The sequence below is a fragment of the Pinus tabuliformis genome, chromosome 4_1 (assembly GCF_031772625.1).
Source record: "Pinus tabuliformis cultivar Carrire ecotype Pingquan chromosome 4_1, CPIR1, whole genome shotgun sequence".
NCBI classification, from domain to species: Eukaryota; Viridiplantae; Streptophyta; class Pinopsida; order Pinales; family Pinaceae; genus Pinus; species Pinus tabuliformis.
This window is the reverse complement of record NC_142303.1, coordinates 148,024,401-148,096,489: the sequence shown is the minus strand read 5'-3', so window position 1 is coordinate 148,096,489 and position 72,089 is coordinate 148,024,401. Positions and strand designations below refer to the sequence as shown.

General features: G+C 40.0%; 1 protein-coding gene across 1 annotated transcript; it reads right to left on the bottom strand.

Moving 5' to 3' along the window:
- Positions 1 to 28,194: 28,194 nt before the first annotated feature.
- Positions 28,195 to 38,417, bottom strand: LOC149174630 (large ribosomal subunit protein uL4-like). Its single transcript, XM_089419364.1, has 2 exons — positions 37,147 to 38,417; positions 28,195 to 28,635 (listed from the first exon to the last, which is right to left on the bottom strand). The coding sequence occupies exons 1-2, from the start codon at positions 38,251 to 38,253 to the stop codon at positions 28,522 to 28,524; spliced, it is 1,221 nt and encodes a 406-aa protein (XP_089275490.1). The 5' UTR covers positions 38,254 to 38,417; the 3' UTR covers positions 28,195 to 28,521.
- Positions 38,418 to 72,089: the final 33,672 nt, after the last annotated feature.

The following is a 72,089-nucleotide window of genomic DNA, read 5'->3' as shown; positions in this document are numbered from 1 at the left end:
ATAACGGAAAAATTCCATCCGAGCATTTGTCACTTCGGGCTCGTTAAAACATCGAAGGAGACTAGAGTCATCTTTAGCTTTTTCTCGACTCTTTAAAATTGAAAAAGCAAGTTGTGTCTAAAGCGTCGTTAAAATTTATTTTAAACGGAACAATCACCCCTTCTTCCTGCGTTGATCTTTAGGTTGAGAAAATGGAGCACACCAACCAAGGAATTCCCCTTGGTGGAAATCCTAGTCCCTTCTCCTCTTGGGGAGATGTTGGTGCGCCCCATATGGCCACATTGTCGCTTCCAGGACTGACAATTGGCTTGCCGGTCTGGCTCTTCTCAACCAATGTCGTTCGGAACACCACTATTCCTGAACAGTCGAATCAACAGTTAGACCAGACCAGAGTTACCCACCAGCCTTCTACTTCATCTAATTCTTCCTCTCCTCCTTCCTCTTCGCTTGACGGAACTGGTAAAACAAAAAACCAAATTCCTAAGGAGAAGAAGGAAAAGAAGAAGAAAGAAAAGAAGAAGAAGGAGCCGAAAGCGATTGGGGGCAAACAAGTGGCGTCTGACAGAAATCCACACACAGCACTGACTAGGCCTAAATCGCCATGTGTCATATGCAAGGGAGACAACTTCCACAGAGATTGTCCCTGCATCCCTCGGATACTAAGGGACTGGTCTCCCCGTTTGCACAATTCGATGGCATCAACCTCTGATAGCCATGTTGACAGCACACCGTCAACTAGTGAAAGTGAAGCCACAGGATAGAGAGGGAAAGCTAGATTTCCCTGCAAATTGTGTGAAGGCGACCATGCCATCCACCGTTGTCCCTTCTTAGATGAGGCTAAAAGAGTTTTGGAAGATCGCCCGGTTTTACCAGTGCAACTTCCTCCTAGATATCAAAAACTCCTGCCAAGTCCTTCACCAGTTGAGAACCCGGCTGGCCCGCTCAGGTGGTCAGCCGAAGCACCTATCATTGAGGATGAACCATCTGAATCCATACCTGACGAAAGTCAAAAGGTTGAGACGGCAGTTGACCCGGTTTTGCCTTCAGAGGCTCTATCTTCGAATGATACCATCATAGAGAGGAATAAAGACGACACCGTCCAAATTCTCTTCATCAACACAGACTCCGACGAACAAGGGGGCAATTTGCCCATTCCTTTATCGCAGGAAGGAACTTCGTCAGAGTCATACCCGGCCGTCTATTCGGTCCCACCACCAAGCAACCTAGTTGTCTCGTTCGACTGGAACCAACTAGGCAGACCCCGGTTGCCAGCAAGCATACCATTCAGAATTATCGTTCAAATATACAGAATGGTAATGGCTGGCACCATCATTGATGAGGGGGCATCTGTGAGTATCCTTTCCTCTATTGCTTCAAAAGTGCTTGGTTCGCCAGCGCTTTTGCCTGAAATGAGAAATCTGACAGGCTTTGATAAAGGAACCAGTCGACCTTTAGGGATCCTCCCCAATGTGCCTATAACATTGAAAGGGAAGACCGTTCAAATGAACGTGATGGTCGTTCAAGGACCCTTGGATTATAACCTACTCCTTGGACGAGACTATATATATTGCATGGGTGCCATCGTCTCCTCACTCTTTAGAGTAATGTGTTTTCCGCATGAAGGAAGAGTGGTCAAGCTCGTGGACCAGCTTTCATTTCCCGGATCGCACATCGCAAATAGTCATATACCATCCCTAAATGGTCTCTTCACGCAAGAAATGTCTCAACCCACGGTCCGTCCTCCCGATGAGCGCGAGTAATCCGGAAGGATATGACTGGAACCCAGGGGGCATGCATCCTGGTCTGCTTTGGCAGGAAAACTTTGGGTATAAGGTAGGTTTCCGCGGGAGAATATGACTAGTCTGTACCCCGCCCATGCTGGAAAAGGGTTATTCTAGAATAAGATTCTTTTGTCAAAGTTATGTGAGTTGACAAACGGAGTCTCTCACCTTTGTCTATTTCGGTAGACGTTGCCGAAGAAGTGTTTTGTTTGAAATATTAATAGAACAATCTTTGGGTAACCTGAAAGAGGTAGGCCTTTCCTTTATTTTTTAAATTTTTAGGTCCTCCCTTTAAACCTGTAGGTCTAACCCTTTAAACTCATAGGATTAGTCGTTTCCGAACTTGCATAACGAAAGGATCCGGAGCAAAGCTTTGTAAGATCTAAGCTCCATAAAAAATAGCATCTTCAATGAGACATTCTTATCATATGACTGGGTTATCGAGCAGTTTTAGCACACAGTTCATGCTCGTTAAAAAATAAATAAACGCAAGATCCGAGCAGTTTTAGCACATAGTTCATGCTCGTTAAAAAATAAACATAAGATTGAGCAGTGTTTTTCCGCGTTTAAGCTCGTTAAAAAATGAACTATCTTCCGGTAAATAACCACCGTGAACGTAACATTATCAGCCATTAAAGCCTTGGTCGTGTTTGCACCGTCACCTCCACTTTTCCATTGGCCGATCGTTCACCTCCATATGATTGTTTACCCATTTTGAGGAACAGTTGCGAAGAGTGATTTCACTAGCCATCCTTGTGACACTGCCGTGATTGGAAAATTCCAACCCGTACCTGGAATCAGCTGCTAACCCGTTTTATCACTCGTTCCTCAAAAGACGAGTCTTCTTTAAGCTCTTTTCATCTGACTCGTAAAATGTGAAAAGATTGCCGAGTTTTGGCCTTCCAGCTCGATAAAGTGACCGGAAGAGCTATCCCTCCTCTAGATTTTAATCTTTTTGGACCTGAGGGATTATTGCACAAAAAGATCGAGCGCTTGTTTTGTTCGGCTCGTTAAAACTATCGAAAACTCATCCCTTCTGTATTGTTTTATACTTTTTCGGACTTAAGGGATTAGATGACGAAAAAGGACTTTCGGAGTTGACTTTACGTACCTTTTCAGACTCTCTAAAAATGAAAAGGACCGAGTTATCTTTGTCGTTAGACTCGTTAAAAGCATTAAATAGCGACAAACTTGTCTTTAGACGAGGACGAGTTTCACTATCGCTAGGCTCATTAAAACATAGCGATGGGCTTGCCCGAAGGGCAAGTTATAGAACAAGCATATGTTATCCTCCTCAAGCTTGACAAAAATAAAGAGGTACTGGTCAGCAATGACTGGGGAAAAATTGGGAGAAACTCAAGAAAACTTTGATTGTAGCAAGTCGCTCTTGAACATGACACTTTTCCTCCGTACCACAGTCGGGTTGGGTTGTTTCATTCACCGGTCACATCACCATGGTCTCACCATACCATCCATATTTGGGGTAATGCTACCGATCCATCGCATAAGTGTCGCCACATGTTCAAGAGAAGTCGTTCAGAGAAGTCAACCGTGTCCCATCCACTGCCATACATTATCCTTCATCCTTTCATGACCGCCACCCTGAATCATATGTCATCAGATCGTTTTCACCTCCATCAAAATCATTTGCTCCGTCCCGTGTCACTGATGTGGGATACATTAAGGCCCTCCTTTGATGGATCGCTTCTTGTTGACATCAGCTCATTATCCAAGAAGTTGATCTAGGAACAACCCCTTCAGTACTTTGAAGCTTGCATGCCTCAATGGCAAGTTTCTCACTTCCGGCGACAGGTATACATCAATGACCTTCGACCGAAAGATTTTGCGTGGTGTTCGACGCCAAGTCCTTTATTCACACCACGTGAATTGTACTGCAGTACCTTGAGGGTCATTATCATTATCGGTGATTCCTCTCGCGCTTGTTAACGGTTTACCTCATTGACCGGTAATCAAGCTATGTCTTTCCATGTTCGACTTCAGAACATTTCTCACATGGATCGACTTGTACTTAGAGTGAAGATCGAACAAGTTTGAAGACCCTGGATCTAGTTTCATCCATCCGGGCTGCGATATATATTCAGGAAAGATAAAGACATTGACGTGTACATCATTGCAGCAGATAATCATCCTACCCAAAGGATGATAATTTCATCAAAATTATCAGTCTACCATCAGACGATTGTCTGTTCTATGTACAGAAAAAATGAATTTATAAAGCTGAGCATGGGAATGCCCGCCTCAGCTAGATCATGAAAGTAGTATGAATAATAATGTATTGTATTGTATCTTATTACAGGTCTCCTCCCAGCATTGAATGAACTTCAGATCCTCCTAATAAAGCATTTCACCCGATAAACGGCCTCATACTTTAGGGGGCAACTGTTATAGACATTTTTGTGCCTTACAGCATTGAGCATGAAATGTCCATAATCCAAGGGATCCAAAGTCCCTAAACATGTTGTTCCTACCCCTAGAGGAACAAGGCTAACAAACCACAGCAATTCACAGAATTTCTCCACCAGAAACTGCTCAAAAACAAGTCAATTCAGGATCAATTCAGAGGCTCCACTAGTTGTCTGCACTGAAATGCAGAGATTGCACTGGCTAGGTGCACTGCAACGCAGGTAGAAGCACTACCAGGGTGTGCTGAGCGGGAAGTGACAAATGGCAAGTTCATTCAACGAGGTGGAAAGACCCTGGAAGCTTCCAGAATCTTCTCCAATGACACTTGCCTCAAGGAATTCGACTAGTGATGAGTAAGAGGCTCTTAGTCTCCAAGTGGAAGCAAGAACTGACAGAGGGAGAGGACACTAGTCAGATCTCAAGCTGACTCATCCTCTCTCCAAACATCTATATATGGATCTCTCCTCCATGAGATCTAGAGGCTGGAATTTTGTTATTGCAAAGAATTGCTGTTGGTTTGAGATTGGAATCATTGGGTGCTTAATGCTTTGAAGGAAGGTGAAGATATGAATTTCATTTGCTGGGAAGGAGATGCTGGATTGGAGCCTTCTGGGTTGTATCTCTTCCTGAACCTTGTTATTCATCAATAAAGCTATCTTGGTTTCTCCTACATACTGTTGTATCTTTGATGTATGATTGCATTAGTATGTTTAGTTTATTTCTAATCATGAACTAGTTATGAATATGAATCTATGTCTTTGTGTAGTGTTCTCTTCTTGTGATCTTGCAGGAACCTGTTGAAGCTGGGTGAGCAAGAAGGCAAGTAGCTGGGAACTCTCAAAGAGAAGAGAAACCGGATCGAGGGACAAACGGAAGACACCGGTTAGTCCATCTATCTCTCTTCATTCTTAATTCATAAAGGAAGAATACCAGAATAGCTGTTTCTGTTTGTTGCTAAGGCACTGTCACACCTTAGGTGGATAGGATCGTCCTGCATAGGCATTTTTCCCCACAACACAATGGCTAGCATTTCTTCATATGACCATGCAAAGACATCTCTGAATTCGCAAAAGAGAGCGCAATATATTTCCAGTTCTGAAGAAGAACAAGATTTGCCGACATGAATATTCTCTACAACATTAGGTTTGGTCGAGATATTTATGGCGATAGTTTCTTCAAAATTGGACAGATTTCGCTCAGAATCCATCGTATTTACGTTATTTGATTGAAAATAAAAAACTGAAGGATGATTAAGGTCGTTGGAATAATCTTCGTTGTAATCCAGAAGATGGGAATGATGGTGGTAATCTTCCCATGGTGCCTCTCCTATCATCATCGACTAAATAATTCCTTCGTCTGTAGAATGTACATGCGACCAAGGATCTGAAGAGGTGCCATATTCCTTTGACCTATCTATCCAAACACTCGATGAGCATTGATTTGGGTTTTCCGCCCAGGCCAAGAAAATTGATTGCTACGAAGTTTCTATTAGGCTTGGAGGCAACACCTGTTGATGATCCATGTTAACAAAATGTTCGGAAATCTTTTGAATCTGTGTAGATATGGAAGATATCATATTGCAGGTTTCCATTGTGGCCACTTCTGCTAGATTACTCGAAGACGGTAGGGAAAAAGTACCCATCAAGGCAGATTCTTTTAGGAGGCCGACTCCGACATCTTGAAGCGAATGAGAGCTTCCATGGATCATTGGAATGCTTCCTGTAACTTGTGAACTGTTGGGGAGAAAGGTTTGTTGATCAACGATCGTAATTCCTCCTTGAAAGGGAAATGCAATCTTTCTAAAGTAAGTTGACACAATAGCAGCCATAGCATGAATCCAGGGCCTTCCTAGTAGGATATTGTAATCGAGGTTTCCATCTATAACTTCGACGTCGATTTCTACTATCTTGCCCCCCAGTTCAACTTGCAAGTTACTTAAAATCTCGTATGGGGTGTCTGTTCGTCCATCGAATGCTTTTAATGTCGTTGATGATCTTGACAAGGGTGGTGAGCCTAAAGTTTTCCAGCAACTCATTGACATAATGTAGGTAGATGTCCCCTCATCAATAATTGTTCGATGAACAGTTTTGTTGAGGGCTTTCAGTTGTATGAGGAAAGCGAGTTGAGCTGGTAATTGAGGTTCATATCTTTTATGATTAAAGGCCACAAGATTGGAATCCGCTGGTTCAATCCCACCTATTGTTGATAATAGAGCCTGCTTTTGGGAGGGGCAATTTTGCAGTACTTCAAGTGTTGACATAGCGGATGGCGATTGGGCCAGATCCTCTACTATATTATAATTCTGTGCTGCTCGAGCACGAGGATTAAATGTCAATTTGTGTACTACTCCCTTTGGTGGCTTTATCGTTAGCTCAGGAATGATGGGTGGCACAACTTTGGTTGAAGTTGTTGTCGAACTACTAGGTTGATCTGCAGCCTTGTTGTTCGACAGCTATGGATTCCCGTAATCTTTATTCCTTGTCGATATCAAAGCATCATTTTTCTGCTTTGAAATGGACAACATAAGCACTTGGGATGGGGAAGCATTGTCGCTAGCAACTAGATTGGTTTCTGGGTTTGGAAACGGATCAATCAATACCGCTGAGGTTTTTGAACTCTTAAAAAACTTCTTAATCTCAGCTTTATACGGACAATCTCTCGTCCAATGGTCTTCATCACATATGTGACATGGCCGATTAGGTTTCTTTTTCCCAGAAGGGTTTTCAGAAGATTTTTCAGGAGACGAATCATCCTGTTTCTTCTTTTTGCTTTTCCCTTTCTTCTTGTCCCCTGGTTGCTTCGGTTCTTTGCCTTTGTCGGTCGACACAGCATTAACATCCGAAGCAGGAAGTTTATCATTTGCCGTTTTACTGGAAACTGCAAGGGTTTTACTAGATGAGGCCTTTGCAGTTTGCGTACTTGAGGTGCCAATCACGCCGTTGCCGGCATGAGAGTCATTTTTTGATTTAGGAGGAGGAATGGAAAACTCTGGTCTAGGAGCATCAGGAATTTTGTCATAGAGCATGCCAGACTAAGTATAGATCAAGTCTAGATATTGCGCACGAGCAATGACTTGCTCTTCAGTGACAACTCCCCCCTTAGCCACATCTTCTGTAATAGAAGGTAACAATGACTTAATAAACCATTCAGCTAGCAGCTGATCAGGAACATATGTTTTTACCATTCGACGACGACGTCACCACTCATGAATATGATCAGATATGTGAGTGGTTGTCGTCTGCTTAAAATTGGTAAGAAGCTCTGTTCTTGTTTCGTACCTTATTGGTAACTAAAAATGGGTTAAAAAGGTGGTGGCAAGGGCGCTGAAGTTATCAAATGAAGCTCTAGGCAATTCGATGTACCATTTCGCTGCTGGACCAGTTAGCGTTCGCTAAAAAAGGTGAAGCCTAATCAAATCATCATTGAGAGTGTTGGACGAACACCACAGATGAAAGGTCATCACTTGATTCGACGGATCTTCACCCGAATTTCCATTGAATTTAGGAATATCTGACGGAATTTTAGAAGGAATCGTCGGCCACCAAGGGGCGTAAGCAATTGGATCATTTGTTAGACGATTCAGATCTGGTAATTCTAAAGTTGCGACGAAAGGCAACTATTGATTCAAGTTTGGCGAAACATACCCAGGATAAGACGGGATCACCTAAGCAGTGGGTCTTTGCATACCAGCATAATGTATTTGATCCAGTGCCATACTCCTAGCATGAAAGCCCTCTTCACCTCAGAAAAATCAAGATCACCCAACAATACAATGTCTCAAAGAGAAACCAACAACACTTCCTTACAAATTACAAAATTCCAGCCTCTGGATCTCTAGGATGAGGGATCCATATATAGATGTTTGCAGGGGAGTGAGTCAGCTTCTGGGATTTTGATTAGTGTCATTTCACTGATATTTCTTGGTTCCACTTGGAGATTTCATGATCTCTTACTCATCCCTGGGCGAATTCAGAGAGGCAAGTGTCATATGAGCAGTTTCTAGAAGATTCTTTGAGTTTCCACCTAGCAAAATGCCTCTGCCATTTGTCTGCTCTAGCTCATCGCACCCTACAGAAGAGCTTTTCAGTATGCATCGCACCCTTTGTGTGTAGCAGGTGAGATGCATCGCACCCTCAGCATGGAGCAGTCTGTATGGTCCAATTTTGACCAGTTCTGAGCAGTTTTTCAGGGAGAACTTCTGGAAATGATGTAATCAGTTGACCTTGATCCTTTAGGGTATGAAACAACACTTTTAGGGGTTTGAGAGCCCTTGGTTTATTGACATATGTGATTGGGGTTGCAGTGCCCAAATATGTCTATAACAGAAGGGCCTCAGGGCCCCCTCCCAGGACCATGGCGATGAAGGGAGTACTCAGATTGCACCATGGGTTGTTGCGCGCGCGAAGCGGAGGTTTTCAAAACGGTCTGTGGATGATCCTTTTTATCAATATTAAAAAAACATATATTTTGTATTATTATTATTTTTATTGTTTTTATTTTTTTCCAATATCTGAATTTTTGTTTTCTTTTGTATTTTTCATTTTAATTTATTTATACATTTCTTTTTTTATTTTCATTTTTTTTTCTACAGGGTTTGTGTCGATGCTCGTCTAACAACCCAATCCCATTATGGGAAATTTGATAGTTGATTTTAAAATTTTTGTTATAATGAATCGAGTCTGCCCCCACAATGTATCAATTTCATGGTTGGTCTTTAAGTTTTCATTACAACGAGTTGATTTCACCTACACCGCGTGTCAATTTGATGGTTGATTTATAAAAAAAAAAAAAAAAAAAAATGCAATGTATCAAGTTGTCTTAGGCTAAGATTTTAAAATCGCTATATATTTTGCATTTAAAAAACAAATTACCGTTGAGTGTTCATTTTTAAGTTTTTTTTGTCATAAAAGAATTTCATAATGTCATGCTTGAAATATTTTGAAAACTTGAGATTTTTTTGTAGTCATAGTCTTTGGTTTTAATTGCATAGTTAAAAAATTGTCAAGATTTTAATGTTTTTCTAAGCCATGATATTTTATCTTTAATGCTATGGTCGAAAACAATTACAATTTCAAGGTTTTTTAGAATCAAGATATTTTATCTTTAACAACATGGATGGAAATAGTTGGAATTATCAGGATTTGAGACATGATATTTTATCTTTAACATCATGTCCGAGAATTGTTGGAATTTTACAGTTTTTCAAAGTCCCGATATTTTCTCTTTAACTCCATTGCTAAAAAAAGGTCAAAATTATAACCCCATTTTTTTTGTTATTCCAGAATAAACAAATTTTTTTAAGGGTGTTTTTTTCATCCATTTAAAAAAAATGGTTTTTACTTCCATTAAAAAAAAATGTTGAAAATTTACCCTAAAAAAACATCATTTTGGAATAAACAATTGTTTTAAGGGTGTTTGTTCATCCATTTCATTTTTGGGTTGTTTTTTCATGTTTTTTTAGGGTTTTTGGGCTCGATTACCCGTTTTGAGCTAATAGTTCTCGTTTCATCTGTAACTATGTTTTTCTCAAATATGGTAGAGAACATAGCAAATTGATGCACTTATCTTTGTTTGAAATTTTAATATCAGCAGATAAAAATTGGCTTACCACAGTATTAAAGGCGTTCAGATGCTTTGTCACCGAGTCTCCATCCTTCATCCTCAGGTTATACAACTTTTTTCGTAGGAACAGTTTGTTCACCAAAGACTTAGATTGGTACAAAGTCCCTAACTTGTCTCACAAAGCCTTTATTGTAGCTTCCCTTGATACATTCAACAATATTGAATCTGAGATACACAATCGTATTGTGCTCTTTTATTTCCGATCCAACTTCACCCAGTCTTCAGCTGATATTTCCGTTGGTTTAGTGCCTGGATCTACCGTGATCCACTGATATTTATCCACCATCACATCCTCCATCTTGAGTTTCCACAACTCAAAACTCTAACCATTAAATTTCTAGGTCTCTATCTTTCCACTGCTCGCCATCTTCTTTCATCGCAAGAATCGATCTCACAGATCTCCCACTAAATAGGGTTTACCATAGGACCGAGTAAAACCCCTCCGCAAAAAGCTAAAACAACTCTGATACCAAATGTAGGTCTTAACCCTATACAAAAATTACCTACAAACAAAATCTTAAAAACAGAAAATATACAATGGTAAGAAACACAAAACAAATACACAAAGATTTTCCCCTAGATCCCAAATCGAGACTATGATCCAAATTGGATCCATGAAGAATAATCAAAAGAACCATGGTTGTACTAGGTTGGGATAGACATCAAAGAATTCAAAACAGCGATCAAAACACCTCTAAACCAGTGGCAGTTGGCAGCCAGCATGGAACGACGAGGACCTCGGTTAAAGCGCGCTGACCGAGGCCCATGGAGACTGCGCAGGAGGTGAAATTAGCCCCTGGGAGGCCCGGATTGGGAAACAAAGGGAGTTTTTGATTCGCGCATCACTGGGCGAAAACCCTCAAAATGGAAAAGCCCCGAGCGCTTGGTCACGTGGAGCGCCGGAGAACCGAAGGAAAAAAGGCGAAAAAGGTTAAAGGACAAAGGCGGGACCCACTCCAAAACCAGCGGTATTGATCGGGGGCTCCTTAGACGGTAAGCAGTTTTGGTGAAATCGGAGCGATCCCACTCAGCGATTGACGCGTGGCAAGCGGAGGAGAGAGAAAACCGCCACTCATCGCGAGCTAACGGTCGAGCAAGTCAACTGCGCGAAATGAGCGGATGGCGTTGGATTTGGGGGATCCAGATCGGATGGTCGACATCACACTCGACGGCAAGACCAGATTTAACGAGGGAATAAGCCGCGATTTAGAAGAATTTGAGGTCTGCTTTGACCGCCAAGGTGGCAGAAGAATCATTCCACGACGTAACCGAAGAATTAAATCGATGAAGCAGGTTGGCGCCGTTTATAGGAGGACATGTGGCCACTCCTTGTGAGCCTGATGATGACGCCGAACAGGGAACTCTAAGCGCAGCTGCAGTAGGCAATCCGATGGGAAGTGGAAGAGGAATCGAAAAACCATGGGAACAAATGGCCTTAAAGCCATGCACAGGTAAAGCAAAAACAAAGAGGAATCGGAACACGAAGAGGAAGAACCGAAGATAGAAGACAGAGAAGCAAAGAAGACAATGAAGCAAAAAAAAGCAGAAAGAAGACAGAGGGCGCGCTGACCAAAGGCAGCGTCGAGCATTAGAGAGCTTGAGAGATTCAATCCATCCCCGAGAGGATCTGTCAAACCAGATAGGTCAAAGATCTGGTAGGAAAAATAGTCTGTGCACTCCAGTGGCTTGGGGAATCCAAGAACCACCCTTCCAAGCAAATCTGTTTCAGGAGACTCATATTTAGCTCCTGCATTGTAATTCTCTGCTTAAGACACAATAAAATAAGGCCACCACTGAGAGCTGGACTGAAGATGTAGCCCTAGAGGATAGGGTGAACTCCTTATTAATTTCTTGTGTTCTTGTATTTGCTTATTGTATTTCTCTGTTGTCTTTCCACTTCAAGCGTCTGTGTATTTGCAATCTGATCGATTCGTTGCCTAAATAACATAGACACACACCAGCACATGACTCTGTAATACCTTTATTCAATAAATCTTTAACTGAGGTCACTCATAGGGCGATTATCAGATCAAGTGGTATCAAAGCTCAGGCTGTAAGGTTAGACAAGCTTGTGTTGGTTTAGTTGTTGAACTCTCACTAGATCAAAGCTCAAATTAGGAGAAGGAGAGTTGGTCGAAACTAACCCTGAAATTGTGAGAGTCTATCCTCGGAAGACAATGTCAGAGGAAGGTTCTGTGGGGCCAGACCCTCAATTCATAGAAAGTTTCCTAGCTATAAAGTCTATGGTAGAAGAAATGTATAGGGACTTTAGAAAGCATAAGGTTGAAGATTCATCATGTTCTAAACAAGATAAAGAAGAAGATGAGTCTCACTTCCATGACCACTCCAAGGGAAAAGGGAAAGAGGAAAGCTTTCTCACACCTCCTAATATCCTTGTGCATAACAAGAAAGCATCTTTGATCAAGTTAGATGTTAAATTTGATTTGCCTATATATGATGGAGAGCTAAATGCTAAAAAGTTGGACAATTGGATTAGACAAAGTGATGTGTATTCCATAGTATAGAACATAGACTCAGATAAGAGCAAGATTCAATTGGCAAGCCTACGCCTAGGAGGCACTGCCTTGGTTTGGTGGGAATGAAGAACCCACGCTGATATGAAAAGACATGGTAAGACCATCTCTATCTGGAGTGAATTTGTTGCTGCAATCAAAAAGCAGTTCTATCCATTGGCCTACATGCAACAAGCCATGATGAGTTGGAAAACTCTTCAACAGTTGAAAGGGAAAAGTGTGCAAGAGTACACTCAAGAGTTTAGAAAGAGAGCATTGATTCTAGGGATCTCATTAGACTCACCAGATACTCTTTTGAAGTACATTGGTGGTCTACACAGCTACATGGGGCATACCATCCTCATGTTTAATCCCACTAGTATAGATGAGGTATCTGTACAAGCTACTCATCTAGAAGCCAGCGGAAAGAATGGAAATCCATAAGTTGGGGAACCATCCCAACACACTGCAAGCAAGAGCAAGGAGAAAAGAAAGCAGAAGTGGAAAGCAAGGAAGGCTAACACTACACAGAAAAGCAAAGCTTCATGCAATCACTATAAAAAGGATGGGCATGATGATGAGCATTGTTGGATTCTGCATCCAACGCTGAGACCTAATAAGTCCGAGGGCAAGAAGAAGAAGACTGTTGCAGCTATTTAGAAAGATTTGGGGTCAGACTCAGGAGATGAAACAACTATTGTAGCTACAGGTATAAAAGGTAAGAATTATGAAGCATCTACTAGTAATTCTGCTCAATCTGTTATTGATGAAGAAAATGAGAGAAAAAGACATGAGCTTTTCCATATTCGGGTTACTTTCAAATATCAAAAGATTGATACTTTGTTTCATAGTGGCTCACAAGTAAATTTGATTTTTGAAGCAATTGTAAAGAAATTGGGATTAGCAACCACACCTCATAAGAAACCATACCCGTTAGGATGGTTGAATGATAAAGCACAACTACAAGTGACTAGACAGTGCAAACTCAAGTTTTCTTTTGGGTCAACATTTGTAGATGAGGTGGAGTTAGACATAATTCCTTTGGATATATGTGGAATTGTTTTAGGAAGTCCTTACTTGTATGATAGAAAGGCTATTTTCTATAGAGCTGAGAACAAATATCTGCTTGTTAAAGATGGAATCGAATACTTTGTAAGAGCTCATAAGCTCAAGAATAATTATACTCTCATAAACTCAGGGCAGATGAAAAGAATGATAAATTCATGCAAACAATTCTTACTGATGGTTGTAAAGGAAAAGAAACCTGATAAAACCAATGTATTTGAGGGTTGTAGCGCTGAACAACACGCTGCTATAGAAAAGGTTGTTTCAGAGTATGATTTCTTATTTCAAGAACCTAAAGGTCTGCCATCCAAAAAGGGAATAGTACATGATATTATTTTACAGCAAGATGTTCCATTGCCTAAGATTGGAATGTATGGGTTGTCTGCTTTAGAGAATGCTAAAATCAAGAAGCAGGTGCAGGAGTTGCTCGAGAAGGGATTCATCAGGCCTAGCACATCACCATGTGGGTCACCAATCGTTTTGGTGAGAAAGAAAGATGGCTCGTGGAGAATGTGCATTGACTACCGAGCACTGAATAAGATAACAATCAAAAATCGTTATCCCCTTTCTCGCATAGATGATCTTTTAGATCAATTGAAGGAAGCTGTTTATTTCACCAAGCTAGACTTGCACAGTGGATACCATCAGGTCAGGGTTGCAGAACAAGATGCATGGAAGACTGCTTTCAAAATAAAGCAGGGATTGTATGAGTGGCTGGTTATGCCTTTTGGTTTAACTAATGCTCCTGCTACTTTCATGAGATTAATGAATGATGTACTCAAACCTTTTCTTGATGATTTTGTTATTGTGTACGTGGATGACATTTTGATTTTTAGTAAAATGTGGGAAGAACATTTAAAACACGTTAAGCAGACAATAGATGTTTTGAAAAGTGAAAAACTTTATGTTAAACTCTCAAAATGTGAATTTGGCAAGACATCTCTAAACCACTTGGGTCATATAGTAGGGAGTGGTGAATTGAAAATAGATCCCTCTAAAGTGGCAGTCATTGTAAACTGCCCTAAACCCAAGTCTTCTACGGAAGTGAGAAGCTTCTTAGGAGCAGCACAGTATTGGAGGAAGTTCATTTCTAACTTTTCCTCAATTGCAGCTCTCTTACATGCTTTAACATGATTGAACAAGGTGTTTCAGTGGGGAGGCAAACACCAGAAAGCCTTCGACACCTTGAAAGAAAATATTAGTACAACACCTGTACTAGCACTGCCAGATCTACAAATACCATTTGAGATCCAAACTGATGCCAGTGACTATGCCATGGGAGTAGTGTTGACACAACATGGTAAACCCATATGTTATCATTCTGAGGCTTTTAATGTTGCAGTAGTTAACTATCCTACATATGATAAAGAATTGTATGCATTAGTTCAGAGTGTGAAGAAGTGGAAACATTACTTAATGGGTAAAGAGACAGTAATACATACTGATCATCAACCACTTCAATATCTACACTCCCAAACTAAGTTGCAGCAATCAATACATTACAGATGGGTGGGTTTTCTACAACAGTTTCATTTAGTCATCAAATATAAAAAGGGCATACATAACAAAGTTGCAGACATGTTATCTAGACCTGTTATAAATGCATCTACCATACTTAAGCATAATTTTGTACTACATGAGAGCTACATTGAACAATATGCTCAGGATGTGGACTTTAAAGATGTATATGCAACTTTGAGTCAAGGCAAAAGAGTAGAAGAATTGGATTATCATGTGAAGGACCGACTCTTATATCATTGAGGGAAACTCTGCATTCCACAAACTGAGAGAATAAAGATAATTAGGGAAGCACACACTTCTCTGATATCAGGTCATGTTAGGATATTACGACACATAGGAAATAGTTAAGTATAACTTGGTCTAGTATAGAGTTAGGTAAAGTGTGTTTCTTTACTATGTACATTTTGTAGCTTACAATCTGACGGTCATGATATGTAGTGATCCAACGGTTCATTCTCTCCTCGGTATTATCGACACTTGATCCATGGCTTAACACCCGATTGGTCCATGATCTCTATTTAAAGAGCATGGAGGGTCATTTGTAGGTTAACCCTTCCACGAGAGAAGCTTATGTAAATTTTCATTCTTTTATTAATAAATTGCCTGAAGTGGCCGCGTTGGCTCAAGTCGTAGACTGTTTCCCTCTTTGAGGGTTTTAACCACGTCAAAAATACTGGTGTATTGATCTGTGATCTGTTTGTGAACGGTGCCCTGTGATGTTCTGTCTGAGGAACTTACCCTGTAAATGCCTACATGGTATCAAAGCCAAGTTGAGGGCCGCGTCCGTTAGTGATCCAAATCTGAAGCCGATAGAACTGCATCCGACCACCATTTCCTAGATCTATTATTTCTGACTGCTTTCGGGCTGAGAGGACTGCTCTGTTGTGTGGGGAGCATCTGTTTCAGTGAGGAACCCCTTTCATTTCACGCGAAAAGGTTTCTGGTAGCCCTAGCTGCGTCATTTTTAAGATCTGGAGGTATACAGTGTTTATTTGCAGTTTACAGTTATTTTCTCTCTGTTTATTTCGGTTTTGGTTTATTTAGCTTTTTTTATTACCGGATCTGAACCTTTCATTTCTGCGTATGCTCTTTGCCCCGCGACTCTGTGCGATCTGGGCAAATCAAAAACAGAAATGAAGGATTTTTCTCATGCGTATGCTCTTTTCCACTGCGCCTTAGTGTGATCTCGGAAAATCAGAAACATTGAGGAAAATATTTAGTTTCCGGCTAAAGCTAACTTCGAGCCGCAAGGTTTGTTTTTTTGTATATCCGTGTTGGGTTTTGTGTTTTTTGTTTTGTAGGGAAAAATAGCTTTCTCAAAGCAAGCACGCAACCCAAAGCTTCAACCCCCCCCCCCCCCCTCTCTCTCTCAAACTTTTTGTATAGCTCACTTAGTCCAAAGCTAATTTATGAGAGTAGAGGTCTTGAGTTCAATTCTTCTTTTTGTAGGGGCGGATTTTTCATTTCCGCACATTCTCGCACTTCGTCGGCATCTTCATCAAATTTTCTTCAAAAAGCCATAACTTCTTCATCCGGAAGCCGTTTTCAGAACCGTTTTTTTTTAAACAGCCTAATTTTTCAAGATCTTTCCATTGGAACACTTAGTTTCAGCATCTATAGCTTTAGTTTCTGTTAAAATGGAAAGTCCATGCCAAGTTATTCTTGACAGCACCAACTACTTCCAATGGTGATCCTACATTGTGGATTTACTTAGAAGTAAAGGTCTCTACAGAATAGCCTCAGGCCAAGAAACCAAATCGAAAGATGAAGATAAGGCAGCTAAATGGGAAAATAGGCAAGATCAAGCACGTGAGTTGATAGGAATGTCTATTTCTCCAGATCTTAGATTCCATATTGCAGAACTTGATACTCCTAATGAAGCATTGAAACAGATTACTAAAGTTTTTGGAATCAAAAATGAACTTAGAGCCCATCAACTTGAAAATGAGTTGTTTACATTGGACCCCAATAATTTTTCTTGCATTGAAGATTTTTTGTCCAAGTTCAAGACCCTTAGATTTCTCTTGAAAGGTGTTAAGGTTAAGAAAGAAGATAGTAACCTTATCTATTCCATTCTTACTAAGTTGAGACCAGCCTACTCTGTGTTTGTTTCCACTTTCCATTCTACAAGAGAAGCCTTCATTTCTCAAGGACAAGACTACAAGTCCCCTTCCTTGATTCTTTTTGTGATTCTTTAATAAGAGAACAAGAAAAACTCTTACACCTTGGTCTTCTTAATCTTGGAAACTCTTCTAAGAAAGCGTTAGCCGCCCAGCAGCAACCAAATCCAAAGAATCCTAAAAAGTTGTATCCTAAAAGGAATGGTCATAAACCAAACAAGGGTCCTAAGCAATTTCAGCCTCAAAATGAAAAATTATTTCAACAAAATGATAAGACAAATAAAAACAAAGGGAAGAAGACTGATAGACATTGCAACTTTTGTAATCGAGATGGCCACTTAGAATCCAAATGCTTTAAGAAGATGGAATCCTTGGAAGCAGCAATGAAGAAGCATAACATCCATTTGGAGCACTCTTCAACTTCAACTTCATCTTCAGGAATGGCACTTTCTGCATGTGGTTGCCAAGCATCTCGGTCTGGATATGCACTAAATGTATCTTCTTCTTCTCATTCTCATGAGTGGCTCATTGATTCTGGAGCTTCTTATCACATGGCCAAAAACAAATCCATGTTTTCTTCTTTAAATGATTGTAACACCAAAAATATATATGTTGGTAATGATAGATCTCTTAGTGTTGTAAGGATTGGAACTGTTCATATAGACAATGGTTAGTTTAATGATGCATTATGTGTTCCAACCTTATCCTGCAACCTTCTGTCTGTATATCAGATAGCCCATTCAGGTGAAGGTAAAATCGTTGAATTTTCACCTCATGATGTCGTAATTAAGGACCTAAGAGATCCTAGATAGATTTTAGCTACTGGCATTGCTGATGATTCTACAAGGCTGTATAAGTTTCACAACTTTGGGTCATCAAATCTTTCCTCAGTATTTGTTGCTCATAATGACGAAGTGAACAAACTTTGGCATGAGCGATTTGGTCACTTAAACTATCGCTATCTTCAGAATCTATGTAAAGAAAATATGGTGACAGGTCTTCCAATGGTATCTTGTAGAGATAGTGTTTGTTCCGGATGTGTACTTGGAAAACATCATCGGGATAGTTTTGAAAAATGTGCCTCTTGGCACGCCTCAGCCCCTTTACAGCTCGTGCATAGTGATTTATGTGGTCCACTTCCAGTTGTTTCATTCTCTGGCTACAAGTATTTCTTAACTTTCATTGATTATTTCTCCAGAGGCACTTGGGTATACTTCTTAAAACTCAAAAGTGAAGTATTTAACATGTTTTTGGCCTTTAAGGCCTTTGTTGAAAAACAATCTGGACATCAAATTCTTAAGCTAAGATCTGATAATGGCAGAGAATATGTTAACAACAAATTCATCAACTTTTGTACTGAGAATGGAATTCAAATGCAACATATTGTTCCATATACTCCACAACAAAATGGTGTAGCTGAAAGGAAGAATCGCACCTTAAAGGAAATGGCTAATTGTATGCTTCAATCTAAAGGACTTATTCTTAATTATTGGGCAGAAGAAATTAACTGTGCAAATTACATAATAAATCGCACTCCTACTAAGGTTTTAAAGAATATCACTCCAGAAGAAGCATGGAGCTCAATCAAACCAGATGTAAGTCACTTTCGTGTTTTTGGAAGTGAAGCATGGGCCCATATTCCAGATGAGAAACATAAAGCTTTAGAACCGAAGAGTGAAAAATGTATTTTTGTTGGATATTTTGAAGATGTCAAATGATATAGACTTATTCCACTTAAGTCCAAAAATTTTATCATTAGAAGAGATGTAAAGTTTGCTGAAAATATATCGGCCTACGAGCCTAGTTCGGCGGATGTGCCACCTCTCCCTATCTCTTCTACTTTTGAAAATATTTCTTCTTCAGATGATGAAAGCGAGGATGAAAATCCTCCCCCACCTTCTCAGGATCCTCCTTCAGCTCCTCAGCTTCCAAAATGGGTCCGTGCTACTCGGGATGCAGCAGGTGATCTTGCCGGTGATCCTACAGATCAGCGACGTACACGTTCTCAGTTTGATAGAGCCTCTTCTTTACTGGCTCAAGCTTCAGTGAATTATGATCCTGACACCTTTGCAGAAGCTTCAGGCCATCCAGATTGGGAAGCAGCTATGAATGAAGAATATCATTCATTATTGGCAAATGATACATGGGATCTTGTTCCTCTACCAAAGGGACGAAAACTTGTTAGATGCAAATGGGTTTACAGAACCAAGTATGGACCAGATGGGAAAGTTGATAAACATAAAGCTCGTCTTGTTGCTAAGGGTTTTTCACAAGTTGAAGGCATTGACTACACTGAAACCTTCTCCCCTGTTGCCAAAATGAACTCTATCCGCCTTGTTCTTTCCCTTGCTGCCTCTTTCAAATGGGAAGTCCATCAGATAGATGTTAAATCCGCCTTCTTGCATGGGGACTTGCATGAAGAAATCTATATGGAACAACCTATTGGCTTTATACAAACAGACTCCAGCCTTGTATGTCGGCTTAAGAAATCCCTTTATGGTCTCAAGCAAGCTCCTCGAGCTTGGTATGCCAAAATGGATAACTTTCTTTTAGAAAATGGCTTTTCTAGGTGTCATTCTGACAATACTGTCTACACCAAGAAAGTGGGCAAGTCTCTTATCATTCTTGTTCTTTATGTTGATGATCTTATCCTGACTGGTAGTGATCCCAACCTTATAAACCATGTGAAGACTAGCCTTAAAAGGAAGTTTGAAATGACAAACTTAGGACACTTACATTATTTTCTTGGTCTTCAAGTCTTGCAATCCAAGGAAGGTATTTCCCTTTCCCAGTCCAAGTATGCATGTGATATTCTATGTCATTTTCACATGGAAGACTGTAAGCCAGCGCCTTCTCCCTTTCAGTCTAGAGTCAAACTTTCAGTCACTTGTACTTCTCCTGAAGTTGATGCTACCTTATACCGTCAACTTGTAGGAAAACTTTTGTATCTAACCCATACTCGTCCTGACCTTTCCTTTGTTGTTGGCCTTGTTGCTCGGTTTATGCAAAACCCACGTGAAAGTCATTGGAAAGCAGCTAAAAGAATACGTCGTTATGTTCGAGGTACAGTTCAGTTTGGGATTCATTACAGTGCCGAAGCATCTCCTCTATTGGTTGGTTTCACTGATTCCGATTGGGCTGGTGACCCTGATGATCAGAAGTCTACTGCAGGTTATGTGTTCACTCTTGGTTCAGGACCTATTACATGGGCTTGCAAGAAATAAGGTGCCATTTCTCTTTCTTCAGCAGAAGCAGAGTATCGTGGTGCCGTAGAAGCTAGTAAGAAAGCCTTGTGGCTTCGTCAGATCCTGTCAGAGTTTGGCTTTCAGCAGCAGCATCCGACTACACTTTGGTGTGATAATCAAAGTGCCATTCAACTATGCAAAGATCCAGTCCAACGTCAGCGCAGCAAACACATTGAACTGCACATGCACTTCATCAGAAATCTCATCCACGACCATGTTCTTGAAGTGCAATATTGTTCAACAGATGATCAAGTTGCGGACATCTTTACAAAGGCTCTCACAGAGGCGAAGTTCACTAAACTTTGATTTTATGGTTGGAGTTCAGGAAGTTGTCACTAAGGGGGGATAGGCTCTAGTGCCTCCTTCCTTCTCCTATCGTGTCATATTTGTAAATCCTTCAATCCTATCCCAAGTTGTTCTTAAGGGGAGATGTTAGGATATTCCAACACATAGGAAGTAGTTAAGTATAACTTGGTCTAGTATAGAGTTAGGTAAAGTGTGTTTCTTTACTATGTACATTTTGTAATTTACAATCTGACGGTCACGATATGTAGTGATCCGACGGTTCATTCTCTCCTCGGTATTATCAACACTTGATCTGTGGCTTAACACCCGATTAGTCCATGATCTTTATTTAAAGAGCATGGAGGGTCATTTGTAGGTTAACCCATCCATGAGAGAATCTTATGTAAATTTTCATTCTTTTATTAATAAATTGCCTGAAGTGGCCGCGTTGGCTCAGGTCGTGGACTGTTTCCCTCTTTGAGGGTTTTAACCATGTCAAAATCACTGGTGTATTGATCTGTGATCTGTTTGTGAGCGGTGTCCTTTGGTGTTCTGTCTGAGGAACTTACCCTGTAAATTCCTACAGGTCACTTTGGGGTAAGTAAAACAGTTGCACAGCTGCAAAGGTTTTGTTATCGGCAGAAAATGAATGAGACAGTTTCTAGATATGTAAGAGGGTGTACTGTGTGTGCTAAAAGCAAGCCCAGTAGCAGAAAACTAGGCTTGTACACTCCATTGCCAGTTCTTTCTCACCCTTGGGAGAGTGTTTCCATGGATTTTGTTGGAGGACTACCTAAATCTAGGAAAGGTCATGATTATCTATATGTTGTTATGGACAAGTTTAGTGAAATGTGTATTTTGATGCCTTGTAATAAATAGATTACAACTGAAAATACTGAAAAATTGTTCTTTAAACATGTATGGGTTCATTTTGGATTACCCACTTCTATTATATTTGATCGAGACACCCGATTTGTGGGTAGGTTTTGGTCAAGTCTGTGGGAACTGATGGACACCAAACTGAAGAAAAGCACAGCTTTTCATCTACAAACTGATAGCCAGACATAAGTAGTTAACAGGACAATGATCCAGTTACTGAGAGGACATTGCAGCGAACATCCTAAGCTTTGGGATGAACATTTGTGTTATGTGCAGCATGCTTACAACAGAGCAAAACATTCTTCTACACAAAGATCTCCTTTTGAGACCTGTTTTGGTTTCACACCAAGGTCTCCTTTGGATTTTGTCTTTGGTAAAGATACCATGGTTGATGGACACAGTGATGTGGACAGGGCAACTAGGTTCATTGAACAGATCCAAGAGATCCACCAGGCAGTACAGGAACAACTGGAAAAGAGCCAAGCCAAGTACAAGGCTAGGCATGACAAGCATCGGATGGAGCATAGTTTTCAAGTTGGTGACTAGGTATCGATGTATATCAACAAGGACAGGATGCAAGGTGAAGGTAAGAAGCTAAAGTCTATCCGGTATGGACCCTTCAAGATACTTGAGAAGATTTGTGAAAATGTTTTTCACCTTGATCTACCAGCTTACATGCACATCTACTCAGTCGTAAATGCAGAATGCTTGAGATTTTTTGAGCCTTCAATGATTGAGGACCCTGAAAAGCAAAGTCAATTGCCTTCTATAGATGACCTGCTACCTGAATATCTTAATGAATTGCAGGAAGGCACAGTATTGGATAGGAAGGTGAAGACAACGCGCAGGGGAGATGTTGAGTACCTCAAAGTTGGGCTCAAAGGTTCAAAGTCAAGCAGTGCAAAGTGGATTGAGATTGGGCAAGTGAGAAAACAATACCCTCACTTAGTCGATGCTTAAAAACCAACTTTTGGTGGTCCAAAAGCTTTTCAGTGGGAAGGTCGTGATCCGAATTGGATCCATGAAGAATAATCAAAAGAACCATCGTTGTACCAGGTCGGGACAGACATCAAAGAATTCAGAACAGCGATCAAAACACCTCTAAACCAGTGGCAGTTGGCAGCGAGTGTGGAACGACGAGGACCTCGGTCAAAGCGCGCTGACCGGGGCCGATGGAAACTGCGCGGGAGGCGAAATTAGCCCCTGGGAGGCCCGAATCGGGAAACAGAGGGATTTTTTGATGCGCGATTAGCGCGCATCGCTGGGCGAAAACCCTCAAAATGGAGAAGCCCCGAGTGCTTGGTTGCGTGGAGAGCTGAAGAACCAAAGGACAAAAGGCGAAAAAGGTTAAAGGACAAAGGCGGGACCCGCTCCAAAACCGGCAGTATTGATCGGGGGATCCTTAGGCGGTAAGCATTTTTGGTGAAATCGGAGCGATCCCACTCAGTGATCGACGTGTGGCAAGCTGAGGAGAGAGAAAATTGTCGCTCATCGCGTGCTAACGATCGAGCAAGTCAACCGCGCGAAATGAGTATATGGCGTTGGATCTAGGGGTCCAGATTGGATGGTCGACATCACACCCGACCGCAAGACCGGATTTAACGAGGGAATAAGCCGCGATTTAAAAGAATTTGAGGTCCGCTTTGACCACCAAGGTGGCGGAAGACTCATTCTACGACGTAACCGAAGAATTGAACCGACGAAGCAGGCTGCCGCCGTTTGTAGGAGGACATGTGGCCATTCCCTGTGAGCCTGATGATGACGCTGAACAGGGAACTCCAAGCGCAGCTGTAGTAAGCGATCCGACGGGAAGTGGAAGAAGAATTGAACAGCCATGGGAACGAATGGCCTTAAACCCATGCACGGGTAAAGCAAAAACAGGGAGGAACCGGAACGCGGAGAGGAAGAACCGAAGACAGAGGACAGAGAAGCAAAGAAGACAGTGAAGCAAAGAAAAGTATAAATAAGACAGAGAGCCGAGCTGACCAAAGGCAACGTCGAGCACCAGAGAGCTTGAGAGATTCAAGCCATCCCCGAGAGGATCTGTCATACCAGAGAGATCAAAGAGCTGGTAGGCAAAAGGTTCTGTGCACTCCAGTGGCTTGGGGAATCCAAGAACCACCCTGCCAAGCAAATCTGTTTTAGAAGACTCATATTTAGCTCCTGCATTGTAATTCTCTACTTAAGACACAATAAAATAAGACCACCACTGAGAGCTGGACCGGAGATGTAGCCCTCGAGGATAGGGTGAACTCCTTATTAATTTCTTGTGTTCTTGTATTTGCTCACTGTATTTTCCTGTTGTCTTTCCACTTCAAGTGTCTGTGTATTTGCAATCTGATCGATCTGTTGCCTAAATAACATAGACACACACCAGCACATGAGTCTGTAATACCTTTATTCAATAAATCTTTAACTGAGGTCACTCATAGGGTGATTATCAAATCAGACTACCAGATTGATTTTTCATTATTTTCCTTTCAATGTTACAATACATATATATACATGTCGAAGCATTCATAAACCCCAATCCATTAACTCTGGATTAGAACATAACCGTATTTGCCTTGACCGAATCTACAAAATACCATGGGCAGAAAACCATCATGCCCAAAACCATGTGTGAAACCCATGCACAAAACCATAGGTAGGTCCGCCCACCTAATATAGGGTCTAAAAAAAATTCACGGGGTGCTACCCCGAACCCCATACAGGCGGGCTACTGCCCTCCTTAACCCCCCCCCTTCCCATGCGTGCGACTAGTCATGGAAAGAATATAACACGCACCCAACAAGCGCCACATCACTTGATGATGTCATTTGTTCACTGTGTGGGGATGAAAAATCACCTAACCATATGTTGTCATCTGTCATCTTGTCTACATCTTCATTTATGGCCAATAGCAAGTTGCCACATGTCCCTATGGGACATCTCAGCGACCCATGTGAAACATCGTGCAAGCTATGTCATCTACTACACAATTTCTCATTCAACTACTAGATTCATTTGATCAGTGAAAATGTCCTCAAAATTTTAACAATGTTAAAGTTCTTGCATGTTAGATTTCCCTCTATCGTAGATTTTGCCTGAAGGTGCCCACTATTTAACCAATTAATATTATGTGGTTTTACCCTATAGTTTTAGCCCCTCACTAATACTAATTTTCAAATTGCCATAACTTCTCATCTGGGAGGAGTTTCTCAGAGTAGGACATACCGTTGGAAAGGTCTCAATGAAGCCTATGCAACCATGTTGTGTATGGATTCATTAAGGCATCATAACCTTGTCAAAAACTCAATAAACTTCAAATTCTCTTTAACATCATCTAATGAGGGTATATAAGATATTCAGTTGTCATACTACTTCCTTTGCCTCATGAGTGATATTGTTATCATCTCAAACATTCCTTTTGACATCAATGACACTCGTCATCATCAGTGACAACACTATATGCTATAGAGGGTTGAGTCAAGGTCACCAAAGACACCAACAGTTTCAAGTTCAATATGACAACCTTTAGGTGAGGGGGAGGAAACATTATCCCCTTCCAGTGTTAAGAGACCTTTATGGTTCACATAGAGATTGAGGGATGCTCGAGAGCATCTTAGGGGCTCCTATGAGTACATTTAGGGAAAGTAGGGCTTACAAAAAATTCCTACTTACATGTCATTGATGAGTAGCATCATTGATTCCCATCTATCCAGTTTTCTGGAGGCAACAAACTAATAGGTATGACAAGATTCCATCGTGGAAGAGTACACCTCTATCATGAAGAACGATGTTTGGAATATAGTGCCAAGACCAGAGAGGAAATCAACTTTTAAGTGGCTCTACAAAATCAAGCATGTTGCAGATGACCACATCGAGAAGTTCAAAGCAAGGTATGTGGTGAGGCTTCTTCCAAAAAGAAGGGGCGGACAATGACAAGACATTTGCTCCAATTTCTAGGTACACTTCTATTAGAGCAATTATATATTTATCTCCATTCATGGGATGGAGGATAAATCAGATGAATATGAAAGAGTTTTTTTCTAGAGTTTACACTAACAATTCTAATAGTAAAGAGACATTTTTTTGTTTTATTCTAAATAAATTAATTCTATTTATTAGTGTTAATAAGATATTTAGTTTAATATGTAAATCGCACATATCATACCCATGACTATGTGAATGGTTGTTCTTATAGAGGAACTTAGAATCTCATCACTCATAAACCTCTCCTAAGATGGGTTGGTTTGTATCCGCAAACCATAGCAAAGCAATGATAGGGTCCATGATCTTAATAGTGAGATCTACCCACTTCCACCAAGCATCATCTAAAACTGTGTCATTGACTCTTTTTGAGGTTGTTTGATCTGTCTTCCTCCAAAAAGACCAAAACTCTGAAATAACCATGGCCCCAATAGCAATCACGACTTCCCTCAAACTCTTCAACATGATGAATGAAAAGGCAAATTGTGCATCTACAATATTCAGCAATGATAAATGGGTGTACTCTCGACAATGATAGATGTATGTACTCCAAGACACGTCGGACACGCTGGACACAAGAATCCTACTTTCCATGACACACTGGACACGAGAATCAAACACATGGCCTAGAAAATTGTCTAATTTGTGTGATTCATGGCACATGGGGGGAGGACAAACCCGATTTCACAAGTTTAAACAAGTTACTTCTAATTAATTTCGATGAATGGACAATTACATTGCATTTTCATTTTTTTTATTATAGTCAATATTTTTAAGAGAGGTGTCAACTCCTTGTTGAACATAGACAAAATTACACATCACCCTCATATTGGGTTGTTGAATTAGCCTCTCAACTCAATCAATTGTGTATATCAAATATACACATGCATCGTTGACCATATTGTAAAAAAACTTGTATGACTATATACTCAATATATGAAAGTTGTTTCCATGTCAAACTTGATTCACAGTCAATTTGTAAAAGAACTACAAGAACTTGTATCTTGTATGACTATATACTCAATATATGAAAGTTGTTTCCATGTCAAACTTGATTCACAGCCAATCCAGAGACAGAAGGCCATATTCGACCATATATTATGAAAAATACAATTAGGTGACCATGTTCAATTCCACATATTATCATATGGCATATATTTGTGCGAAGTTTAATTGTAAAGACGTTTTTTCCCTTTCTCGAGCACGTTTTCAATTTTGTCCAAAATCCGGATAGCATTTAGAATCTCAAGTTTCAAGTTTTAGCTATGCAATCTGCAGTATTCAAAGTGCTTCGAGGGCTTTTCAAGGTTTCAATAATTTGGAATCTCAAGTTTTAAGTTTCAGCTATTGAATCTCCAGCATTCAAAGTGATTCCAGGACTTTTCAAGGTTTCAGAACACTGAAGCCATTTATACATTCAAAAACACATTTTGAACAAAACAAAACAAAATATTGCCACATTCCAACCTAAAAGGCAAGAAACATCTAACAATTTCCTGCAGAATACTTTCTTGTATTTGCAACATGTATCATCCACACTTTTCTGCCCTACGCTCGTGTATATGCAAGATTTATGCTCCCGTAGTTGAGCCATATTTGGTTTTTTTCAAAGACATTCTTTTCACACCATACTCTCTCTATATAGAGACAGTACGTGTAAGACATGTATGGTTTCTACTTGTTAATACCAAACAGTGAATTTCATGGTCCTCTCGCGAAATAATACAGTGAATTTCAAGCCTCACATTTATCTAATTCCTGCAGTAATCACGATCTATAAATGTAAAGACACAAGCATATGGTAATGGCATGACCACAATTGTATAATGTTCATCATTTAAATAAACAATACACTAAAAATTCAAGAGACAGATTTACAAGAATGGACCATGAGCATGAACAAGTTACGATATGAGATTGCCCTTGACAATAATTACAGATTCAAAAGATAGATTTTCAAGAATGCACACTAAGCGTGAACAAGTTACGATTTTGAGAATGCCCTTGACAATTATGAATTTACAATTTGTTCTTCCAAAAGACACAAGATAAGACATACAAAGTATTTACTCCAAAATAAATATACATTTTGAAAATGATCAAATTTATCATTTGTACTTCCAAAAGGCACAAGAAAAACAAAGTATTAACTCCAAAACAAATAACTAAAAAGAACAAAGTGATTGCAATTGAACAGACTGAATTTTTATCATAAATAGTGATAAATGGTGGACATTTTGTACCTGCTATACGCTACAGAATATGACAGATATCTCACCAAGGCGTTGATACTACAGGATATCACACAGCTACAACATGGTTGGCTCAGACATTTAATTTATTTTCAAGATGGAATTTTTCACATCATACTATCATATAGATATCGGTCCATGTATACAGCAACTATGGTTTGTTACTAGTAAATTCCATACAATACGGTATTTCATGGTTGTCTCAGAGCAATAATACAATGAATCTCAAGTATTTAACATCAATATTTACTCCTACAGCAATCACAATCTATAACGCAAAGATGGACACAGAAGCGTATGGTAACGATAAGATAGCAATTCTACAATGCCATGATTTACAACACAAATTCAAGCGATATACTTACCAGAATGTACCATAAGCATGACCAAGTTACAATTTCAAGAATGCCTCTAGCTATATATTCTATGTATTTAACTTCAAAACAAATATCTAAAATGTTCAAAAGGATCTCAGACACCAAATTTTTATCATAGATTGTACTTCCAAAAGACACAAGTAAAGATACACTATGTATTAACTCCAAAACATAAATCTAAAAAGTTGGCAAGGATCTCAGCCACTGTTTTGTTTATCATAAATAGTCATAAACACCAAGGACCTGACACTACAGAATATAGCAACTACAAAATGGTTGGCTCACCGTCAAAATAGAACGCTAAAATTGAAAAAATATTAGCAATAAAAATTCAAAATCACAAAGGCAACTCTACTGTAATTGTCAGAAACAAAATTTAGATTACCAGCGTAATTACTCATAACCCAAAGACTACCCTTGATTTCAACTAATGATAAAATTCATTTTCTTATGGACCAACTTGCTTTACTGTGTCACGCCAAGCCATTTAGAGAAATTCTCAAACTCCGTGTAGTCACTATCTGAAACCATGGTTTTGTACCAAGCTTTTCCTGCTGCCTTTATTTCATCCTTGTTTTCCTGCAAGCCAGGAAGCTAAAATATAAGTACATAGATTCTTAACGCCAGTACTAAGCTAAAACACCAGTTACTCCTATCCAAGATTATGAAAAACAGACAACGAGTGAATACAAGAGGCCAGGAACAAGATTATGAAAAAGAACAGACAAGAAGTGAATACAAAAAACTAGGAAATATATCATAAATAGCAGAACATAGGAATTAAAAATAACAATGTTACGATGCCATCTAAGGGATATGTGATCTGAGTTTATTGAAACAACCATGCATCCCTCTTTTGAAATCATAAACATTCGTTGATTAGCAATGGCAAGGATACACGGGAGAATAATATAAGACAATGATCTACCATAGCAATGGAAATTTTCATGGGATTTTACACTCGATAACAACAGGCCTTGGGTAAATCTAAATTCCCCATACAGAAATTTTCAATATAGATCATACTGAGATAACCATAAACCAAAAGCTCTTAAAATTACAAAATTAATGCAAGTCACATGAACTCTCAAGAACAACAATTGAAATCACTGTGGTAGTAAACAAAAATTATGAAACAAATCATGAGAACATGATATTTAAATAGAGATGTGATAATTAAGTTCACAATAAATAGTTCCAAATGCATGGGTATTTGATGTAGTTTGGACATATGCTAGTCTGTGGAAGCTTGAAAGGCATCTGGAGGTCTTCACAGCCATAAAGTTTAGGGAATTATATTTGCATTGTGCAATGGCCAGAGTAGCACAGGGGCAAACTCAGAAGTGGACAAATTGCTTCAATTCAGCCTAAATTTATCATGCTTTACCAAATAGTCATCCAAAGCAATCAATGGCCCTAACTTCATCACATTTTACTGAATAAACATCCAAAACTATCCATATTGGATAAGGTAATTGGAAGTTAGGCATGGTGATAAACTGGGTAAATGAAATAGTATGTCTTTCCTGTAAATGTAATTTATGTGCAAATGTACTACCAAACCTTCAAGATATGGAACAGATATCATACAGCTGAGGGCAAACTATTAAACACTGTTTTCAACTAATGACATCTTGTCTATTCTAACTCATGTACAAACCTTGATGACTAAAGCCTTTCCTTATTGTCGACAGTAAACAGAAATCTTGATAAATCATGACAAAAGTGGCCTTTATCCTTGCCATTCAGAGAGATTTAGTTTCCAATGTTCATTAATTTTGTCATGAATAGGGCTTCCACTACACTCATGTGACATTTCAATCACAAGAAGCCTCATCATTGCTGACATACTTGTACCTCCGAAAGGTTATTCACTTATTTGTACTATTGACAATATCCTTCTCTAAACTCTGAGCACCCCCCTTTTATTACATATTTAGATATTCGTATGCAACTATTATTTTATCCTGTAAAAGATTAACAAAACTACTAAAAATTTATTTCAAACAACATTGCAATAGTAAGGTGCACTGACAATCACTTATTTTGTCATTGTTTTCAGCAATACCTTCAACTTTGCTACAACAGCCATGATTTCATCATTATATGCATTGCCCTAGTTGAGATACCGCTTATTCTTCTATTTAAAGACATTTAGCATGCTGAAGCTTGTTTTATAACAGGATAAGAAACAATTTACATGCCATTTTTAGGAATGAAATTCAAATTATACAATATTATTGGCAGAAAAATAACTGTCGATCACCTGAACAAAGAACTACCATGCAACAAGGGGGGGCTGACTTCACAACAAGATGGATTATAACATGGTGAATTATACATTGTCATTCCTTGAAATTGAGACATAAGATGCTTCCAACATGAAATTGAATAAAATTATATTTGTAAACGAGTGGACATAATAGCCTGCAGGTCAATGGGACTTGGAAGAACATATAATAGCAACAAAGGAGTGCCTGAAGCATATACGAGACAGTCAACATCTTAGGTGAAGCCTGAAGGAAAGAAGAAAAAACAAGAAGACAGTGAGAGATATGGAAAGGGGGGGCTGAAAAGGGTAATCCTAAAAGTGAATTAGATAATAAAAACAAGAAGACAGTGAGAGATATGGAAAGGGGGGCCTGAAAAGTGTAATCCTAAAAGTGAATTAGATAATATTCCAAAAGAAAAGAGTATCTGAGTGACAAAATTGCACCATGAAAGGTACTCCAAAAAAAAAAAAACAAGACTATGGAGGCCATGAAGATCAACATCTTGGCAAACATCAGAATCAGAATAGGAACCATCGTCTTCCACCACCACACATGCCAGAGATCAGCATTATAGTGTCCTACAAAGAGTGGCCAAGATCAAGAGGACATGGTTGAAAGAAGTCATCAATAACCCCTTACTTTACATCCCCTGACATCCAATGCAAACAAATTCCCTTGGGATAAAAGAAACCTAGTGATGAGCATTTGCTCATGAACTCAACCGTGAGTACAAGGAAAGGTGGAAATCCCTCTACAACAATTGCAGAGAACAATAAGATGGTGTGGTCTTTCGCCGAAACACTCCAGGCCTTTTGTGTTCAAGAGGGGCTAAGAGGAGGTAAGTAAGACTTCAAGGCCTTTGTAAGGCACATTGCCTAAAAACAATGGACTGTCAAATGTACAAGATGAAGCTTCTCTACTCCAAGTAACATAAAATGAGAACAAGACCCCTACAAAAATCTCTGAGTAAGTAGTGAAATTCCCCTTAGATCACATAATGGGTTACCTAAAAATGAAAGAAAGCAAAGCAATTAAATACCAACTTCTTGTATAATCTAGTGATTCATATTGACATGCAAATTGTGAGATCTAGGCTAACTGATCAGGGGGAATACTAAGACCCAAGAAACTTGTTGGCATATGCAATCATGATGAACAATGAGACCATCAACAATCAGCAAGAACTCACAAAAAAGGATAGCATAGGTTTGAGTCAATTGATGTCCTCTTTCATTGATTTATTAATCTATTACTTGGGGAGGTTAAAGTACCATCAAAGAAGTATTGTAAATTGGGAGTAGATCAAGAGAATACTAACAGCCTAGAAAACAAGGAGGCCTCAATGCTTCCAACATCAAATCTGCCCATAATAGGTAAAAGAAGCAAGCTCCTCGAAGGAACAAAAAGCCAAATATTGTATCTCCTCTAAACCCCTAACCAAGTCTCTAGGGTTCATAGCTAGTGAAGGCTACTCTCTACATGTCCTTAATCCATGAGCCTTGAAATTGCAGCCCCAGTCTTTGAACGATGCAATAAAGTGCATTTTGTGACCACGTGAAAAGGATGTGTCTTCAATAAGATGTTCTCGAAGCATATTTTAACAACACCACTGCTCGTGCATAAAAAGAGATCATAGCCCTTACAAACACATGATTGAGGCCAACTTTAGGTTAAGTGTGGGACCAGTAAATTGAACCCAAAAGTATGTGTAGGTGGTAGAAATCTCAATTGAGTCCCCTTTGAAGAAGCAAAACCTAGAGAATGTCCTTGGAAGTAATAAAAATTATAAAATTGTTAGGGTTGAACATAATTTGACAACGTTCACAAAAACGAGCTAGGGAATCCAATTGTGTCTTCAAGCCTTCCAGAGAGGAAGCTAAAGGACCACACCATAAGAAAAGCATCGCAATCAATACATAGCAAAGGGTCATCCATCCTCCACGTGTGTTTTTTCTAAGGAATTTCTCAAATTCATCAATGTATATCTGAAACAAAGAGGAAAAGAGACACCCTTTCATGTCCCTCAAGTATGTGACCAGCAAAGTCACAAAAACCATTAGATCTTCATCCCTTGACCTACCATCCAGAAGGCTTCTTATTCCCCTTAACGCCATTACCCCTAGGATCTATGGTCTACATAAAATTCACAAAAAGGACATTTCCCTTAGAGCTCTAGTCAGCACTACTGGAGGTCCCACCCATGCCCTCTCCAAATTCCTTGCCAAAAAGCTTCATCTCTTTTTCGGTCACTCTTCCTCCTTCATTAAAGACTCCTTTGATTTCATCCAACAAATCAAGCACCTCAAACTTGATGAAAACAACATCATGGTTAGCTTTGATGTTGTTTCCTTATTTATCAAAATACTTATCCCTAAAGCCATTGATCTCATTTCCAAGATGGTTGACTCTGAAACCCTCAACCTTATCAAAATTTGCCTTACCACCACCTTTTTCACCTTTGACAGCATTTGCTACGAGTAGACCGAAGGCACAACCATGGGTTCATCCCTTTCACCCATTGTGGTGAACATTTTTATGGAGCACTTTGAAACCTTAGCCATAGATACCTTCCACTTAAAACCTAAATCCTGGAAGTGGTTTATTGATGACATTTTTGTTATTTGGTCCAATGGTCTTCCTAAGCTTCAATGTTTCCTTTCACATCTTAACCACATTGCCCCTCACATTTAGTTCACAATGGAACTTGAAGAGAACCATTCCCTTCCCTTCCTTGATGTCCTTGCCTCTCACCTCCCTGATGGCTCCCTCTCTCACCAAGTCTATCAAAAGAAAAACCATACCAATATATACCTTCATGTCGACTCCCACCATCATCCTACTCAAAAGTTTGTTGTGCTTAAAACCCTTATTTCAAGAGCCATTCGGATCTCCTCCTCTCAATCCTTTCCCAAAGAAAAATACCATCTAACCAAAGCCCTTAAATCCAATGATTACTCCTTATCGCATATTTCCAAAGCCTTTCATTTTGCTCTCCGCCCCCAACCTAAAAACCATCCCAATAACCCTACCTATGCTAGACCTCGAAGACTATGAATTCCCTTGCTCCTATGAAATGTCTTGCATAGGACAAACGAGTAAATCCTTCAAAGCTCGACTCAAAGAACATATGATTGACATCTGCCATATCTGCATTGTTAAATCCACCATTGTCGAGCATTCCCATAATACCAAGCATCCTATTAGTTTTGATAAAACCAAAATCTTAGTCTCTACGCCCTTTCATACCAACCAAGTAATTAGGGAAGCCCTCGAAATTAAAAAACACACTAAACTTTAATCGGGATGACAGATATCATTTAAGCCAGTCCTGGAAACCCATGATTCATTTCTTGTCCTCTAAACCCTGCCCTTAAGCCCCCTAGTTTCAAGTTCCAACCCCTTTTAACATTTTCCCTCCCTTTCCTTTTCTTCCTCTCATTCTTGTTTTCCTCCCTCGCTGATCCCTTTTGACTGTTCCCTCCCATCTACCTTTAATTTGTCTTTCATGTTCCCCCTTTAGATTGTTCCCCTTCTATGTTCCTATAATTTGCTCTCTTGTTTCATTTTAATTTAATTTTTGTTTATTTAAAATTTAATTTATTTAAATTAATTTAAATTTAATTCAATTTAATTTAGTTCTCCTTTTTTAAATATAGTTAATAATAAATATTAATTTAATTTAATTTGTTCTCTTTTCCTTATTAGTGTTTATAAACTAAATTCTTGACATTAATTAATTCTATTAATTCTTATGTTAATTTAATTTTACCAAACTTAATATTTTAATTTGTATATTTTATATGATTATTATAATCCATTATTCCTAATCATTTCAAAGCTTCATTACTTCCTTTTGACCATAATTTCCTTTTTTATATTCTTTAATTAAAAATTTATTATCCTTTTTTTGTAAGCTTGGTAGGACTACATTTCATCATGTCCAATATATCACCCAGATCGGGGCAAGGAATTGAACCGGTGACTTCAAATCAAGGAGTGCCTTAAGAGAGCACCCAATCATTGTCTATACAAGACCCCATAGACAAAAAGTTGTTATCCTTTAATTATGATTAGTCATTATATTTAACTTAATTTAGTTCTCTTTTAATTTCATTTACTAATTATTCTTTATGGACTTAAAATTGCAATATTCTTCACCCGATCATTGTGTATCCAATACCCCATAGACAAAAAGTTGTTATCCTTTAATTATGATTAGTCATTATATTTAACTTAATTTAGTTCTCTTTTAATTTCCTTTCCTAATTATTCTTTATAGACTTAAAATTGCAATATTCTTCCGCCTAAAATCAAGTCTTTTAATTCCTTTATTAATCTAATTTTAACATCCTTATTTCATTGAATATTATATTTTAATGATTACTATTATCCATTATTCCTAAATATTTTTCAAAGCTTTATTAATTTCTTTTGACCAAAAAAAATTCTTTTTAATATTTTTAATCGAAAAATCTTAATAATAATAATAATAATAAATTGTGTTCTCCCTTGAATTAACCTTTTCAACTAATTCAATTTTATTTAATCTAGCCCTTTTTCAAATATTCTTTTATTTTCCTATATGTTATTAATTTCATCATGTAACAACTATTTCCCAACACCATCCTCTATTTATAGAGGTCAATCACTCTTCACATCAACAACAAGCCCGTGAAGATGGGTGAAGGGTTCACCCGAAACGTTGGGTGAAACACTGATTGCAACACACAATTCTCCAGAAGTACTCTCATCAACAAAAACTCATGATAATGTCAACAAAATCAATAGGGTTGACAAATTGGCCCACACAAACTCATAAAGCCTCGTGATATCAATAATGAGGAACTCACAAAGTTGATTTCTTGTAGTTGCTAAAACAACAAAGGTTTGGGAATTAAGCTAAAGGAATTTATGAAGTCAACAAAACAACAAAAAACTTTAGAATACCATTGTGTATAGCTTCCAAAATAGTACACCAAGGGGATTAGGATGTGATCAATGGTATGAAATTCTCTCCTATATCTCCCTAGACTCCAGAACTAAAATTGTTGCCTTTCAAATGTTCTAAAAGCCACAAGTCAAGAACACTTTCATAAAGAATAGCAAAATATTGTCCAATCAATGATTATGTTACAATCAAAATTAGAACTATCACCAAATATATGGGCAAGGTGAATGGTATGTTGTGACTAGGACAATGGATTTGCTCCCACAAACCACATTATGAAAAAGAATGCTCTAGGTAGGTGAACCTTTCTATGTGAACCTCTCTATGATGTATAATGGAATGCATTATGCTTATCCTTCTCTATTGTATTTACCAACATGTTCTTGTTAGCAATCAATTACGACATGTCACATCCCCCTAATGGGCTCATGTGGGCCACACCTTTAAGTGCTTGATATGCACCTAGGTGTAGAAAAGGTTGTTCTTACAACATGTCACATCCCCCTAATGGGCTCATGTGGGCCACACCTTTAAGTGCTTGATATGCACCTAGGTGTAGAAAAGGTGAACAACTAAGTCTACACATTGTCAACCTATACACAGATCAAAAAATTTGACAACACTTATTATGAATTTTTGAGCTATATTTGTTTCAATAACTTACAAAAATCCAAAACTTATTCTAAAACAATAATATTTGAACATGAATATCTGGCTCTAATTGTCATCAAAGTATCCCCAAAGGAAAATCAATTCATTGTATTTATCATGTAGCTTGTGGATAAGACAATCCAACGAACTTGAAATAGTAAAATAAGTTGTTCATCCAATTTCTTCATTTTATTTTGCCTAAAGAACGTCTTGAATTATATTTGAAAAATAATTTTTCTTTGAGGTAGATATACTTGGAAATAAAAGGCCCCTCTCCCTCAAAATGAAACTAGCAATATATAAGATGAACACCACGTTATGACAGAAAAACATGAAAAGAGAACCTAGGAACAGAAAAAGAAAGGCGGATACAATTCCACATAAAAGAAGAATAAAAGGCCCCTCTCCCTCAAAATGAAACTAGCAATATATAAGATGAACACCACGTTATGACAGAAAAACATGAAAAGAGAACCTAGGAACAGAAAAAGAAAGGCGGATACAATTCCACATAAAAGAAGAATCATCACTTATCGAGGGTTTAGTAGCAAAATTGCAGCTTGCATTGATAATAGTCGAGGTTCAAAACCCAGCAGGCAAAAACCCTGTGATAATGCAGATGACCGAATCTTTAAGAGGTCAGCTTGCAATGATAATGGTCCAGGTTCAAAACCCAGCGGGCAAAAACCCTGTGATAATGCAGATGACGGAATCTTTAAGAGGTGTGGGTGTACTAAATTGACTTTGGGATACTGTGGAGATGATGTCAATAGTGGGCCTCATGTTAATGTTCCCTTCACCGCCGAGACCGTATCTGGGTCATTTTGATGAAAAGGATAGCCCTTGGTAGAGGGTCCTCTGGGTGTAAATCTTGATATTCTGAAGAGTAACGCACCTTCTTTAGTAACAAGAAATTTACTGCGAAAAGAAAAAGGAGAAAAAACAATCCTCAAATCTAATCAGACGAGACATTCCATCACAAGGAATAGTTCATAAGCTTTTGCCCGGACTCATACTAACTATGCCTCTGTTTTTTGAAATCTACGTGGTGAAGATGTCCTATTATATTAAAATTGAAAAAAAAAAGAGAGAGAAAAACAAATATTAGGAGTTTAACCAGAGATTCGCTCAAGGATGTTAAGTTTTAACTTTTCACTATCCAGACTCAAACGACGAGGTACCAGCAAAAATGAGAGGAAGAAAAATCCATCCACATACCTTTGGTTCCTTTCTCTTCTTGTCAAGCTTCTCCTTCTTGGCCTTCGCACGCTGTTCCTCAGCCAAAAGCGCCATTCGTCTGGCAGTTTTCGCATGCGGGTTGAGCTTCAGAAGAGCACCCAAGTTCTTAAGTGGATTCTTCTTGAGCGGCTTCCGCTTGATTTCCCTGTTGATGGGTTTCACAACAGACTGAATTTCATCAGAATTCACAATCCTACCCAGATCCGAATTGACCATCTTCGCACGAGGTAGAACGTATCCCTTCTTTTGCAGGGACTGCTTTTCAAAACCCCCGAAAACACTATCAAGCTTCTCAAAAGCAGACTTTGTCCAAATAATAAAACGACCCAAATGCCCACCAGGAGCAAGCTTCAGCAGATTCAATCTATCGACACAAGCAATTTCCACACCTGGAATATTCCTGAAAGCCTTAACAAGCTTGGCCCCTTCAGTGGCATAAACAATCAGAGGACCTTTGCGTAAAATATAACGCCTGTTCCTCATCTTACCCTTACCGGCACGAATACTGTGACTTTTCTTGGCCTTTTCGACGTCAGGAAAAGCTCCCACCTTCTTCAAAACCTTCAGAGCAGCTGAGGTTTTCTCGACCCCTTCGACGCCATCGCTGAGAACCAGCGGCAGCTCGGGGACGGACTCGATCCTGTGACCTCGAGCCATGACAAGGGCGGGGATCGCAGAGGCCGCTAGGGCAGAAACCACCGCATGTCTTTTCTGGTTTAAGTTGATTTTCCGGTGCCATTTTCGCCAGATTTTCGTGGGAGCGAACATCCGTCCGCCACGACACATGTTGCCGAAGGCTCCCTGGCCAGCTCTGTGCGTTCCGCCTCCAGCAACACGGGGGATTCGGGAAACCGCCCGCCCCGTTCCCCATGACTCTGCGGAAGTCTGATGACCCGCCTTTTTGCTGACTGCGTAGGGTTGGCGTTTATTTTTTGCCATGTTTGCGTGCACGAATTCGACAATGTCGGGCCTGATGCACGCCTTCATCACGTCCGGAAGGGGAACGGCATCGCTGCCCCCTTCTGCGCCTTCGCTTTCAACATTTAGCACTGAAACCAGAGGACGAGCTGCTGCAGTGGCCGCCATTGATGCTCTGCTAATGGTAATGGTAAATGAAAACCTAAAAGCTAAGATGGAAGGTTTCTTCTGTCCAAAACCGTCGGTGCAGAAACTCTGTTATATGAATAAAACAAACGCCCCTGGTAGGGTTTCTCCAATAGAGTATACAAAAGAGAAGCTCTAACACTAGGGCTAGGGTTTTTCATTTTAGTGCTTCGGAACTTGTGTTTTTGCTCTTCTGGATGAGTTAACCTGAGGGGCACGGTCACGTGTTGGTTCTAGCCACCCTTACCCATGGACCGTGGGGTTTTCGAATAATTTTATCAGCTTAATGGTTATAACTAAGTGCGATGCTATCCAACAAATGCCATTGCATATGCCTTTACCCATAAGGTTTTGCATTGAATTGAGTACTTTGTTGTCTATTAAGGCTATTTCATATGGTTACAAGAAGTGCTAGGAAAATATTTTTGGTTAGTGCTCAATAATGTTGATATATAGCTTCGAAAATATTTTTAGGATAAATATGAAATACTCTAAAATTGCAATAAGTTGTATAACTAAGCATCTAACAAATAATTTTTTTATATAATTTTTAATCAACATAAATCTATCTTAAATACAGATTTAACATGAGTTTAGAGGGATTCAATTCCAATTTCTTCACGTGCAAAAAATTTATGTGTCCACATTATTTATATGTTTTGTATAGTTATTTAATTTTTTTAATTTTTAGATTTTTAAAAATTTTATTTTGGTCGACATTAGCAAAATTGCAACTTTGATGACGGACGTACATTGTTACACATCACACTGGGTTGTAAAATGAGCCTCTCGACTAAATAATTAATTCATCTTATAAAATAGATAAATACTTAGGTCATATAACATGTAATTGTAGATAAAAGTGAGATGAGATAACTATATGTCTATTGATGCAATTTGAGATAATATTAATGTTATAGCCTTATACACAATAACTAAATTTATAAATTAATATAAAATGTCTTAATTATGGTTCAACTCATATAGATTACAAAGCAATATTATGTGCACAATTTAACATCATTGTCATACTTGATTTAAGTTAAACAAACATAATGTCCTTGTCATGCTTTCACACATATATCATCCTCTCAACTTCTCAACTTGATTGAGCAGAGTTTGTTAGTAAGCTTCATCTTGAACTTGGCTTCCTTTTATAGAGAGCTCAAAATTGTTAGCAATTTATATCAATAACATTTGCATAGTCAATTGAATTCATTTTGATATCTCAAGTTTAGAGAAGGCATTGGATTCATTTGGTTTTTACAAGTTCTTCACAATTTCTCTTTGTCTTTTAACTAGCTCCTCATTTTTTACAATTTCAACTTGTTACCATAAGAGCTAGCTTCTCTAGTGTGCTTTTGCTCTCTTGAAGATTTACACTTCAAATCATAAAGCAATTCATGCATGATGTTCTTTTTTGTTGCTTGTGGATTGCACTCCAACATCTCCTAGATATTGTCATAGATTGCAATCCCTTTTTTTGTCATCGAAAACTTGGGTAGCAACCACATCTAGTGCTTCTTTAATCAAAGTTCGCATATTGTTGACCCAATCTGTACAAAGGCACAAGTCTCTTCTTTTTAATATTAGTCTTTCATTTTCACCTACAAGATAGAAAAAAATGGCTTATATTTTCTTATTGTCTCATATTTTAGGTCAAAAAACATACTATATCGAAGGTAAAAAAGGCAAATTAAGTGGGAAGTCTATACTAGGAAAATAAACATGTATTTCATCCATTGTTTCATGAGTCATAATCACTACACCTTGTCACCAACCGTCTTTTCACTATGCTTCCACTACAGTTCCAATTGTAACGTTCCTAGAAGCTTATTCTTCGGGATAGCTGCCCAGGTCCACATTAAACTGGAAAAGCAACTAAAAGGCATATGAATGTGGGTTAATGTAGATCAACAAATCGTGAAGTAATGGTCAAGTTTCAATAATATATTTTGCCAAAGAGTGCAACCAAAACAAACCATAACTACTTTAATGCATGTATGTAACATACCATTCTACTTGCATTATTGCCAATATAAATAACAATATTCATGTTTGGAAACCATTTGCGAAATCTTTTTGTCTAGTTTGTTAACGTTGACAAGGGGACAACTAGAAGGAAAGGAGCTTATATCTATTACACATCTTGCATCCAACAAGAAGGAAAGGAAAAGAGCAACTAAAAATTCCATAAATATTTAACAAAAATATAAATAATTAAAAATATTGTCATTGAATATTTTTCTCTTACTTGTAGAAACTCGAGCATTAACATAGATTGCATAGTGTTTGCAAGCTCAATTCCATATGAAAGATTAACATTTGTACCATTATTGCGGGTGTTTTAAAAATAGAAGGCTCACGAAGTACAAGCGTTATATATGCAAGGCACAAAATCTTTGATCAAAACAATGTTGCAAGAAACAAGGAATGATGTTGCCTATAACAGTTATGAGAGGAATGATGTGTGAAGGGAATGCACATGTTGGTATGAGCCTAAGGCTCTTCATGTATTATGTTTTTGTGAATGGACCTTGGGTATTTATGGTATGAGAGCAGTTAAGACTGTCTCACTATTCGAAATGAGAAGGTTGGAAAGTTCTTTTCTGCATAAGAGGATTTGGTCCCTCTTGACGAAATCCAGTGTACTAGACTCTTTGTTTTGTAAATGTTAAAAATTTAAAGAGTGAAGTTGTAGTCCCAAGGGATCAGGGAGAAGCTTATTTGGTTGAGAGAAGTTGAGGATTTAGCCCATGGTCATCTCTTTGTCTTTCTTGATAAGGTTAGAAAAACCAGGCCTTTGGCCACCCTTATGCTTTGCTTTTGAGGGGGTTCTTGGTTGGAAGCAGTGCCTTGGATTTCCCTTAGAGGTTGTTAAAGACTCATGAGTCTTCAAAACAAATTTGGGCAATGTAACATATCCCCTACTAACCCTAGCCCAAACTAAGAGTAGAAGGAGGTAGTTACTGTGATGACCTGACTCTCATTGTTACCTTATGGAAATGGGGTCTATATATGTATGTATATATAGATATATATGTACATACATATATATATATATATATAGATATATATAGATATATATATATACACACACACACACACACACACATATATATATATATACACACACATATATATATGTATACATATATATATGTATACATGTATACATGTATATATATGCATATGTATATGTATATATATATGTATATATACATGTATATATATATATATGTATATATATATATATATATATATATATATATATGTATGTATACATATATATATATATATATATATATATATATACATATGTATACATACATGTATACATATATATGTATGTATACATATATATATATATATATATATATATATATATATATATATGTATGTATATATATATATATATATATATGTATACATGTATACATGTATATATATGCATATGTATATGTATATATATATGTATATATACATGTATATATATATATATATATATATATATATATATATGTATATATACATATATATATATATATATGTATATATACATATATATATATATACATATATATGTATACATATATATATATATATATATATATATATATACATATGTATACATACATGTATACATATATATATGTATGTATACATATATATATATATATATATATATACATATATATATATATGTATGTATGTATGTATATATATATATATATATATATATATATATATATATATATATATATATATATATATATATATATATATATATACCAGGTGGCTCCAGAAACGCTCAAAATGTTGAAAATGCAACAAGATGATGGAGCTTAGTGGAAAGGAGTCGCCTTCACTAAGTGGGCCCGTATGTTATTTTTGGCGCAAAGTCTATTTGTAGACTATGTCTATTTTTAGACATATGGATCATGGTCTATGAGTTGCAGGATGCTATTTGTGGATGATTGGTCATGTTGGTAAAAATAGATGGACTTCTATTTTTAGACATATGGGCAGAGTCTATTTTTAGACTGCCAGGCTAAAAATAGAACAGTCGAATATTATTAGCTCTTAATAATATTTGGACTATAAACATTATCTTATCCTCTTGGAGCACTTTAGTTCTAGCTACGGATGTGGCACATGCAACTGCCAGAAGGAAATACGCTTTTCTTATGGGCCGGTTGAGCTATTGCATGATGGACTTCAGTTAGAACTCAAGTGATTGAGTTTGGTGGAGTTGATTGAGGAGTTGATGGAGTTGTGTTCAGTTTGACTTGGTTGAACTAGTTGTATTTAGTCTAACTGCAGAATACACTAGTGATGAGTGATGTGAATTAATTATTAATTAATTCACTAATTATTAACTCATAAAGCAACTGAAGAATACATCAGTTAACTCAGTGCATGGACAGTTCAGTGGAGACAAGTGTTAAAGGTGAGTGAAAGGGCAAGACAGCTGTCAGTTGTGACTATAGTTGTGCATGAGATTTGCACAATCAATGGATTGAGTATTGCCGATGAGGATTGCGTGGTTCAGCCAAGGGAAATACGAGTTTGGATCAGCCATTCTCATCCATTCTCATGCAGGATTGCGCAGTGGAGGCAGGCAAGCAGCAGAGGAGATTTGAACCTATGATTGATTCAGGTCTGAGCTAGTTTGTGTGTAACAGGTGGAGATAGTACTGAGTACTTGCGAGGAGTATTGTACTGTGTATTGTTACATGTTCTCAATCAATATAATATACAGATAGTTGGGGGTTTTCAGCTGTATGCTTTCCCCGTGATATACTGTGTTGATATGTGCGATTGATGCTTCAATGTGCGCATGCGATTGTTTCTGAATATTGCAAATTGATGATCAATAGTAGAGGAGGTTATGTATTATGCATGCATTCCGCAAATAGTGTATAATCATGATAATCTTTGTGAATAAGTGTTATATTATTCAAAATTTCTACATGGTATCAGAGCAGAGTTGATCATCAGATCTATTATTCAAAAAGTGATTACATTTTATTTCTTCAAGCAGAGTCTGTAATTGGACCAGGTAGCCTCTGGATTCATCCTTCTTTTGGAAGGTGAGATATCCGGTAAAATCCCATACAGTCAATCTCTGTACGAGAAATACTTTGTTCTCACGAATTTTAGATCAGAAGCGGTTGAGTTTTGAGCTAGTGGAATTCGAATTTGCAGCAGTGTTTTCTTGGTGTCAAAGTTGAAATGTCTTTCAACGAATTGTGATTGGAGTATGCCCTTGAGGGCAGCTCGAATTATATTGCATGGAAAGACAGGATCAAGGTGGTGTTAGATGACAATAGGTTGAAGGAGTTCATAGATGCTGAGGTCCAAAAGCCTACTGATGTTTCTCACGTTGAGGTTTGGCAAAAGAAGACAGCAAAGTGTCAAAGGATTCTGTTGGAGGGCGTGAAGGATCACATTGTGTCCAGCCTGCATGGAAAGGCTTCTCCATACTTGATGTGGAAAGCGTTGACAGATTTATTCCAAAGCAAGAGCGACCAGAGGAAGTTGGCACTCAAGGATAAACTCAGAAACATTAAGTGTGAGAATGGAGACAGTATGCCCAAGTATCTCACGAAGTTCATTCAATGCCGGGATGAGTTGGGAAGTGTGGGGGTGACTGTCGATGATGAGGACTTGGTGAGCTTGGCTCTCCTTGGTCTTCCGAAGAGTTGGCATTCCTATCAGGACTCTGTCAATGGTCGGGAGAAATTTCCAAGATGGGAGAGACTTTGGTCGGATCTTGTGCAAGAGGAGATCAGGCGGAATACCAGGGACGGATCTTCATCAAAGGCATCTGATGAAGAAAATTGCGCTTTGGCTGCCAAAGCAAAGAAGGGGAAGGAGAAGGGTTCTCTTTCCGAATCCAGTTCTTCCAATGATGGGAAGAAGGTTGACAGATCGAAAGTGTGATGCTTTCGTTGTCATGAGGTGGGCCATTACGCTGCAAATTGTCCACGGAGGAAATCCAAGAAGGGATCCGGGGAAGGATCTGAAGGTGAGGCACTTGCTTCACAATTTGAGTTGGATTTCACACTCTTCGCATGCATGGTTTCATCCATAGTGGGAAGTGGTTGGTTTCTTGACAGTGGAGCTTCTTTCCACATGACAGGTGACAAGAGTCTGTTCAGTACTTTGGAGGAGAAAGATCTCCAGATACTCATAGCGATGGGTAATGATGAGAAGTATAGTGTCTCAGGTGTAGGCACGGTTATTTTTCAGAGGGAGCATGGAGCTCGCCTTACCTTGACCGATGTCAAGTATGTACCAGGACTGAAGAGAAACTTGGTGTCGATTGCGATGCTGGAAGACAGAGGCTATGATGTAGTCTTCAGTAAGGGAAAGGTTTTCCTTGGACACATCATCACTAGACAGGTGAAGCAGATTGGTTCACGGGTCAAGAACCTGTATGCTCTTGAGGTTCAAGATGCATGCAAAGCCTTGAGCAGCGAGGAAACTGATGGAGACTTGGTGGTTGAGAGGGAGCATATATTACCTCTCAACATGCAGAGCCAGAAGAAGTCTCAGATGATTGTGGAGGAGCCACGATTGGTGCAGCAGCTTCAGGAGGTTGTGGAGCATCAACAATAAGGGAAGCTGAGAGGAGATCGAGTAGAGACATCTACTCATGCAGAGACCTCCAGTAGGGGGAAACTTCGAGCCAGGTGGGCTGAGGGATCACATGCATCCATACCTCCAAGTAGGAGGTGGGGCAATATAGAGTAATTGTCCCAAGGAGGAGGGGCAGGATCCTTGAGGTACCCAACCTCTTGGATGAGACCTTGCTACGGGAGCCTCGATGTGGAGTAGTACGAATTGGCTGATTGGGTAGAGACAAATGCGGATGGAGCGGTAGAGAGAGCGACAGTGTAGGGAATCCTAGGACAGCACATAGCTAGCAGGCTGCAGCAATGTGAGAGGCACAAGTGTTTTTCACAGTGTTAGGTGGCACAGAGAGGTGTGAAATGGTGTGAGATGCATGGAGATGTTGCAGTAACGCAGATGTCAGAGAGGGAGCAGTTGTCAGCAGCAGGTAGAGCTTCAGCATCAGAGTATGTTCCTAGCCCAACAGAGTGGTCAGTGGGGAGTGTTTTTGTTCCAAGTGTTGTTGGAGCAAGTGGACCGGGCAAATGTGTTGCATTCAGAACATTCCAGAGTTGCAGGATAGGGGTTGCAGATAATCCATATCTTGTTGAGAGGGAGTGTTGAAAATGCAACAAGATGATGGAGCTTAGTGGAAAGGAGTCGCCTTCAGTAAGTGGGCCCGCAGGCTATTTTTGGCGCAAAGTCCATTTTTAGACTATGTCTATTTTTAGACATATGGATCATGGTCTATGAGTTGCAGGATGCTATTTGTGGATGATTGGTCATGTTGGTAAAAATAGATGGACTTCTATTTTTAGACATATGCGCGGAGTCTATTTTTAGACTGCCAGGCTAAAAATAGAACAGTCGAATATTATTAGCTCTTAATAATATTTGGACTATAAACATTATCTTATCCTCTTGGAGCACTTCAGTTCGAGCTACGGATGTGGCACATGCAACTTCCAGAAGGAAATACGCTTTTCTTATGGGTCAGTTGAGCTATTGCATGATGGACTTCAGTTAGAACTCAAGTGATTGAGTTTGGTGGAGTTGATGGAGTTGTGTTCAGTTTGACTTGGTTGAACTAGTTGTATTTAGTCTAACTGCAGAATACACTAGTGATGAGTGATGTGAACTAATTATTAATTAATTCACTAATTATTAACTCATAAAGCAACTGAAGAATACATCAATTAACTCAGTGCATGGACAGTTCAGTGGAGACAAGTGTTAGAGGTGAGTGAAAGGGCAAGACAGCTGTCAGTTGTGACTATAGTTGTGCATGAGATTTGCACAATCAATGGATTGAGTATTGCCAATGAGGATTGCGTGGTTCAGCTAAGGGAAATACGATTTTGGATCAGCCATTCTCATCCCTTCTCATGCAGGATTACGCAGTGGAGGCAGGCAAGCAGCGGAGGAGATTTGAACCTGTGATTGATTCAGATCTGAGCTAGTTTGTGTGTAACAGGTGGGGATAGTACTGAGTACATGTATTGTTACATGTTCTCAATCAATATAATATACAGATAGTTGGGGGTTTTCAGCTGTATGCTTTCCCCGTGATATATTGTGTTGATATGTGTGATTGATGCTTCAATGTGCGCATGCGATTGTTTCTGAATACTGCAAATTGATGATCAATAGTAGAGGAGGTTATGTATTATGCATGCATTCCGCAAATAGTGTATAATCAGGATAATCTCTATGAATAAGTGTTATATTATTCAAAATTTCTACACAAAAGTCAAAGAGGAATCAAAAAATGCTAAAAAGAAAGTACTTAGATTACAATGAAACTAGGACCATATCGAAGAGCTCGTCGCAAGCTTTCCAACGGCACAAATGACACTTCAATCCAAGTTTGTATGCTCAAGATTTTCACGGTCAAAGTTTTGGTCAACTAGGCGCACTAGCTAAATTTGGCAGGAGCACCAACTAAATTTGGAGCCCAGCTAAAAATGGCAAACCTACTAACTCTAGTGGAACCCACCAAATTTAGCGGCAGTTAACAAGCTGATAAAATGGCACTTCACAATGATGGTTTCCAGCAGACGGAAAGGGCGAAATTGTCGCCTCTTTAAATTTGTCGATGACCACAAAAATCCAGTGGAAATTTTCAAACAATGTGTTTTTAAAAATAGAAATATATATATATATATATATAAAAAGGGGTTTGCAGGTGGCCAAACCCCACAAACCCATAAAAACATTGTGATTATAGGGCGCGAGCCACCCAAAACGGTGGACCCGCCATATATGACACCACCTACAATGACGTCGGCGGGAGTTGAACCTGCGTCGATAGGGTGGTCGACCCGCCCAATGTGGCAACCCCACAACATTATGCCAACAACACCACTTAAAAAAAATAAACCAACAGTGAGAGGGAGGCCTGCGGGTTTGACTTCGAGACCTCCTCCAACAAATCAACTTATTTACCATCTACCAACTGAATGCCCAATGGGCAATGCTTTGTAATATCTGCCCAAAAAATGATTTAAGAACCCAACTCCACCATTCGTCGAGTGGTCAACGGAGAGAACGAAGGACTGAGCTTCAGAACCAAGAGCGGAACCGTGCCCAGGCGGGGCACAAATTTCATGGGAATCTCATAGGGAATATTCTTTTTGTAGAATGTCGAGGAATCTAAAAGATTCTCTAGAGGGTAATTTTTGAAAGTGTCAGAATTATGCCAATTTATACTTATTTTTCTCAATTTTTCGCAAGGAGCGCAGTGGTGAGGTTAGATTTGTCATCTTAGCAACGAATCTTTCTTCCTTATCTAGAATAAAACCTTTAGGGAATCTTTGAGATTCTCGGGTGTCCCGATTTGATCGAGGTGGAAGGGGGTCGAGTTTATAGTCATTTTTCTCGATTTTTTGCCTTGAATTCAGTGGTGCAACCCATTTCTTCAGCAGAGGTGTGCATTTTTCAAGCCATCCCCAGAAGTGGAGGTATAAGGTGCCTTTTTGTACTTGCATGTAATTTTATTGCGTTGAAGATTAATGAAAGAGGCCTCCCCACATTGAGCAGTGCCCATAGACATAACCCACACTGGGTGAACTTCATTATCAACTTGTGTGTGTGTGTGTTATTTGATTTTATGGCTTCCTTTATGCTTCCTCTTCTTTAAAGTATGCACATGTGGTTTTTCATACTATTTCCCATGCAATTTTGCTAACATCATAGAAGTAAAATATCTTGGTTAATTCTGGTAGCTAGGAGAATTCAGATCAAGTTTGGTATTAGAGCGGGTCTTCTGTTGATGTGAATTGCAAGTGTATGATAACCAAGGCAAAGCTCCAAAGAGGTGAAGGTTAAGTCCTTTGATCCAGAAGTAGGAAGATGAAGATGCTCGGTTGGAGGAGGAACGAAATTATCGCAAGGTCATCTACTCCATGGCAGAAAAAGTGGACAAATCGTTTGCTAAATATGAGAAGACAATGGCGAAACCAAAGAATAAAGAAGGGCTAGATGATCATGCCTTGGTAAATCACAAAGGTGGAGGAGAAGAGCCCCCTCTTGAACCTCTCTCTCCATCTTCCAGTGAGAGTTCTTCTTCTTCCTCTTCTCATCATTCTAAAGGTAGAAAGCCCTTTTTCAAGATGGATGTCAAGTTTGATTTACCTATGTTTAGTTGAGAATCTAATGCAAATAAGCTAGATAACTAGATCAGACAGGTTGAAGTATATTGTTGCATACAACGAATCAAAGAGGATAAGGCCAAGATCTAGTTAGCACCCCTTCAATTGAGTGGCACTGCTCTCGTATGGTGGGAAAGTAAGCTATAGAAAGGTTGTAAGAGTAATCGAAAACTTCTTTCATCTTGGTCTGAGTTTGTTTCTACTATAAGAGGACAATTTTACCCATTGGGAAACAGAAAGAAAGCCATGATGGAATGGCAATATTTGAAACAAAGTAAAGGTCAAAATATTCAGAATTTTACAGAGGAGTTTAGAAAACAAGCATTAGCATTGAATGTTCCATTAGACTCTCCTGAGACGTTGATGAAATACATTGGCTCTTTGCATAGTTATTTGTGCCATTCATTGTTATTATTTGAACCTAAAACTCTTGATGAAGCTAGTGTGAGGGTTGTACATCTTGAAAGCAGGGGGAAGCATAAGCAAGATGATCGCCAAAAGAGGACAACAACAACCAAGAGAAAAGAAGCAAAGTCCTCTTGTACTCATTGTGAGAAATAAGGGCATGATGAGGAGCATTGCTAGAAATTACATCCAGAATTAAGCCCAAGGAGGAATGGCAGAAAAGAGAGGCAAAATATGGTCGCTACCATGCAATAAGACCAAGAATCTGAATTAGAGGATGAGGAGAAGATCATAGCTGCAGGATTTGCAGGTGTTGGACCAATTAGCCTAGGATCTGACTCAAGTGATGAGATGAAGATTGCAACCCTCAGAATTGTGGGTGATGAACCTATTGACTTAAGGTCTGATTCAGGTGATGAGACAAAGATTTCAGCAGATGTTATGCCAAAGATGAAAAGGGAACCAAAGACTGCATGGCTCCAAGAACTTGAAGAGATCAACCAAAGCATTCAAGCAAAGAATCTTGAACTAAGGAGACTCTTATAAGAAGCGGAGGAGGAGAAACAAAGGTTACAACATTGAATACATGCTAAGGAGGAGGCCTTGGAAAAGTTGCAGAATAACAAGCCTGAGATAAAAAAAGTGATTCTTCAATTTCATGTTCTTTTTATGATGATGATTTCGCTGCTTTTGAGAAACATACTACAGGAATTGGATCAAAATTGATGAAGAAAATGGGGTATCAAGGAAAGGGCCTTGACATTAATGGCCAGGACATTATGAATCCCATCAAAGTGGAGGAATTTCCTCGCTATGCAGGACTTGGTTATGTCAGAAAGGAAGTTGGATAATACTCCAAGACAATCAATGACCAACCAATGACGGATGAAGGGAGCACATCGCCACATTCTATTGATAGTGAAGATTCCACAGGAAGTTTTCCTCATCAGGGATGCACTAGAAACAAGCATTCCAAGACAGTCTATAAAGTTTGGAGAAGAAAGAATCATTGCAGTCACTGCAACAAGGATGGACATCAGAGAGCCACATGTCAGGTACTCCATGACTAGAAAGCACCTATGAAGGAACCAACTGGTGAAGTTGTTCAACAAGAAAATCAACCACAGGGAGATGACCCATTCACTTTATTGAGTGAGAGATGGTTTTATTAGATATAGTAGCTTGTTATGGCCATATTTTGTAAATCACATGTTGTGAGATGAATGTAAAAGTGATGATGTGTTTTCCATCACTTATGAAAAGCAACATGGCGATATTTTGGCCTTTTTTTGTTGATAGTTGGGGTATTGGTTTATGTTATGATTTTAACTTGACCAAAAGAGTGTATTATAAATTCTTGGCAAGTATGAGGTTTTCTTGGGTCATGATAGGTCATGTAATTGAACATGTATTTTGCAAATATGTACTATAGGTGTTAGTTCATCACTTATGGCTTCGATGAACAAAGGTGAACAAGTACGAAGTGTGGCCTGTTAGGGCACTTGTTGTGTGGACAAGGGAGTACAACGGATTGTAGATTGTGTTCATGCTTTTGGAGGACCAAAATCCCCTCAATGGGGAGGAATGGTCCAGGTGGCTCCAGAAACACTTATAGGTCAAAGAGGGCTTAGGAAATGCTCAAAAATAAAAGTCTTAAGATTGCAATGAAACCAGGACCAAATCGAAGAGCTCGTCGCAATATTTCCAAAAGCACAAACGACACCTCAATCCGAGTTCGTATGCTCAAGATATTTGCAGTTAAAGTTTTGGTCAACTAGGCCCATTAGCTAAATTTAGCAGAGCTCCACCTAAATTTGGAGCCCAACTAAAAATGGTAGACCTGCTAAATCTAGCAGAACTGGCCAAATTTGGCGGTAGTTAACCAGGCAACAAAATCACACTTCACGATGATGGTTTTTGGTGGTCAGAAAGGGCGAAATTGTTGCCTCTTTAAATTTGCTGGTGACCCCAAAATTCGGTGGGAAAATTTCAAACAATTTGTTTTTAAAAATAGAAAAATATATATAAAAAAGGGGTCGGCGGGCGGCCAAACCCCGTCAACCCATAAAAAAAATTGTGATTGTAGGGCGCGAGCCACCCAAAATGGTGGACCCACCATATATGACACCACATACAATGGAGCCAGTGGGAGTTGAACTCTCGCTAGCCAGGTGGCCGGCTCGCCCGATGCGACGGGCCCACAACATTATGCCAACAATGCCACCTAAAAACAATTAAACTAACAATGAGGGGGAGGCTCATGGGTTCGACCCCAGGACCTCCTCCAACAAATCAACTTATTTACCATCCGCCAACCAAATTCCCAGTGCGCAGTGCTTTGTAATATCCACCCGAAAAAATGATTTAAGAACCCAACTCCACCATTTTCTGGGGGGGCAACAGAGAGAACGAGGGACTGAGTTGCAGAACCAAGAGTGGAACCATGCCCAGGTGGGGCACAAATTTTGAGGGAATCTCAAAGGGAATATTCTTCCATGGAATATTATTTTGGATAATCTTGAGGAATTTAAAAGATTCTCTTGAGGGTAATTTTTGAAGGTGTCAGAATTATGCTGACTTTATACTCTTTTTTCTCAGTTTTTCACAAGAAGCACAGTGGTGAGGTCATATTTGTCATATGAGTAACATATCTTTCACCCTTCTCCATAATGGAATCTTTAGGGAATCTTTAAGATTCCAAGATGTTCTGATTTGACCGAGGTGGAAGGGGGTCGAGTTTATAGTCATTTTTCACGATTTTTTGCCATGAATTCAGTGGTTCAGCCCATTTCTTCAGCAGAGGTGTGCATTTTCAGGCCATCCTCGGAAGTGGAGGTATAAGGTGCCTTTTTGTACTTGTATGTAATTTTATTGTGCTAAATATTAATGAAAGAGGCCTCTCCACATTGAGCAAGGCCCGCAGACATAACCCATAATGGGTGAACTTCGTTATCAACTTGTGTGTGTGTTCTTTGATTTGATGGTTTGCTTTATGTTTCCTCTTCTTTAAAGTATGCACATGTGGTTTTTCATACTCTTTCACATTAAATTTTGCTAACGTCACAAAAGTAAAAGATATTCGTTAATTCCAGTAGCTGAGAGAATCCAAATCACACACACACATATATATGTTAAACCTCCCGAGTTTACAATTTTTAAACCAAGGCCAATGGGCCTCATCATTTCATGCAATCATTCAACCAATGAATAGAGGTTGACTACCTCTGTAAGGATAGTTCATATAAACCATTCCACAACCTCAAGATAATTATAGGAATAAACCATTTTTGAAGTAATACATTCAAGAGTATTTCTACACAGGAATTCCACATTCCTTATTGTTAATGTGTGCTAGTTATCAACACAATGACAAAATATACCATCATGTCAATGCAAGTAATTGTTTATTAACAAATATTTATATCTCTTCGTGCTCTAGTAGCATTAGGTTAATTCATGCTCAGAATATCCACAAGAAGTGAAACATTCCATAAAAATCTTTACGCAAGCATTGTCATTCCACATTTATGCATGAAACAACACTCCTTAGCATTAGCATAACATTGTTTCGATGTAATAAATAAAGACATAATAATAACTACAAGCACAAAACATAAGAGTGTACGTATCTTATAAGAGATACGACAACTGAGAGTGGGACTCTAACTCTCCAACCAACCATAGACAAGCTACAACCATTGTTACATGTAGTTGCCACCCTTGAGCTAGATTATAGTGCTTGAGGTGGAGTGCTTGTGAGGGGAAACTTTAACTAATATGGAAAGCTGAAATAAGATGTCACAAGGTGACTCTACCTTCGTCCACCAACTACACGAGCTTCCACTCAGTCCCCTCATATTCTTCAGACAGAATCAACATCCATGTCAGGATACCACAATACAGAGAGTCTCAACTCACTTTCAGGAGAAGAGAATCCACATCAAAGGAAGGTTCATCAGTGGATAAGCTATTGATGGGTAAAGAGATCACCTCTCTAGGTGGTTCATCAGTGAGTCAAGCACCAAAGCTTTAGCCCTAAGGCAACTCCTAGTGGTTCATCAACCCTCACAAGCACCTGAGTGACTCTTCCCAATCCAGTAGGTTCATCAATCCATAAGCTTCTAGTGGGTTCTTCAAACTTATATGAAATCCATTGCTCTCTATAATGCTTTCACCCAGCAAGCCTCTGTGAAGGTTCTTTGTAACAACACCTAGTTGATTTTATGTGTAAATAAAATAAAACCAAGGTCATGGGACATGTATTCCGAGCCAAATGTTGGGAAAAACATAGTGATGGGTATCACTGGTGATCAATAAAAGGGTATGGAAATTGGCAAAGGCATTGGCAAATGAAAAGAGGTATTAATTAAAATTTATTTATGAAAATAAAGGAAAATAGGAGAAAAGGGAGATGAAGGGTCACATATTTGCATGAGGAGGAAATTGAAGAGAAAATGAAGGAAAATGAAGAAAATAGAGGCTTCAATGATAACCATGGGCGAGTCACAAAACAACTTGACTCTTAAAAACTAAGGGGATTTGACCTTCTTAAAGCCTCTTTGACCCCTATCAACTTGCACTACTCGCTCTCCGCTCCTCAAAATGTGGATACTTTACGATATTAACAAAAGTTTTACAAAATTTAACCCCAGGGGACCCTATACCAACAAAGGATTTATAGTTATTGTCACATGCATGGGGAATATGGAAGGTCTCTAGAATGTGAAATGTTTCTTGCATGCACCAGTAATTTAACACTTGCATGATGAAGATTCAATTAAAACGCCAACAAGAAAACTGCAAAGAAAGATTTACAACAAATAAAGAAATATTTGACAGTGATGATGAAAATCAGTTGCATGTAAACTTAATTTCTGCATTGGTTGATGAAGGACTTTTGTTTCTCCAGTTGTGCACTTAACTGAGATGGAACGATGGTGGAAGAATTATTGACTGAGTTCATTTAAAGAAATTGACATGCAAAAAGATTCATGCATGAGTTCCACTTGTTGGCACATGAAAGGATTAGTTTAGAAGGAGTTAAGGAGGTTCCTATTTTCTAGGAGTGCACCCTCATGCAACAAGTTGGGTCATGCATGAAACTAGACATGGCGCATGTCTTCGACATGAAGGAGTGCGCATAGGTAGGATGCACTTGATCAGCCTAAATGAATGCTCCCATGTAGGGCTCACTTCTTTAGCTCGAAGGAGTGCGCTCACCTCAAGTACAAGCCTTCATCAACTCAAAGTGCACTTTTGCTTTTGTGAAATATTTTCTTTATTTTTTCTTGTCTTTTCCACTTTTGCGTCCTTTTTAAAGTGTGTGCATGACTAGAAGGCAAGTTTCTAAGTCAAGAAAGACCACAAGTTCACCTAACCACAACTTACTAACTCAAAATCTTCTAATGGTTAAGTGACGGCATGAGAAACATCGACTAGGGAGGATGCAACATTAGGATAAAACATAAAAATAACAAATCAAACTACATGATGACAAATGGGGGATTGAAAAAAAAATTAGCATAGGCTCCAAAATTGACATAGGCAAAAATTTTGGAGAGTTTTTTTCGCAGTGAAAATATTGGCAACACACTGGGAGAACCCCATCTTCTCTGAAATGGTTTCATAGTAAGTGCAAAGTATCATTTATCCAAGAGGTATTGATTCAATCTATGAGTTGCCTTCAGCTCCCCACTCTACCCGGTTAAAGATATAGTCTTCCCAATTCCATTACTTAGTGTAACAAAAATATTAAACAAACCACATCGATATCTTGTTGACATAAGTAAGGGTAATATAGTATAGTGAAATAAAACAATTAGTGTTTGAGTTTTACATCTCTCGCATTGCTCCACTGCCAGCAGGCCTGAATAGTACCTCAACAGAATCGCTTTAGGAACACAAACATTTCTTCACTGCTAGCGATCCTGGAAAGTACCCCAACGAAGTCACTTGCTTCACCTCCTTGCACAAGAAACCTTTCTCTTCAATTCACCCTTTTATATTTTCTTTTATTCCATAGGATTGTGCATTGGCACTTATTATTTTTCAATGGGCGGAAGAGGGATTCCAACTTATTGAGAGCAGAAGAGGTTGTTCCTTTAGAGATAGGTTTTAGACCTCTAATGCTTTAATCGCTAAAATATTTCCCCTTATCTTATTCTACACATATAGATAAGCAAGAACACACCATTTCTAACAGGACCGAGTGTGTGAATGAGAAAGCTAAATAGATGCAGTTTTCATGGTTTTCTTATAACTTTTCAGTTGAAGGATCATATTTTCCATCAGAAAATCATTGACTTAAAAGATGTAAACCAAATCAAGGAAGAGGGCGACAAATAAGCCAATGGCTATGTGTTGTTACAACTTGCCTTTCACAAAATATTAGCCAAGCCATCTCAAAGCTCAAATTGACTTATTCAAGGATAAATGGAACCGGAAAAAATAAAATAAAATCGCTACATGAAAATAAAAGGATAGTGCAATGCATATAACTACATGCAACCTAACCTAGCCTAAACTAAAAAATACAAGGCCGGATCATGTAAAGTGAAACTTCCAGTGCAACCATAGAAGTTTCTCCTGACCTTTAAGCTGAAGGATGAGATCATGTAAAATCAAAATGAAAAGTAGTGCAATGAACAAGAGGAACTGTGTAAACATCTGCACTGAACGACCAAAACAAGAAGTGCAACCACAACGGTGCATTACAATCGACTGTTCTACCACACAGGAAACTTCACAAAAATTATAAACATTGGGCCTATGAATGTATATGTTGGCTTAGAAATAACAACAGGGTTGAGACCCTAGGTTTGGGCACAACGACCAACAAAGCTTCGTTTTAGTCTAGCACAACGCTGACATTTTCACCTTACCTAGAATGGGTAAGGAGTCTCACCCAAGGCATGCTGTGTCCTTAGTTATATCGGAGTTCTAGTATCAGGAGGAATCATATTAGTGAACCAAGAGGCAAAGAAAACTGAATCATTCTACATAGAAGTCTGATCATACTAGGTCATACATGCTTGTAAAAGATATATTACTTAAATATACACATACATAAAAATTTTAAAGACCAGATTAACATGAAACTAATAGAAGATGGTCCCAATAGCAGTCATCATCATTAATCTAAGTAGAAATAGCATTACATCAGGCTCAAGGCCTCTTTTCCAACATAAAATAATTCTATACAAAACAATACATAAGCACAAGAAACAACATATACACAACAACTCTCCTAGCTTCGCAACAACAACCGTTCCATTTTCTCCTTTCTGCCTTTTCACTTGTTCTTCCTTCTCTCTGCGCACCAACCTAGATTACCAGTTACTTCTTGGGCTCTCCACGTTCTCCCTTGGTCAACTATTTCCATTCCTCAGCTATCCTTATTCTTTTCCCACTTGGTTGTGTCTACTCCTTCCCGCCCTCCCTCCGCAATTGCCAATCTTCTATGGTTTCCTCCCTTTTTCCGAGATGTTACTCTTGTAGATATCCAATGACTATTTTCTCCACTTGTCGTTAGCCTTCTAACTCATCACCAAAACTTCTTAATTCCTCCAAAAACGAAGGCCCCAGTAGGCCCTGACCATAGTCTATTGAATCGTCCCGGAGTCAATCCTCCTTTGGCACCGTCAGTGCTAATAATGTTTGTGTTGTTGGTTCTTTTGATGATTCTTCAGATGATGCTTTAGCTGTTGCTTCCTTTTGGATGGTTTATTTAAATGAAGGCCCTAATTTAGGGACAAAAGCGATGGTCACCTCGCAGAGTTGTGTGTACTCATTGAGCGTTGCCTACCATATACCCGTGATTGCCACTGCCTGGCTGAGGAACTCAGATGTAGCGTCAGACATCAGTTGGGTCAATCGTGCAATCAACAAAGAAGTCCATTATGCATTGATGTCATCACTGATCTACTATAGTGTCTCTAGGTGTGTTTGAATCGACGACTGGAGGTCTCGAAGTATCTGCTTTATTTTGGCCAACTCATCTTCAATACGCTGAATGTGGGTCTCCAGAGTGTCTATCTCAGCTCAGATTGTCTTTCGCTGGTCCTTTTATTTGGTGTTCATAGCATCATTGAGTAGTTGATTGACCTTGCTTCAGAGGGGGTATACCAATTGGTTCTTCTTCGCCAGGTAGCTTGACTAGTCATGAACATGTTGCAAGAAAGTGTGGGAATCTTCCACAACATTGAAAATGGAGTCTTTTAGGGAAGCTACATCAGCCATTTTATGTTCTATTTCAATTTCATATGCTGTGGCAGGGTCTAGCAACGTACTTTTTGTGGCAGCGAGGGTCTGCTTGAGCTCATAGTTGGCAGAAATTAAATCGTGACACGTTGCTTGGATATGGTCGTAAAATTCGACCAATGTGCAAGCTAAGAATTCTTGCAGGGAATTAGGCACAACATTGGAAACTGAAGGCCACAATACCTGCAATTTTTCGGTGATCTGCTCTAGATGCCCTTGAAGTTGTCTCTTTTATTGGCACAACTGATCACGTTCTAGTATGAGTGCGATGATTTGTTGTCGTTTCTATTCATGATCGACAATTAAATCATTGTGCAACACCTTTGCCTGCATGTGGCTAGTTGAATAAAATTAAACAATTGGGTTGAGGACCAACCTTGTAGATAATCTTGGTTCATGGTAGAGGGTTTTGGAAACTAAATCTACAAGGGCTTCCCACTGGTGACAGACTTTTTGAATGTTCGTGGGGTGAGGTAGCCTACTGTGAAGGTTCGGCTGATGGTGGAGTGGTGTGGATGGAAATGAGGAGGGTTGGAGTTGAGGGAAAAGGATGAGGTGGTAATGATACTGGATGGATATGGTGTTTAGTGCTAGGTAATTATGTTAAGATGATGGAAGACACTTAGGAATTGATTATAGATATAATGGGAAATATTTAATGGAAATCCAGGCTAACATAGAAATTATTGTCTAATTATTACGAAAATGACACCTAACACGTGTGACTCTCCCCGACCACAAGCAGTTGTGGTGGGGTGATAGAAAATCTGCAACTAGAAGAGACCTGGAAGAATATCTATTTTCAACTAATTGAAATGTAAAGAACTGACTAACCAAAGGAACTGACGCAACTAGTGACTAACCAAACTAATTTACTCTTACCCACTCCTACATATGGTCTCCTTTCAGAGATCCAATCAATTTTGAGTAACATTGTTTGATCTTTGGAAGGGTTTCAAGCATGCACCGTTCACCCATCCTGGTAGTAATAAACCATCTAGTTGCGCTAGCTTAATGACTCATGACTCTTTAACTTCTATAACAATAAAATTCCCCAACCAACACATATGTAGCTTCCCTAGAAACTTCAAGAATTTTCTATCGTATAAAAAAACATGTCCTTGTACCATGAATGATTTCCTCTTAATGTGCCTATCATGCCATGCCTTTTGCCTTTGATTTTTGACTGTTTGATGGAAATATTCCATGAACCTAGCCTCATCTAGTTCCAAAAGTTCATCTAGCCTTTTCTAAATTGATTCTTCCTCTGTCATATGAGTGGTTTGAGTTATGAAAATGTTGGGAATAACAAATTCAGCTGGTACCACAACCTCCCATCCATATACAAGCTGGAAAGGTGTATATTTGTGTAAATGATTAACAGTTGTGCGGTATGCGCATAGAGTCTCTGGCACTCTCTCATCCCAATCATCCCGGTTGGATGAGAATATATTGGTCAAACCCTTTTGATATATCTTATTGAAGGCTTCCACTGTACCATTTGCTTGAGGGTGATACGGTTTGCTCCTATGGTGCTATATCATGAAGTTCAGAAGTAAGGAGGCAACTGTTTCATTTATGAAGTAGGTCCCTTGATCACTAGTGAGAATCCTGGGGTACCCAAATCTAGACATGATGTTCTCAAATATGAATTTGCTAGCGGTATCCACAATACATTCCTTAACTAGTGCTTCCTCTGCCCATCTAGTAAGGTACTCTGTTGCGGTGATGATATATCTGGCGCGGGAGTGACGTGACAACAATTAATAGGTCCTAAAAAATTGACCGCCCATTTGTCAAAAATTTGCAGTGCACATACTAGTTGCAATGGAATTTCATCATGGTGATATGGTCTCCAAACCCTTTGGAAAACATCACAACCTTTGGTATATTCCTTCCCATCTTTGAAAATCGTCGACCACCATAGTCCTTCCTGCAATACTTTCCTTGCGATAGCCTTTCCTCTAACATGTCCACTCACAACTCCTGAATGAAACTCCCATAATACATCGTGTCTCTCGTGATTGAGGACACATCTGCACAACACCTGATCAAGGCCCATTTTGTACAATTGTCCCACAATCAGTTGATAATCTGCAACTCAAATGACCATATGTATTCATCGTGTTGTTATATATTCTTCTGGACATTTATCTGTAGCTCAAAAGGATGCAATATCCTCCAAGTAATATGGTACTACTTTAATTCGGAATAGATCGATGTACAATTGCTGATCATCAAGGGAGCCTCCACTTTCTCCTGATTCCAGCTGTGAGAAGTGATTAGGTCCCACATTTAATCAACCAGGCTTAACAGTTACTTCAAATGTGAATTCCTAGAATAAAAACATCCATCTGCAAATTCTTCCTTCAAGTACAAGCTTGTTCACTAAATACTTCAAAGTGGAATGGTCAGTGAAAAACATGAACAAGCCTCCCAACGAGTAATGTTGGAAATTTTTGTAGAAATTTATCTATAGATCAACTAGCTCTGATACCATGTAGAAATTCTAACTGTAGATTAAACTGATTATGCAATGTACTAAAGCAAAATACTTAATCTACTTCTACTATCAAACTTGCAGAAGCTTAATCGATTTGAGCAAGATCAAAATAAACACATATAATAGAGAAGAAGATTCAATCACACATGAAACAAAGAAGAATACTCTAGGGAAAGCCTCAGCTAAAAACCCCGCTATCTGTATTATCATACAAGTGGAAATATCTCAGGATTACACAAAGCTTTAGCTCTCAAGCTATCCAACTCTCAGTACAATCCCTCATTGCTACTCATAGACAGAATAGACAACACATATGCCTTCCTTTAGTCCTCCAAGCCTCCTATTTCCTTGCGTAGTTTCTCCCGGGTACTCCAGATGCTGCTCACATCACTGCGCAATCCTGAAGGAGCTAATTCCTTCTACATGGATGAGTTTCCTTTATAGGAAAATTCCTCCAACTGATAGTACAATGTCCCTATCTTTAATCTCAACTGGGTCTCTGTCTGAACTGACATGCATTAGTTATTTATGAGAGAATATTAAGTTATCTGGAGAACACTAGTTGCATGCATGCATGCATTAACTGACTGGACTCACAATTAGTTCCTCCAATTGTTTGGAACTAATTTAACTGGACTTAACTCAGTTAACTGAGCTAACTAATTACAACTCAAATAAAACTCATCCTTATCTCCTTAATTAAGGGATAACTTCCTCAATCAAAGGGATAACTGTTGCATGTCTTCACAAAGGCTTCATGTTTGAATTTATCCAACTAATTAACTCAAGATGAATTAATTAATTATCTTTCAAACAACTAGTGAGACTAAATTCGAATTTTAATTCTCAATTTTGATTCAAGGACAAATCAAAATTGGAATATATCCCGAAATTCTATTTATAGCAATGTTATTTTTAGAGTTTCTATTTTTTGCTATTTCCCATAGAGTTGGAGTATATCCTGAAATGCTATTTTTAGCATTTCTATTTTTAACATTTCTTGTTGTTATTTTCAACACTCCCTCTCAACAAGAAAGGAATTCAACTCGAACCTGATCCTAAATCTTTGGAATGCTCTGCATGCAACACTTCCCTCAAGTGTTGTTGCTCCATCAACTCTAGAAACAAAAAATATCCAACCTGAATCAGAGTAATGCCTCTGTCATCAAAGTCTTTGACTGTTATTGCCTCTGTCGACTGAAAAACTCTGCACCACTGTGCTCTTCAGCATCTGACTGCTCTAGCCTCCGTCACTTTGATCTCTGACTGCATCAATCACACTAATTCCTCCTGTTGCATCTGTGTTGCTGCTGGTTCTATCTCCCAGCACTGCATTCGCATTGCACCTCCTCTCATCATGTTGCATCATGCTGCCCAATGCTGCACTGCAACTCAGTTACTGAGAAGTAAGTAACTGATCTCCCAACTGACCTCCCTGTTGGGCTAGAAACACCCTCTGATGCTGAAGCTCCCTCTGCCGCTCCATCCACATCTGTCTCTACCCACTTATCCAGTCCTGCTACTCCTCGTCGGGGCTCTCATAGCAAGGTCTAATCAAAGAGGTTGGGTACCTCAAGGATCCTGCCCCTATTTTAGCCTTCTTGGTACTATCACTTCACATCACCCCACCTCACATCTGGAGGTATGGCTTAATGTGATCCTTCTTCCCACTTGGCTCGAAATTTCCCCCCTACTGGAGGTCTCTGCATGAGTGGATGCCTCCACTCGATCTCCTCTCGACTTCTCCAGTTGTGGCTGATCCACAACCTCCTGAAGTTGCTTCACCAATTGTGGCTCCTCCACAATTGTCTAAGACTTCTTCTAGTGCTACATGTTGAGAGGTAATGTACTCTCCCTCTCAACCACCAAGTCTTTAACAGCTGCCTTGCTCCTCAAGCCCTTGCATGCATCTTGAACCTCAAGAGCATACAGGTTCTTGACTTGTGAACTGATTTGCTTCACCTGTCTAGTGGTGATGTGTCTAAGGAAAACCTTTCCCTTACTAAAGACAACATCGTAGCCTGTCCTCCAACATCATGATCAATACCAAGTTTTTCTTCATTCCAGGCACATACTTCACACCAGTCAAGGTGATAAGAGCTCCATTCTCTCTCTGAAACACAACTGTACCTTCACCTGAAACATGGTACTTTCCATCATCGCCCATCTCTATGCGCATCTGGAGGTCTTTCTCCTCCAAGGTACTGAACAAACTCTTATCATCGATCATGTGGAATGAGGCTCCACTGTCAAGAAACCAACCACAACCCATCATCGATGAAACCATGCATGTGATGAGGGTAAAATCCAATTCGAACTGAGAGGCTAGGGCCTCACCTTCAGATCCTTCTAAGGATCCCTTCTTGGATTTCTTCAATGGAAAATTAGTTGCATAATGGCCCACCTCATGAAAATTAAAGCATCTCACTTTAGATTTGTCAATCTTCTTCCCACCATGGGAAGAACTCGATTTGGAATGAGAATCCTTCTCCTTCCCTTTCCTTGCCTTACTAGCTAAGGCTAGATTTTCTTCATCCTCCTTGGATGAAGAACCATCTCTGGTGCTCCTCCTTATCTCCTCCTGCATGAGATCCGACGACAGTCATTCCCAATCCGACAGTTTCTCTCTTCCATTCACTGAGTCTTGGGAGCTATGCCAGCTCTTAGGAAGACTGAGGAGAGCAAGACTCACCATGTCATCATCGGTTGTCGTGTTTCCTACACTTCCAAGCTCATATCTGCAGGTGGTGAGCTTGTTTAGATATGTAGAGATCGTGTTGCCCTTTTCACACTTGATTTTCTGAAGCTTGTCCTTTAGCGTCAGCTTCCTCTGGTCGTTGTTGTTCTAATGTTATGCTCTTAACCTGCAAAATAATACCTAGATACAGAATATGCGAAGAAAAGATACCCAGAACACAGAATAGCAATGATTTTATTATTCAAAGAGAAATGTTCACATGCCTCTTCGAGGGGGCAACCTCCAATAGAGCAGAGCTCGATTACAAAATAAGACACGATGCTCCTCGCAGGGAGTCTCTATCCTTTATATATGACTCATACATGCGATACCACGAGTCAAAACCGTGAGTTTTATTAATACCATCTATCTAATACTACGGCTACGACCCATTTGCAACTAACTGTGGTCCCGTCATTAATTTCGGGTTAACCCCTTACAAAATATATGGGCTTTATTGACTCTTTGACTATGACGTGATCCCAAGACATAAATAAGGGGGTTAGGGTGGGACCCTAACATGCCCTCCCCCTTAAGACTAGCCTTGTCCTCAAGGCTGGAGCTGCGGAAACTGTTGAAGAATAGTAGCTGGTTCCCAAGTTGCATCTTCCGGAGAGGTGTCTTTCCATTTGACGAGGACTTCCTTAATCATGCGGCCGCGCAGGTGCTTGTCTCTTGTGGCGAGGACCTGTTCGGGTTGAAGCCAGATTGACCCTTCGTCGTCCAGTTCAGGTAGACTTGTTTGAACTCGGCAATTGTTCCCAATTACTTTCTTGAGGCATGATACATGGAAAACTGGATGGATTTTTGTAGTAGGTGGCAAGGCCAACTTGTAAGCCACTTCTCCAATGCGCTGAAGTACTTGGTAGGGTCCGTAGAATTTTGGAGATAACTTCTGACAACCCTTGTCTTTGAGTGATGTTTGCTTATATCGTTGCAGCTTCAAAAAGACTTGGTCCCCTTCTTGAAACTAGCGCTCTGAGCGATGATGGTCAACCTGTTGCTTCATGCGGTTCTGAGCTTGATGAAGATTCTCTCTAAGATGGGCGAGCATGGTGGCGCGGTGTTGTAGGAGTTGATCCACTGCTTGTACTTTGGAGCATCCCTGGAGATAAGAAATAGGGGAAGGCGGAAGTTGACCATATACTGCTTCATAAGGAGTCATTTTAGTAGTGGCATGATAGTTGGTGTTATACCACCATTCCGCCAGAGGTAACCACTGTACCCAAAGGTGTTGCTTTTCTGAAGTGAAACACCCGAGGTAGGTTTCTAGACATTTGTTGACGGCTTCGGTTTGACCATCCGTTTGCGGATGATAGGAAGTGCTGAGTTTTAGTTGAGTGACCTGTATCCTGAAGAGTTCTTGCCAAAAATTACTGGTGAAGATCGGGTCACGATCAGACACAATAGAAGTGGGCATGCCATGTAGTTTGAATATCTGATCCATGAAAGTTTGCGCAACCAAAGTTGGTGTAAACGGGTGGGGTAGGGCACAAAAATGAGCATACTTTGACAAGCGGTCCACCACCACCATGATGACTGACTTGTTCCCTGATTTTGGAAGACCTGTAATGAAATCCATGGAAACCTCCGTCCAAATTGATGTCGGAATGGGCAATGGTTGTAATGTGCCTGGTGTGTTGATGGTTTCTCCTTTGTGGCGTTGACAGACATCACATTCTGCGACAAAAGTAAGGATGTCCTTTTTCATGCCGGTCCAAAAAAATGATCTTCTGGTGCGAGCATAAGTTTTCTGAAAGCCCGAATGTCCTGCAATGGGAGATGAGTGCAATTCGGCCAATATGCGACTTTTGAGGGTTGATGTTGGTGATATTACTACTCTGTCCCGGTAGCGAAGAATATCATCCTGCCAGGAGTAGCCCTTGATGGAATTTGGATCGACCTGCAATTGAGCAATGAGTTGGGATAGCCCTGGGTGTGAAAACCATTCTCTGCGAGCTTCTTCAATCCATTCTGGAATGGGGAGGGAAATTGCTAGCAGAGTACTTTCTTCCTCAAATTGGCGAGATAATGCATCTGCTACCCTATTGTCTTTCCCTTTCTTGTAAATGATCTCATAATCATATCCCAGCATTTTAGCTAGCCATTTATTTTGTTGTGGGGAAGATAGGCGTTGCTCCAGAAAATATTTAAGACTGTGATGATCTGTGCGGATTTGGAAACGTCGCCCCAATAAGTAAGGGCGCCAGGTGTCGACTGCATGTAAGATGGCCATCATTTCTTTTTCATAGGTAGATTGGCCCAGATTCTTCCCACTTAGTTGTTGGCTTATGAAGGCCAAGGGTCGCCCTTCTTGTATTAAGACTGCCCCAATACCTGTCCCTGAAGCATCACATTCAATGAAAAAAGATTTGTTGAAGTCAGGTAGTGCTAAGACTGGAGTAGAACACATGGCATTTTTGAGGGCTGTAAATGCCTGTTGGGCTTCCTCATTCCAGAAGAAGGAATTTTTCTTTAGGAGTTGAGTGAGGGACTTCGCTATGCGGCCATAGTTGCGGATAAATTTACGATAATAGCCGGTGAGTCCCAAAAATCCTCTCAAGCTCTTCAAGGTCTTAGGTTGAGGCCATTCTTGCATTACCTGGATCTTTTTGGGGTCCACCTTGACACCTTCCCGCCCCACAATGTGGCCCAAATACTCAACTTCTTCCATGCCAAACGAACACTTGGACAATTTGACAAATAATTTATGTTGGCGGAGCAGTTGCAAGAGTAGATCTACATGGTGAAGATGTGCAGCCCAAGTGCCACTATAGATGAGGATGTCATCGAAGAAGACCAGGACAAATTTCCTGAGATATGGTTTAAGAAGGTGATTCAAAAGGCTCTGAAAAGTAGAAGGGGCATTACAAAGACCAAATGGCATGACCAGGAACTCATAATGGCCTTCATGAGTTCAGAACGCCGTCTTGGGAATGTCGACTTCCTTCATGCGAATTTGGTGGTAGCCTGAGCGAAGATCCAACTTAGTGAAGAATTGAGCCCCATTGAGTTCGTCCAGCAAATCGTCAACCACCGGGATGGGAAATTTATCTTTGACTGTCAACTTATTGAGGGCCCTGAAGTCGGGACACATCCGCCACTCTCCGTCTTTCTTGAGCACCATGACCACTGGGGATGAATAAGGACTAACGCTGGGACGAATGACACCTGCTTCCAAAAGTTCCTTGATTATCTTTTCTATTTCATTCTTTTGGGTGAATGGATATCTGTATGGCCGCACGTTTGGGGGTTGGGCCCCTGGAACCAATGTGATGCTATGATCATGTTCCCCTCACGATGGTGGAAGCTCCTTAGGCTTGTCAAAGACCTGTCGATGTTTATTTAAAATTTGTTGCATCTCAGGATGAATTTGCAGGGACTGGGTTTCAACGACCTGGATGGCATTGAATTGAGCTACCACGCCATGATTGCCCTTTTTTAACAATTTTTCCATCCTATGCGAGCTGATGATCGAGGGGGCTCCCGCCTGGAGGCCACGGAGGGTATATGTGTAGTTGTTTTGCTTAAAACTCATATATAACTCCTGGAAATCCATTGTGATTGGCCCAAGAGTGCGAAGCCATTCAACGCCAAGGACAATGTCGCATCCGACCATGTGGATGGCAAACATGTGTGTTTTCAACTGATAATCCCCCATTTCAAGTTTGACATTTTCGCAGCGGCCTTCACATTTCATTGTGCCCCCATCCGCGATTTGGACTTGGAAGTTAGAGACTGCGTGTACAAAACAATGCACTGCGTCGGCGACTTTTTGATGGATGAAATTATGGGTACTTCCACTATCAATCAAGACTACCACTGGGCGATGTTTAAGAAAACCCCTGATTTTGAGAGTTTGAGGTGAAGAAATTCCTGCCAACGCATTTAGCGAAATAACTGGTTCGTCAGATACCATCTCCTTTTGGTTGTCTTCTTCTATCGCCTCAGGTTCCTCAAGTGGTGGATCTTCCTCGGTTGAACTGTAGTCAGTGGCATCTATTTGGAAAAACTTGGGCTCCTTGCATTTATGACCAGGGGAATATTTTTCATCACAGTAGTAACATAGTCCTTGCTTCCTTCTTGCTGCTATTTCCTCAGGTGACACCTTTTGGACCTTAAGTGTCTGAGTCGTGTTGTGAGCTTGTGGGGGACGACCTTTAGTGGGGAAATTGGGGCGGCTGTATTGGGCTGTTATGGCACGTTCCACCTTACGAGCTACCTGGCAAGCCTCCGTCCACGTGGGAGGGTGGTGGAGTAGAACTTGAGCTTTGATGGCTTCTTTAAGACCACTGATGAAGCATTCCGTGTAGAACTCATCTGAGAGACCCTGAGTGCGGAAGGCTAAGGCTTCAAAAGCAGTGATATATTCATCCACTGTACCCGTCTGTCGGAGCTTAGTGAGACGTCCCAAAAAGGAGTCTCCCTGTTCATAGCGATCTCGAAGAGCTTTGGTAAATTGGGCCCAACTCTGAAAAGGTCCACTGCGACTTTGATGCCATTCCGCCCATTGCCATCGTTCATTGTCCAAGTACATGGTCCCCACCATAAGCTTAGTCCAATCATCTAGGAGAAGATTCAATTTGAAATACTGGTCCATTTGTGCTAGCCATGCGGACGTGTGAGAACCGTCAAATTTCTGCATATCCAACTTGGGAGGTCGCTGACTGGGTGGTGAATGGGTGTGCCAGACGTGAGGAGAGTGGCTAGACTCACCCTCATGGTGTTCATGGCCATTATACGGTTCCTCGAGGGCTGGCTCCTTGCCCTTATCGAGTGCTTGCCGTACCTGGCTAGTTAGTCCGCTAATCAGATTTTTGAGGTCGTTCATATCTGCTTCAATTTTGTCTAGCCTTTCATTGGCCATCGCTTGAGCTCTAGTTTCTACCATACACCAACTTGATGAAAAATTGGGACCGCCAATTTTTTTTTTTTTTTCTAATAAATTAGATGGTACCACCTTGCTCAGCTCGCCGTCCTGATTTTGATGGGCTAGATCACCAATAAGCACCCCAGCAGATCTCAGACTCTCTTTTTTTTTTTTTTGAAAACTCCTAACGGAGTTTTACTCCTTCTTTATGTTGAGATTGCAACAAGATGATGGAGCTTAGTGAAAAGAGTCGCCTTCACTAAGTGGGCCCGCAGGCTATTTTTGGCGCAAGTCTATTTTTAGACTATGTCTATTTTTAGACATATGGATCATGTCTATGTTTATGGATGATTGATCAAGTTGGGAAAATAGATGGACTTCTATTTTTGATGAAAGTGTGAGTGATCACAGTGTGAGTGATCAAGTCTATTTTTAGACTGGCTGTCAAAAATAGAAAAGTCAAATATTATTATCTCACAATAATATTTGGACTATAAACTTAATCTTATTCTCTTGGAGCACTTCAGTTTGAGCTACGGAAGTGGCACATGCAGCTGTCAGAAGGAAATTCGTTTTTCTTATGAGTCAGTTGAGTTGTTGCATGCATGACTTCAGTTAGAACTCAAGTGAGTTGAGTTTAGTGGACTGGAGGTACAGTTGATGGAGTTGTGTTCAGTTTAACTTAGTTAAACTGGTTGTAGTTAGTCTAACTGCAGATAGACTAATGATGAGTTGTTAAACTAATTATTAACTCATAATACAACTAAAGAATACATCAGTTAACTCAGTTGCATGTCAGTGCATGTTCAGTTCAACAGGGACAGGTGGTAGAGAATCAGATTGCTATCAGTTGTGACTATAGTTGTGCACCAGATCTTGCACAATCAAAGGATTGAGTATGCCAATGAGTTTGCTCACGTATTTGGCCCGCATTTTAGCCTTTGCTCACGTCCACAAAGAGTGAGTGACTATTTTGCAGGTGAAAATCGAGTTTGGGAAGCAATTCTCATCAGTTCTTGAGCAGGTATTGAGCAGTGGAGGCAGGCAAGCAGTGGAAGAGATTTGGAGATCAGATCTGAGCTGTATTGTGTGTAACAGAGGTGGAGATACTTGTGAGAAGTATTATGCTGTGTAATGTTACATGACTCAATCATTAATATATAGATAGTGTGGGGTTTTTAGCGAGATGCTTTCCCCGTGATACATACTGTGTTAATGTGTGAATGCTCTTGATGTTTTATTGTTATTGATGCTGCTATATTCTTGATCAACGTAGAGGAGCTTATGTATTGTGTATGTTTTCCGCATTAGTACATGATCAGGATAATCTCCATTGAATATGTGTTAAATTATTCAAAATTTCTACATGGTATCAGAGCTAGATGATTTGTAGAAAAAATTTCTACATGGTATCGGAGCAGCTTGATTTGTAGAAGAGATTTTTACAGGATATCAAGCGAGGGTTGATCGGAAGCAGTTGAGTTGGTTGCTGGTGGAATTCGAATTTGCAGCAGTGTTGTTGAAAATGTCTTTCAACGGATTGCAAATGTTATTCCAAAGCAAGAGCGACCTGGCGCTCAAGGATAAACTCAGTAACAATAAAGGTGAGAATGGATCTTCATCAAAGGTATCTGATGAAGAGAATTGTGCTTTGGCTGCCAAAGCAAAGAAAGGGAAGAGCAAGAAAGCTTCTCAGTCTGGTGTGAAAGGCAAGAAGCAGGATATGTCCAAGGTGAAGTGTTTTCACTGTCACCAGCATGGACACTATGCCACAAATTGTCCGCAGAAGAAGAAGAACAAGCAAGCTGCTGGATCTGCAGGGGGAGAGGCTTTAGCTTCTCAGTTTGAGCTTGATTTTTCATTGATCGCATGCTTGGTTTCAAGTGTGATGGGATCAATGTGGTTTCTGGACAGTGGTGCGTCTTTTCACATGACGGGAGATAGAGATTTGTTCTCTGATCTGGAGGACAAAGATCTTGGAGTGCACATCGAGATGGGCGATGATGGTAGATACAGTGCGACCGGTATCGGTACCATTTCCTTTGAGAGGGAGTCTGGTAAACCCTTTGTATTGAAGGAAGTCATGCATGTTCCAGGATTGAAGAAGAATCTCATCTCAGTGGCGATGTTAGAAGACAAGGGGTATGATGTTGTTTTCAGCGAGGGAAAGGCCTTCCTGCGCAGCAAGACAACTGGTGAGACCTGGAAGATAGGGGTTCGAGTGAGGAACCTTTATCAGTTGCATGTAGATGGATGCGCAGCAATGGCAGGCAAGGCAGAAGGATTGGTGAGCCGGGATGATGGCGAGTTGTGGCACAGGAGATTGGGTCACCTTCACCATGGAGCCTTGAAGATACTGCAGCAGATCACTACAGGGCTTCCTAAAGGCACACTTGCGCAGTCAGATCAATGCAAGGGGTGTACTTTGGGGAAGTTTGTGAAAGCCACCTTTCACGAGAAGGATAGTCGCGCCACGACGATCCTTGAGAGAATTCACACAGACGTGTGTGGACCTTTCTCAGTTGCTTCGACAGCAAAACACAGGTATTATGTGATTTTTGTTGATGATTTCTCTCGTAAGTGCTGGATCTTCTTCATGCAGAAGAAGAGCGAGGCATATTCAAAGTTCTGTGAATTCAAAGCACTGGTCGAGAAGGAGTCGGGGAAGAAGGTGAAGGCTCTTAGGAGCGATAATGGTGGTGAATACATCTCGGACGAGTTCAAGGATTTCTGCAAGGCAGAAGGGATTCGTAGAGAGCTCATAGCTCCCCATAACCCACAGCAGAACGGGGTAGCTGAGCGGAAGAACAGAACGATTGTGGGTGCTACATGGGCAATGTTGCATGATCAGGGCCTACCCCTTCACTTGTGGGCGGAAGCATGCAATACAACAGTTTATGTGCAGAACCGTTGTCCTCATAGGATACTTGGCATGAGTACACCCGAGGAGGCTTATTCTGGTAAGAAGCCTGATCTTTCTCATTTGAGGATTTTTGGTGCTAACGTTTACATGCATGTGACGAAGGATGCCAGAAAGAAGTTGGAACCGACTGCAGAGGTTGGGATATTTGTGGGGTACACTGATACGCCCCACAACTATCGTGTGTATTTGCCAGACAGTGGTAAAACTGTTGTGCGACGGGATATAAAATTTCAGGAGGAGAAAGCCATGAAGTGTTCGCTTGAGAGGGAGCTACACTTGCATGCAGATGAGGAGCTATTAGTTCCTAAGGATGAGCTTCAGGACGTGGATCAGCCACAGGACGAGGTTCATGGAGTGGAAGAGACCACTCATGCAGCGCCAACCATAAGAGGGCGAAAGCGCTTGACAGAAGCTGAGCGACTGGCTCAAGATGCAGAGAAAGTTGTAGGACCACCTACAGCCCAACACAGGCAGAGACAGTCACCTGATCGGTACACTGGATACATGGCTCTTATGAGCAAGTGTGTTGTGACTGAGCCATCCTCTTTCGAGGAAGCTGTGGAGGATCCCGCATGGGTAGACGCCATGGTGAAAGAGTATGATTCTATTGTCAGAAACAGTGCATGGGAGATTGTTCCTAGACCGGAAGGGAAATCAGTGGTGGGTTCGAGATGGATCTACAAAGTTAAGCAGGCAGCTGACGGGAGTGTGGAGAAGTACAAGGCAAGATTTGTTGCCCGAGGCTTTTCACAGATTGAGGGGATCGATTATGAGGAGACCTTTGCACCTGTCGCAAGGTATTCTTCCATACGGACGATTCTTGCTCTCTCAGTGCAGATGGGATGGCACATTCATCAGATGGATGTGAAGACTGCGTTCCTCAACGGAGTCATTGAGGAGGAGGTGTACATTGAGCAACCCGAAGGCTTTGAAGTCTTCAACAGCGAGTCGCATGTGTGCAGGCTCAAGAGAGCGCTGTATGGGTTGAAGCAAGCACCACGTGCTTGGTACACACGGATAGACAACTATTTCACAGGACTTGGATTCTCCAAGAGCGAGGCGGATCCGAACCTATACCAGATTGTGGTGGAGGGTAAGTTGCTTATCATTGTACTGTATGTTGATGATTTGATTCTAATGGGTGATGAGCTGTTGATACTGTCATGCAAGAAGGATCTTGCTACAGAGTTTGAGATGAAGGACTTGGGCCTCCTTCACTATTTCCTAGGATTGGAAATATGGCAGCGCAGTGGTGGACTGTTTGTTTCTCAGGGCAAGTATGCTCAGGAGATACTGGAGAAGTTCAACATGCATGGCTGCAAGCCTGTTGATACTCCTCTTCCTGGAGGTTGGAGGAAGGAGGATGCCACTTCGGGAGAAGAAGTGGATGCCACTGTTTATCGACAGTTGGTGGGGTCGCTGATGTATTTGGTCAATACACGACCTGATATATGCTATGCAGTTAACCAGCTTTCACAAGCTATGGTTAAGCCTACCAAGCTCTTCTGGAAGGCGGGCAAGCATGTATTGCGCTACTTGAGAGGCACATCGGGATATGGTTTGTGGTACAGACAGGAGGATGAGGTGAAGCTATGTGGCTTCACGGATGCAGATTGGGCAGGGAGCCCAACAGACAGAAAGAGCACATCAGGAGGGGTCTTCAGTATCGGATCGACAACAGTTTCTTGGTACAGCAGGAAGCAGAGATCTGTGGCACTCAGTTCAGCGGAGGCCGAGTATATGGCAGCAAGTTTGGCTGCATGCGAGGCTATATGGATGAGGAAGATCCTGGTTGGTTTGTTCGGTTCTCATTTGGATCCTACTGTGATTTACTGTGATAACCAGAGTTGCAT

Coding starts and splice junctions, on each gene's coding strand:
- LOC149174630 (XM_089419364.1), bottom strand. CDS start 38,253: ATGGCGGCCACTGCAGCAGCTCGTCCTCTGGTTTCAGTGCTAAATGTT. Junction 28,636..37,146: donor AGAAGAGAAAGGAACCAAAG/GTATGTGGATGG, acceptor CCTGGCTTGCAG/GAAAACAAGGATGAAATAAA.